Source organism: Ambystoma mexicanum, chromosome 2q (genome assembly GCF_040938575.1).
Source record: "Ambystoma mexicanum isolate Mex_15411 chromosome 2q, UKY_AmexF1_1, whole genome shotgun sequence".
NCBI lineage: Eukaryota > Metazoa > Chordata > Amphibia > Caudata > Ambystomatidae > Ambystoma > Ambystoma mexicanum.
The window spans coordinates 553389743-553461831 of NC_090924.1; the positions used below are offsets into that span (position 1 = coordinate 553389743).

The window sequence follows — 72089 nt, forward strand, 5'->3', positions numbered from 1 at the left end:
GCGACGTGGCTGCATGAAGCCACAAGAACCCCGGTACCAACATGGCGTCTGCGTGCAGAAGCACACCAGGAGAGGAAATTCCAAAACCACATGTCAGACGTACTGGAGGAATACTTCCAGCTTAATGTGGGAAGTGTGGAAAGGACAGGTACCATGTGGGACGTCTTTAAAGTGGTGGTACTTGGGGCACCTATTGGGAAAATGTGAGGCTTAAGGAAAGAAATAATAGCACAACTGTCAGACATAGAAAACGCCAAAGCAAAGGAAGAAAGAGTCCCCGGCTTAGCGGGGACGGAATCAGCGGAATTGCTAGCACTGAGACTGAAATGCACCGCCACCTGGGAAAGGCTAGGGCAATTAGATGATATGAAATACCCGCAAAAATTGCACGCTGAAGGAGACAAGCCTGGCAGGCTACTTGCCTGGCTCACCAAGCGTGAGACCCAAAGAGATGCGATAAGCGCAATCTGGAACCAAAGTGGAGAGATAGATCGAACACAGGCAGCCATCAATGAGGTTTTCTCCAAATATTACGATTATTTGTGCACGCCGGTACCATGAGCGGACGAGAGAAACTTGCCTGAGGCCCTGGCCCAGATTGAGCTACAAAGACTGACAGAAGAACAGGCTACAGTCTTAGATACCCGCTGACGCTAGACGAAATAGATGCAGTGATAAGGGACCTCCCTACGGCTAAATCCCCGGGACCACATGGGTTCCCGGGAGAGTTCTACAAAGAATACAGAGAATTGCTAGCTCCCAGTCTTTTAGAGGTCTATGAAGAGGCATATGAATGTGGTACGCTGCCGGACACCATGCGAGAATCACTATTTTATACCAATCCTCAAACCAGGGAAGCAACCACTGGATTGCGGATCATATAGACCCCTTTCTATGATAAACCAAGACAGCAAGATATTCACAGCGGCCCTCGCCAATAGATTAAAATAGGTCATAACAGTACTAGTACACACAGATCAGACGGGGTACATACAAGGCCGCAACACAACGTGGAATCTGAGAAGACTCCACCACATCATAGACCAAATTATCCACAACATAGGCGATAGCGCGGTAGCCTCCCTGGACGCAGTGAAAGCCTTCGATTTGCTGCAATGGGACTGGCTACTGCAGGTACTGGTGCACTTCAGAATAGGTCCCTCATTCCTGAGATGGATCAAGCTGATCTAAGAGAAGCCCCAAGCCAGGATCATGACAGGAAGACAGATGTCGGGGGAATGGGCGATTCACAGGGGCACAAAGCAGGGCTGCCCACTGTCGTCAATACTCTACATCCTTGCCCTAGAACCTCGGGCAGCTTTTCTTGGGAAAGAGTACGCAGACGCGAGGATATGTATCAAAAACACAAGCCACTTAATCTCCCTCTATGCAGACGACATGCTCTTGTATGTTAACCAACTGGAAGAAAACCTACCGCACCTGCTAGACATCATAGCAGAATTTGCTGATATGTCGGGCATAAGGGTCAATAGAGAGAAGTCCAGCTTGTTCCCCCTAGCAGCACTTAGGGACCTCAGAACAGAGAAATTACCTGAACTAGGCCTCAAATGGACGTGCAATTCCTTTTGATATTTAGAAATCGACATACACCATGACCTGGCGGAGTCACACCGAAACAACACACTGGTGGCGCTCCAGAGAATCAAGACTTCCATGGCATTCTGGAAAACGCTGCCCCTAGGGATACCCTGTAGAGCAGCATTGCTGAAAATTATAGTGCTTCCCCGCCTACTATATCACTTCACTAACATACCATACAACATACCCAAGCAATTCTTCCAACAACTGAACACGACCGTCAGAGAATTCCTGTGGGGGGGAGGCAGGAACAAAATAGCCTTAAGCACACTACACAGAGATTACCACCTGGGGGTAATGAAACTGCCACAATTTTAATTATACAATTTAGCTGGCCAATTACAGTTTGGCGCACACTAGCTGGGAGATGAGCCCTCACAAGACACAATTTTCTTGCAACCAGCACTGGACCAACACTACTTAAAAGACATATTATGGTTGAGCAAAGTCCCGAGCCAAGAGACTCCCTCACTCATTGGGTCTTGCCTTGTGGAGTAGAACATGTAAGATCCTAAAAACCAGAGACCCCTGCTCCATACATGTTCCCCTGGCAGGGCTTATATAACAAACCAGGAGCGCTGGGTACATTCCGCAGGCACATGCGAAAGCAAAGGGATTGCTCACATAGGCGACCTGAGAAAGGAGGGATGCTGGGTGGAGTTTCAGGAGTGGATGGCGGACTATGGAATACATAAGGGCCAATTTGTGTTATACAAAAGCATGACTGAGACATTGAACAAAAGATGGCCAGGGCTAAGAAAGGGAGAGGGGAACTAACAAAGTGTTGGACAACTGGTTGGACGTAGCAGAAGGGAGCACACAGTGTCCAGATTATATGAACTACTCCTACATAACTGCAACACTAAGACACTGCCAGGAGGCAGCACATGGGAGAACAAAGTCAGAGAGACCTGACAGATGCGGAGTGGGAAAGAGCCCTGCAGTATACTAAAAAAGTCTCCAGGAACGCTAGAGTCCAACGGACACAATTATATGTAACAAAAAGAGCATACTTGACGCTGGATAGACTAACAAACATGGGGGACACTACAAAGCAGACATGTCAAAGATGCGGCTGGCCAGATGCTAACATGCTACGTGTGTTCTGGTCCTGCCCAGTGATTGAGAACTTCTGGGGGGAGATCAAACAAAGAGCAATTGAGTATGACATCCAACTACAAGCAGGGCCACCAGAATCCTACTTACTGGGGCTATTTCCAAGAGGCAATAGACAGCAGGAGCACCTTGCCAAAATGAAAGACCTAATGTACATCCTGGCAAAAGGCGGGATTGCAATAGCCTGGAAATCCGAAACAGGTCCAAAGATAGAAGCGTGGTGGACAGACTTAAGATGCTGGTCGCTGGCCGAATCGGCAGTATGGCACAGGGCACAGCAAAGTGGTCTGCATGAGAACACTGTTGGGTTGGAAGCCTGGAACGCACTAGTACAAACAATGTTCTACCCCAGTGAGGACTAAATTGGCTTGTGGGACTCTGGTGATACAGGCTAGAGCAGAAACATCCCCTGAAAACAATGCTGAAACAAGACCATCTTGGCCATCAAATTACCGGAAATGACAATAGGGGACAGTCCCCCCCCACCTGTGAGAACAATCCTAGACTTACTTGAGATTGTACCCGCATAAAATGGCACAATGGACCCTGAAGGTGCTCTGTACCGTTAGAATATGCTATATGATGTACTCGCCTACTGTTTGTTGGATTGTATGTATGCCTGCTTTGTTGTTAAATGGTTGTATTTAAAAACCAATAAAGAGTTTAATTGGAACCAAGAATTGTGTATAAACAGCATAAACAAACTCTTTCTGATGATGAAATAAGCCAAATACTTCTCAACACTAGGCATGAGAGAAGCAGAACACCAAATTTAACTATGCACATTGTCAAGGCCTCTCACATCTTTTATCACCTCCTTTGGCACCTATCAATTCACAAGCATGCCATTTGGGTTACCATCTGCTCCCTGTGGTTTCAGAGAATGATGGAAACCCTGTTCAATAAAATGAGTAATGTGTGTTACTTCCAAAATTACATATTAGTATGCAATAGACATACAAAGACACACCAGAGTTCTTAGAGAGGTGCAGAAAAAGCTACTGGGCGCAGGAGTCAAATTTAGGCATGAAAACTGAAAAATCAGAACACAAGAAGTCGAATATCTGGGATACACAATATTGTCAAATGGCATTAAGCGAAAAGGAAATCTCTTGCAGGCCATAGTAGATGCCCCAGCTCCCAGTAGCAAGCAGGAACCAAGGTCATTCTTGGGGCTTGACGAATAGTATACCAAGTATGTGCCGCAGTTCTTGGAAAGGACTGCAAAGATCAGAAACCTGCTTAAGAAAGGTGTGGATTACAAATAGACCAAAGCGTAGAAAAGGTACTTGGAAGCAGAAAAGAGAATGATAGTAGAAGCATCATGCTTAAAAGCTTTAAAACCTTTCATCCATAATGGAAAGCATACATCACCACAGATGCCAGCACACATGGTATCGGAGCTATGTTAACACAAAAGAAAGGAGAAGTTGAACATGTAATTGCATTTGTATCCGAAGCATTGTCAGAGTCATAGGTACAGAAAGCTGCATTCGACCATTGATAAAGAGATATGGGCCTTGCATGGGCTGTAGAATATTTTCGGACGTACATCAAAAACGCTGTTTTTGAGAAACAGCGTTTCATCTAGTAACAGATTGCAAACTGTTGATACACATGCTGAGTCCGGGAGGCACAACAATCTTTATGCCATGTTTAGCACGCATTGAGGCAAAATTGCAGGAATAAACATACAATATCTTTGACATTCCAGGATAGGAAAACTCTTAAGCAGAGGTCATGCCCAGATTGCGCCTAATAGAGAAAGAAGAGCACACAATCGAAAGGATGAATGTGTAGGTGCCTCTGTGGAAGACATAGGAGGGAGAGAATTCCTTGAAATGAGCGAACAACATTGGATCAAGGAAAAAGCACAGGATGCAAGCATTCCCAGCATGATTGGATAAGGAACAAATGGCCAGAAGAAAGAGATGCACTGGAGAGCATACAAACCTTTTGGAAAATATGTGATGATCTCTATTAAGAAAATGGGTTGTGATTTTAAAACGACAAAGTGATACGTCCACAAACGTTGAGAACCATCATAATTTAACAAGCTCATTCAGGTCATATAGGCACTAACACGACTAGAAGGAGAATTAGAGATTCTTGCTGGTGGCCGTGCGTGGCTAATGATGTAGAGACTGCACTTGAGAGAAATCACAAATTCATAAACAGCAATAAGTGACTTAAGGTAAGGCAAGCCCTGTTACTCCTCACAGAAATTCCCACGGGAGTGTGGGAAAAGATTGGGCTGGTTTAATATTGGAAACCATGCAGCCAGAACACAGGTATAAAAGACACACTAGGGATCCCTGTAAACTCACAAATAGCAGGGAAAGTACACTAACCAAACTACACAAACCTCTGTATGACCATTATTTATCTTCACTTTGCTACTCAATTATTACTATCACCATCGTAAAATGCAAACATGGGCTGTCTCTCAATGCAATCATGGAAAAGAATTACTCATACTATGTATATGGAGGAATCCCGGGGTGCACCTGTTTAGTATATAAACGTGCTGTCACTACCTCTATCCGGGGATATACGTTTAATTTAAAGCAGTGAGGTAGTGAGAAAATGACAGTTCAAGATTTGCAATAATTGGTGGTTACAATTCATTGATAAAAAATTGAAAATGTATTTAAAGTTAAGACATATTATTTAAAACTCTATTCAAACATATCAAACAGTATTGATCAGGAGTAACACAGTTAATAAAATGTATTACAACAATTACAAAAATAGTTAGTGACCATTTCTAATCATCCAAGATTAACTCTTCTCTGTAGAGTGGTTCTTCTAATGGGGTAGATATTAATTTGAACCTCCCTTTCAAGTTTATGAATTTGCCCTTGTGTCCTAATAGACACTCTTATTACCAATGTTTAGCTACAAAGGATTACACTCAACATGTTTCTGTTCTTTGTCTATTAATAGTGAACATTCTTCAGAAGATTTCAATCTAAATGTCAATAGTCTGTTAGGGGATTCTATCTCTGTATCCCTTTTCCTTCTGTGAATTTTCTTTAGTTTATCGTGCTTCTTGAGCTGTCAATAAAAACAAACAGAAGTAGCTATTAATGCTGTTTATCTGTATGGGTTCTGAAAACAGACCCTAGACCACACAAAGGGTAGAATTACCTGAGTCGGACTGTGGGCACGGCCAGTATGCACATGGATGGACTCCTATGTAGAATTCTAATCCATGTCAATCTGTCTGAAAAGCAAAACAAATGTGCTTTATATGCCCCCTATTAATCTCTTGATTACTCGTTCCTTTCGAGTCCACTCTTTTCTTGTTTTAATCTCCTTTAAAAATATGCACTTAGTGCAAGCTACCCACCTGTATTTATCCAGAGCTACTTTCTTCTGTTATAAGAATGTTATACAGTGTTCGCTTCCTTCACTTCGGGATGCACTAGGATAAAGAGTAGAACAGGGGCCGTTGTACAATGTCGTTCTGTCTCTGCTTTGCTCATACAGTTCAAGTACATTGTATCTTCACTCACCTTCTCTGGTGCGCTGCAGGGTATCTATTGCTGCTATGGGGTAAATCCTAATAGCGCTGGGTGGAGGTTGATTACCTATGGTAAAGATAGACGGACAATATATCAACAAAACCGTCTCTCTATTTATGTTCAGCTGTCTTTCGTCTCTTGATATAACGGTATCTTTAAATATTACTGTTGTCTTAATTAATTCCCTTAGTAAGGCTTATTGTCAAAGTCCTGTGGGTGCCATATGTAGGTAACCATTAATATTCTCAAGGCGTTTGCTTACCTCTGTTGATCTGATACAGTACATAGGTTTGGCCGGCCTGCTCAGTCTCTATGGTTTTACTGCAAGCGTCATCCAGGCGACCCTTCTTGTATGTAAGAATTAATCATATACATCATTTAATCACATTTAATGTAGACTGGTCTTTTAAAGTGCAAGTAAATCACCTTACTTACACAAATAAAAATGAGAGCTAATCCATACAGTACAATTACATCATATGATCAACACATATAAACAATACACATGCTCATGAAAAACATAATTAACATTTGACAGCATAAAATATTTGTAAATGCAATCACAACGCTATAATTTACAGCATGAACAAAATGCTCTTACTAGTGCAGGCAAAATACTGTTCACAGTATTGCAAACAATGCTTATAGCTATGTCGTTTTTAATAATGCCTAAGTGCCTTTAGCAGTGCCAGTGTCAAAGTGCTTTTGACTGTGCAAAGAAAAGCTAGGGGAAATCCTGCTTACAATAATGCATAGCAATGCCGCTTTTCACAATGCTAAATGTACCTTTAAAATGTTGGATGCAAATCAAAAGTATCTTAAGTATTTTTAACTTGTGAAGTATTTTACTGGCTGGATGCTGTTCGTGGGATTTCAATTTCTATGTATTTTAATGAATATAAATGGAGTGTATTAAAACTTTACTTTTGTTAGCTGTATATTATTAATAAATGAAATTAAATAAATGTGCCTTTAACAGTGCCAATGCCAAAGGTCTTTGAAAACGACCTGCCTATAACAGTGGCAATTGTGAGGGGTCAGTAATGTGAGACTGACGACTGTGTTTAGTTTTCTCAGGACTTTACATTTTATTGTACATAAAATTATAAAATAAACCCTAACTAAACCTACTCTACCAGGAGATTCCCTGCCTATTCTAAGATTTAAGGGAAAGCCTCCTAGCATTCACAAAACTAACCCTCACACTAAATAACAGAAACATTAAAAGCAACACGAAAACAACCAAAATGAAAGGTTACCAAATACCCAGTGTCTTAGAGATCTTGCTCCCCCAGGAATGTCCCAAAGTCAATTTCCCCCAAGGAACAAAAAGTCTTAACCAAAGTCTTGAAGAGTTCCAAAGAAACAAAAGTTCACACACAGAGAAATCCCCTGGCAAAGTCGCTTCTTTGTGTGATGAAAACATTCTCCTTCTACAGTTCCACAAGGAAATAATAGCACCAATAGGGTTTCCTGGATGAATTCCTTCCAGGAAAGAATAGGTAAAGTTGAAGACAAAAGTACCACTTATGCTTGCATCAACGTTTCCGCTTTCAACTTCTGCGGCGTCATTCATACAGTTTGTCAGGATGCTTCTGCTTAAGGTTTCCTCTTTCTTCAGCAACTTCCTTGTGCTTAGAAAACTGTGAGAGCAGGCTCCCTTGGCCCACAGTTGGCATCAGCTTCTACTTCTTCCAGCTATTACAATTCTGACAAGAATATTGACAACCACAGTTCTACTGCTGCTACTACGACTTCTGATTTAGGCAAGTTTGCTGCTACGGCTGCAACTTCTACATTAGGCAGCTTCAACAAGACTTCTTCGACCTCTACAGGTTGGCAAGGCACTCTTCTCTGTTGTATGGCAAGAAAGGACAGCCTCTTTGCCCATCATGCAGCTACTGCAAAATGTGCTTTTAGCTTTTAGACCACTCCTTCTCCTTTCAAATAGTCTCAGCCATGCAGATTTTAAAACAGCTTCTTTTAACAAGTACCCAGCTCTCTTCCCCAGCTTCATATACACCTTTCTTCCAATGGTTACCCAAAAGCTGTTGCGCCACTCCTCTAGCTTTGGATGATATTGTCACATTTAATTTAGAGGAATCTTGGTTAACACAATAAATTCAACAACTTCAGAACACTGGTGTATAGTTCTTAATCGAGCAGGATGCACTTTTATAGAGTTCACTCTATGGGCTTGGGTAATATGTATTCTTGCTTCAGCTTCAACCACGTCTACAACTTCTGCTTCAGCCTTTGATATGTTGCAAGATGTGGACTTCTTACTGAAAACAAAATTAGGCACACACGATTTCGTTTTACTCATAAACTGTCAATTCAAAGAGAAACGCGTTCCCACCTTTCGGTCAGCATTCAGCTTCCAAAGTATCAGGAAACAATGTCTCATGTGCGGCCTCTTTAAACGGTGCTTGCAACCCTTCGGGAAAGTCAGTATTACTTCAATTAAGCTACCAGCAACATTCTCTGTGTTAACAAGAGCCACGTGACCACTCAGTAACAAGGAATTTCAGATATTAGGGAAAAGAAAGGCTTTCGTTACATGCAAGCATTTTACATAAGCGCGTGCTACATTTCTCCTCTCAGAAAGACTTCCCACTTCTTCAATTAACTTCTACTTGCTTAGATGTATGCACAGGTGCAGTTAAAGCTGGCTACAGTTACTGGCAAGGTGTTTCTGTTTTCCAACCCCAATTACAGCAACTGCGGGCTGCTGCTACTCCCCGGCTTGGTTTCTTCTCCTGCTACTGCTACGGGCACTCTTGGGACCCAAACGTCTCTGGTGCACGGGTGCCTCCGATCTGGCCTCATCAAGGGAGAGTCTCATACTCTCCATTTTCCCTCGACTTGCTTCTGCGCAGAGGCCTTGTGAGAATGCACAACTTCAGCTATGCATTCACAGCAATTAGGCACACCTGGAAAGACTGCCCGTTGTGTCCAGTCCCTTCCAATACTGAAACAGTCAAAAATAATTTGTGAGCACAGGACAATCTCAGAGCCTGCAGGTGAAATCTGCCCTTTCTCTGCTCCGGCATCCCTTCTGTGGTCACAGTTCCTTGTGAACTGCCATCCTTGGGCTCTTCTTTTTCTACTTCTGCTACTGCCGTCCTTCCAGCTCCTGCTCCAGCTTCTTTCTACCGCTCCTCCCTGTTGCATCCTTTTATGCCCATCAGGTGGGCTGATTGGTTTCAGGTACAGGCCCTTAGGAATAATTTCCTGGCCTTGCCAAAAGGCTTTAGGCTTGCCTTTCTGACTTGAACTCCTGCATGCCTCTTCGTCCCTCTTCTTCTTCACAGTCCCTGAGGGATTGCGGGACTTGCAGTTTATTTTGGGATACTTCACTTTCTCTAATTCTTTAAAAGGGTTTAAGATGGATTTTCTTCCCATGATATTATGAAGAGAGGAATTATAAGAGTTAACCCTTTGAGATGCAGAAGAGGTAGGAAAAGTCACATGTTCACTGTTCCTGTTGGCATACCTTTCATATTGTGGGGGGCATGGGAACTTGGGGGTATAAAAGATTGGTTCGCTGTGTTCAACACAAAGTGAAGTCGCTCCTTCAGACTTTGCCCTTTCACCCGTAAGCCAATTCCTCCTCTAAGTCTGGGTCAACAGTTTTCCCCTTCAAGGAAAAATACAGTGTCTCACTGTGTGCAATCTCCCCACCTCCCTGAGTCTGGTCTCCACCAAGGTGATCCTCCTGCAGTACACGACCCCCAGGATTGGGATCAGGAAGCTTCTGCTCTCTCCTGACCACCTAGAAGGATACTCTAGGCAGGATTTTAATGGGGGATCCGCAGGATTCAACTAGTGGCAACTAGTATACATAAAATGGCATACATTTATTTTAATGTAACACATGTAGGCCAGACATGGGAAGAACGACCAACTACTGGGCCACTTAAACAAATACAACTCAACTACATTCATTGAAACTTCCAAATTTGAGCAGAGCAGCATTTATATGTTGTTGCCATACGATGACAAGGATTGCATACTAGTTTCAACGAATAACTGGTATAAATACATGGTGGTAGTAATAATTGAATTACTTAGTGAAGATAAATAAGGACCCAAAGAGGTTTGCATAGTTTTGCCAGATCCCAGATAATGCATTGTAATAGTTCATTATGTATCCAAATGGACAGAAGCAATATTTGTGTTTGACATAACAACGAAAACAGTGATTGATACTCTAAAAACGTTGTTCCAATGGGAAGGTTGCCCAAATAAATGGTAAACGACAATGGAGTCCAACTTACGTCTTCAGAAATGACCAAGTTCGTGGACATGCACAATATCAAACAATTAAAGCTGTTCTATATCCCCCATAAGCAAATGGATTAGTGGAGAGTGCAAATAAATTCATAAAACGAGCAATCCAACTGGCCACAGCTTTGAGTATGAACCCTAATACCGTCATGGAAGCAATAACAGCACACAGACTAACTCCCAATGTCATCACGTTCATATCACCCTTCCATATGCAAAAAGGAAAGAGATCAGCATCCATGCATGTACCTCCATGGCTGTCCAGAATGCCAGCATTGTATGGAGAATTCAAAAGAATAAAGTCAGTATGAAGGCATGGTACAACAAACACAGAAAAGTGCAAAGAACTAGAAGAAAAGAGAAGAGGGAGACTGTGAAAATAAAAATGCCTCACAAGGACAGAGTCACAGGATCCAGGTTTGATCCTTCCAAGAAGTTACGAGCAAGTCAAGAGGAGAACTGAAGATGATTCAAGGGAAGATGCCCAAATAAACCTGTCACAAGAACAAGAGGATGTTGTGAGCACGGATAGCCAAGAGTGAAGTCACATTGAGATCTGGGGCAAGTGGTCACGCTCATCCCGTGCTCACAAAAAGAAGCCATCCAAATATAACAATTTTGTGATGGGGTGACCCAGATCACTCTTTTCAAGAAAATGAGGTATGTGGAGTACGTGGTCTCGTGGCCAGGGACGTCATTTGGGGGTCGCCAGAGGTCGCAAGTGCGACCTCTGAGGTCTCCCTTGCGACCTCTGGGGTCTCCCTTGCGACCTCTAAAAAAAAAAAAAAATTTTTTTTTTTTTTTTTTTGCAATGCAAGCTCCTGGGCTGTGGCCAGCACCATGTGGCTCTTTAATTCTGGAGTGGCTGGCTTTCTTGTTCAGGTCCCTTAAAAAAAGAAGAAAAATAAGAACATGAGGGCCACAGGTCTAACACTTTCAGCACTGAACCCAAATAAGAAAGAATAGGAATGACAAAAAATGTGTCTTTCTGGAATTCTATACAATAATTGCTAGACTCATTAAAGGTTTGTTTCATGCACACTTCAGGGGGTGAGTCACTGATTTAGTCTATTCTCAAATGCGTCAAATCATCCTTTCATCCTTCTGATGTCGATAAATGGGTACCAACACAGGTTGGGTGATATTGGGTGTATATTTCTTATATGTAAAGCGCTTAAGCTTAAGTGCTATATAATAACACATCGTTATCATTTGGTCATGGACGTCTGCTTGCAATCACAGTAATTTTGTAATATGGGCCTATACACACTGTTCTTAACGATACATATGGCGATCCATTCAGGTATAAAATGTACATCACATTATTGTGATATCGTAACAATATTTTTCGTAGTGTACAATGCTATGTGATGCCACTTCCTGTTTTGTCAATGGGTGAAAGGTTGTGTTGCATCGCTTCCCGCGATATCGCTTTGGGGCGGGGGCAAATGACATCACTTCCTGTGATGTCATCAGGGGGTCAAGGGTCGTGTAATGTCACTTCCGCTACCCCTGGCATTTTGGTGAAATGACGTCCCTGCTCGTGGCCCCTTGCAATTCAAGCGAGATCTCACAAAAACACTGATGGCACAGGTGCCAGGCTCACGTGAAAGGAAATGGCATAGCAAGAGGGGCACTGAGAGAACAGACACTCTGCACTCCTCTCCAGGGAAACTGACAGATAATGTTAATGTTAACTGACAGGAAAGAACATTATAGACATGTAATGATATGGATCAATGCTGTAATGAAAATAAATAACGGTACAACCATCTGCATGTGCAAAATTGTTCAGTAAATACCACTAGCCACTACATAGACATTAACACCTCATACTCTTAGTTTTATAGTGAGGGTCCACCGACCGTTGGCCACATTTGTGATGTAATTTAAATGAAGTTGTAAATGAGGATCATTTTGGTGGGGCAGAGCAGGATCGTGTTTTTATTAGTATTAATGTAGGTTTAAAAAACGCACATATATTGTAAAAATCAAAAAATATGAAAATGTGTTATTTTAAATAAAAGCGTGAAACGCTACAAGAGCGCCATTTGAGAGCTTTACATATATGGTCGACACATCATATGGGAATGTTTTTCACTTGAAAGTATGTTTTTTTGCAGTTTTGAAAAGCCGATTTCACGGGCATTTGTCTGAATGAATTACGAAAACCGAACAGAAGAGCTACAAATAGAGTCTAGGTAATTTCATAAATATGTGTTTACAGCAAAATCCGTTACGGGGGGCAGTTGAAACATCTATCGTAAATAAAAAACATGAGCGCTCAAATGTAAATCTGCATATCATGTGCAGTATCTGTGCAAGGAAAAGGAAGGAGGGTGGGTAGCTACGTACGTTACGTGCGTTTTTGAAGTAAGCAAATGGGGTCTACAAGCAGACGTCAAAAGGCCAGACAAATTGGGGGAGGTAGTTAAACATGTTCAGACAGGAAGGAGGGATACATAGTACAATTTAGGGTGGAGAGAGGAGGGCGAAGGGGGCAGGGGGCTGCTGGAGAGAGATTTACAGTATCTCAACACGTCGTTTCAAACACACAATGCCGTAGAAACATGCACTGTTTAATCTTCTACTACTAATTCTTTTTGTTCTTTTATTACATTCATTCGGTGGCCAAATCATCTTTTGTGACATCTGGATTGCACGGACCGCCTCTGAAAGTGTTAAACAGCTGCAGTTTTGCAGAATTCCGTTTTTTGTCCTGGGGCTGCACCATTGTGCCTGTGATCAGTAGGGGTGACGGGAGGGATGCTGTAACTATTTTTTACAGTCAGTAGACATACACATAGACTCTCTGTAAGTGTAGAGATACATGTACTTTTTCTTCGGAATGCAGTTCTACGAGGTTGCCTAAGAAGGTTAGCTTAATTGTGAAACGAATGAAAATGAACGATTCTCTCCCCCTCGCCCTCCCCGTCCCCCGCTCATGGGCTACATGCTTGTGCTCACACCGATCTGCCGGGAAGTCCTGCACTGGATAGAGACTGTAGCCAGCCACTATTGACTGTGCGCTGCCAGGGGTAAGTTGCCTGTTGTTTACTCTCCAATTTGCTGTATACGTATTCTTATACCAGACCGACGCTCCTAGCTTGTCTCTCTCTTGGGTTTTTAGTCTTGGAACATGGACGCTGCTGCGGAACCTGAAATTCTCCGCGTAGACATGACTCGTATTGTCCGGAGCTTTAACCACGGTTACTGTTTTCTGGTTTTTCCAACATACCATAGAAAAGCCTTTTCCCCCTTATGCACAGTGTAGTTGCCCTGTACAGCTACATCCCAAGACCCCACCTTACCCGTTGCCGACTTGCTGTATCTCTTGTTTATTAGTACGACCATGTTAGCATCCCGACGCTGCTTTTTGCTGTCATTAGTGTATATTAGTTGCACAACTTGGGCTCGTTTTCCACAAAGGGCTGTAGAAAAAGAAAAAGTACGAGGCCTGGCTGCAAGTGCGTGACGAAGAAAAACATACAGTTTAAAAGATGTACAACATTTTCGGAAAGTCTTACCAACACTGGTGGGGGAGGGGGGTCTGGTCTGCAAACCACGATTACTCACAAAATATTTGGACCCACACAAAAAGGCATTTTTGAACTCCAACCTCTCAATGTGGCGCATGTTGGGTGAGAGTGCAGTTTCTCTAGTCCTGATTGTATGCGTTTCACTCTGCAGTCCGGTACCAGCCACAAAACTATAAGTGCCCGGACAGAAAGTAAAATAAAAAAAGACAGTATGAGCCATTGATTACCCTCGGCACCATAGTCACCAAGGCCAAGATGCCTCTCCTTTCTTGGCTTTCTCAAGCTTTCACACTGACATAAAACAAAGTTCTCTATATCTAGAGGAATATCTCTTCCTCTGGCCTTTCTCATGCTTTGCGTAGTTCACAATGCCAGGGGGTATGGATCTTCCCCTGGTCCTTTCTCACAAATTCAAGAGAATGACTCACCGTTCTCTTGACAGTACCTGACTTCTCACAACACAAAGTTCACCAACTTCTCATCATTTCCCAGCCTGCCTGGTGCAATATCCTGCCAAGCGCTGTGTTTTTATTTTATTTGTCCACACAACTTGTCCCAGGGTTGTATTGCTTTTCTCTGGTTTCTTTCTTCCGTACACAGTTAATCTGGCTTCCCCTTGTTCCAGATACTGTGGCGATGAAGTTTGAACAGTCATGGACGTCTTCGGTTTTGGGTCAGAGTCCCAGATTTGCCCGCTTTCCTACAGTAGTACTGTGGTATAGATTTGGTTTATTCTCCTGCCAAGTACTTTCATCTATTGGCTCTGGCTTCACACTTCAGGTATATTCAAACAAAGGGTCCCAAACCTTATTTTCAGGGTTTTTCTTGTTCCCCTCTTCCTGCCACCACCTGTTATGGTTCTCTACGTCTCCTAGCACACTTGCGTACCTTATTAGCTTGTAAGCAAGGGCATCTGCCTGGTCCTGGCTCCCAACTGCAGGTCTCTGGAGCCTCTGGTGAGTGGCTTTTGCTGTACAGTGTCTCTGCCTACCCCAGGAACTGGGTGTCGTCCTCACCCCTTTGACAGCCTTATGCACTTGTCTGCCAACCTGTCTTCTTGATTTTTCCCTTCCGGACCGGCGTCAGACTCTTTAGCTTCCTCAGTGTTTTGCTTCCGACTCCTCGTTGCTCAAGCAACTCGCTCCAGCCGTCTGACAGTGTTTCTCTGGGGTTCCAGCTCCCTGAACCGGCGGGAAGTTCTGGCTTTTGCCTCCTGTCGTGAAGTTTGGAGCACTCCTGGACACACCTCTCCATCGGGTCCTGTCTTGTTCCATTCTGCCTCTTTTGCCACGATTTGCACGTCAGCTGCCAAACTCCCAGTCGGTGCTAAGAGGAAGGTATCTATTCGGTTTCCCTCTTCGCATTTGAATTAAGCCAGGCCAATCCGGTGGTGAAAAAGACTAGACTACGTGTTCAGGTTTTCATGGTTGCCTTTAAACAATCGGTGCTTCTCCTTCATCTCAGTAATGAATTCCTTCGCCCATTGGAAAACCTTGCTCTTCTTCGTCTTGGTTGATTTACAGCAATACTTTAACAAGTAATCCCAGCTCTTCCGCATCTCAGTATTGGAAGTTGGGGGAACTTTACAAAAACACATGGCGGAGGATAACAGGGAGATGAAGAGTGGAGGTGAAGTTAAGAGGTGGACATGTGGGGGATACCGTGTTCTCCCCCAGTAGTCATCACTGGTCCCATAGGGGGTTTCCCTCCTTATGAGATCCTCCCGCTGAGTAGCACCCCAGGGGGACTATCGGGTAGCAGCTTCACCTCCCCAGCCTCATGGGAAGGGGATCCTCCCATGGAAGCAGTGACGATACCCTGGGATTCGTCACATAGGACAGAAGAAGGAGACAGAGTAACTGGGGGCATTTTCACAAGTAGGTTTATTTAAATAATAATTAAGAAAGCCTATCTAGCCCTAATAGTACAGTGTTTGCCCAACCTAACACAAAAGTTACTAGGGTGCTTATAGTCAGCAAGATTGTCCAAAGTAAGTCTGTCCTCAGTCCCAAACTATCCTGTTCTGTCCCTACTGCTATTCAAAAAGGCTCAAAAGAAAGAGGGGTCCAGGAGAATTACTCCCTTCTCCTGGACGGCTTCTATAGCCCCAACCAGTCTCTCTTGGGATGGCTTCTGGTGATATTTTGAATACATTCCTTTAGTTCTTCAAAGGGGCTCTTATCCCTTCAGGGCTCCCCCTTTTCTATTGTGGGTACAGTTCCTTGTTTTGATGTCCAGAGACTCTGGGTTTTCCTTTTCTTCCCAATCTAGCAATGTCTCTGGTGTTTCCCTACTACTGGTATCCCTGGCGTCCTTCCCTGGTCTGTTCGTTTAGTTCCACAAATAGTCCTTCTGTTATACAGGGGCGGTTGGCCCCTTTCCACTCCTTTCTTTCCAACTCGCTTCAAGCAAATATCTTCACTAGCTTTCCAATATCCACTTATACTGGGACAAGTAGGATTGGTCGGTTGGTACTCTTCATTAGCTTCTTGCCCCTTTACCCGCCGTTCCCGTTATGTCTCTTGTACCAAGCTGGCATCACACTGTTCTTCTCAGGGGGTCAGGTTTGCCCGACTGACGCAACCTGCATGGGTTTTCCTTGCTCCCTCCTTTAGCTTGCGGCTCCATGGATCGTGTCCTGGTATGGCCTCTGCGTCTTAAGAGGACCACACGGTCAACCCTCTCTGGGTCACGCCACCGCCTCCAGGTCTTCTTCCGGTACTCAAGTTGATCTCCAGTCTCTCTTCAGATTCCGTGCATCTGTCCGACAACAGACTGTTTTGCGTCCTTCTACTGCTTTCTTTGCCTCGATTCGAGCTTCCCAGGCTCTGAAGATGAGAACATCTTTAATTGGTCCTTTCTTGGTTTTTATGCGGGAAGTATTGAGCCCTCCCCAGCGTAGGCACATAGTCCTTTGTTTCTTTCCAGGGCATATTCGTCATGCCACGTTCTATTTCATTAATCTTAGTGGAGTTGGCTGCCAACCACTGATTACTCTTCATGGTTCTTCTAATCTTCTTCGTCTTCTTCACAGTATGAGTGGTAGTTGAAGGTTGTTTATTGATAATATTGCAGTAGCAAATAGTGACTGATTTGGAGGGAAGGTTTTGGTTCTTTGATGTGGTTACCTCCTCAGGAGAGGTTTAGTGAGTTCATGGACTGAACAATTGTCCCAATCCCCAAGAGGGGAGTCTCTCCATGTGATGTCCCACTTTCCGCCACCCCTAGGGGGAACGTTGTATAGCGGGCTCACCTCCCTAGTCCCCTCTGGGAAGAAGTGACGAGATTCTGTGAATCGTCACAGGGCACTGTAAGAACCTGACAGTGAGAGTTTGATTTTGAGAGTAATTGTACCTATGTTTTCCTCCTCCTCATGTGAAGGAATGTGTGAGTTGGACCCTTGTTGGTCCTCATCCTTGTTTGGTCAGGAGTCAACTGCTAAAGGCGATAGTACTCCAGTTCCCAATTGGAGTGTGAGTGTGACAGAAATGTCACCCATTCTCCCCTAGTGTCGGTTATAGATGGTATGATAGTGCATGAATGGCGGTAGGCATGTGCATGGCATGGCATGTGCATGGCGCTTGTCTCTGCATCTGCCTAAGCCAGGAGCTTTTGTCCTCCCTTTCCTCTTGTTTTGTGTGATGTTTGGCTGTATTTTCTTCTGGTTGGTGAAGTTTGATTCTGAGACCCTTCCCCCAAACCTTACTTGGAGGGGTTCGTCCTGCTCACTACATTTGCTTGCACAGTGTGATGTGGACCACTTTGAAAAACATTTCAAGGGACGCCTTTGGTTCCCGGCCCACCTCTGTTTGCCTGTGCATTATGTCAGGGAAAAGGAGACAATGTGTTCTGGTTCTGCCTGTACTGATGGCCATCCTGACTGAAGGTAGAATGTTGATGAATGCTGTGTGCATGCAAGGCGCAGCAAATGTGTGTGCAGGATTGAGTTTGAATGAATGTTCCAAGTGTGAGCAGTTGGGGGCTGAGCCAGAAAGGACGAGGTGACTGATGGGTGTCTCTTGTCATATATTTTCTAAAAAGCCAATTAATAAATTGAAACAACACTTGAAGAGTACAGATTTTAATCAATTTTGTATTTGTATTCATACGCCAAAGCGCTTTACAATATAACAAAATTACATTAGAAGCATGAGTAACAAACTAGAGTCAAACAATTGAGAACAGTATGCAGAACAATTTACTGAGAGCTAAGACCTAGAAAAAAAACAGAGGAAGAGAGAGAAGGAAGAAATAAGGAGCTGTCAGGAGGGAGGATGAAGGAGATGAGATTTTAAGGAGGAGCGGAAGGAGAGGTAAGAGGAAATGGAGCGGATAAGCAGAGGTAGAGAGTTCCAATGAAGAAGGGCGAGGAGTTGAAAGGATCAGAAGCGGGAAGAAGCGCAAGGTGATGGTGGAACAGTGAGGAGGAAGAGGTCGGCAGAAAGGGGGAGGAGGCGCGAGAGGGGGTGTAGAAAGAGAGGAGGGAGGAAAGGTAGGGGGGCAAGGTCATGAAGAGATTTAAAAATGAGGCAGAGAAAGTTGAATTTAAGTTGAGAATGAAAGGGAAGCCAACCAAGAGAGGAAAGCAAAGAGGAGATGGAGTCATGAGCAAAGAGTACGGATAGCAGAGTGATAGAGAGATTTGAGGGGGGCAAGTTGAGAGGCAGGGATGCCAAAGCAGAGAGCAGAACAGTAAAATAGATGGGAAAAGATAAGGGATGAAATAGTTTGGTAGCGTGGAAGGTAAGGGAAGATCGGATTTTACGAACATTGAAGAGGTGATAGCGACAGGCACAGGAGGTAAGAGAAATGTGGAGAGTAAGTGAGAGGTTTGAGTCAAAGTGGAGGCCAAGATTGTGGGCAGAGGAAGAGAAGGGAAGATTGGTAGGGGGAAAGAGGTTAGAAGGAGGGGGAGAGGGAGGAGGACGTGTATTGGCAGGAAATAATAATACTTTAGTCTTGTCAGTGTTAAGGGAGAGAAAGTGGGAAGACATCCAATGTTTGATAGCTGTGAGACATTGATTGCCTTGTGTCACACCTGATGCAACTACCTTTGAATATAACAGAATGCATAGTGTGTACCCTGTCATCGAGAACATAAAGTCCTCAAGCGTAAACACCAAGATGTGCATGTCAGTTGATCTGTGCATTCAGAGCTTATCGGGAAAAAGTCTGCACCCAGGCAAGATAAAATAAAGCAAATACAGGTATTTTGCAACAGGGTTGCATATGAAGACGTTATTGCTTTCATCACCTTGGTTAGCCACTTAAGGCCACCAGACTAGGTTACTACTAGATCCCTCCTCTGATTTGGGAACCTTAAGACCACTCATTACATGATAAACCAGCCCCTTTTTTTTCTCCAACATCCTTAATTTGATTATTTTTTTAAAAAGCCAGGTGTATTAAACTTTAGTTTGTACTACCTCCAAGGCTCTGCTGCTAGCATTTAGAAATCACACCTCATTTATGTTTATCCTCCTGCTGGGCTCATTCGAATGCCAGATCTTCGTCATCTGCAAATTTCCATACCATTCACCTTCTCTTTTGGTATATATATGATTACATGGATGTGCAGTGGATTTAATGGTTTTCCTCCTGTTGATCATGGCAGCAAATGGAAAAGCATTTGGTTAATCCTGTTTCTTCCCCATCATTCTTCCCACTGGATGCCTAGCAAATTCCTGAATGTATAAAAATGGGATCTATGTGATTACTGCGCATACGAAAATATCCTTTTGTTTTATTTCCCCGTTTCACCTCATATATATATATATATGTGGGATGAGGCCCCCCCGAAGAACCCCCACATTTTTTATTTCCTCCCCCCACATATATATGAGGTGAAATGGGGATGTTGAAATTCGACATTTTCGTATGTGCTATAAAAGTATGCGCAGTGATGGGGTGATACCTAAACATGTTTGAAGGTACATGCCTGGTAACCGTAGTCTAGACAGTAGGACCTCTTTTCAAAAAAGATGCAGGGCAATTTCTAGAAAGTAATTCCTTATTTAGGATACAAAATAAACCAATAGGTTTGACAGGCGGCTAGGAAAAGGTCTCTTGACATTTAATCAAACCAGAAATTGGGGGCATTTAAAACTTTCTAGGTACCACATGAAAATTACTTCAATAGTTTGAAAGGTTGAAATATAGTCATTTAATCAAATTTGTTGGGTCTGCAAAGCAAGATCTGGTGGTACTGAATCTCTAAAACAACACATATATATTTTCCTAGCCACAGAGCCACATGAATATTTAAACTGCTTTGATCAAAATATGAACAATTAGAACCTGCTGCTCCAGGGAGCTAGGGATGTAACAGTATACCGTTAAAGATACCGTGAACCACTTAATTGAACAATAATAACCGTCACATTGTTTATACCGTTTAGTGTGCTTTTCAGTCTGATTTGGAAAGGCTGCAGTAAGCAAGTGCTGCGCAGTCTTGGTCTTGCACTGTTGGATGTGCCGTCTGCCAAGTAATTTCTGTTGGAGCAGTTCTTAATGCCATTCCATAAACCACACGTGCCTGACACAAAATCAATATGTTAGCAATAGGAAGAATAGATGCAGTGTCAAGAAGGAAAAGGGTTTACTTTGGGTTGGCGGCTTTGGGGTTTATATATTTATAATAGATAATGTTCTCTAAACATGACAATGGGGGATTTCCCTGGTTCTATCATTGAATTTACATATAATAAGTCACACTGCGAAATTCACTAATCTCTGTGGGTATTCCCTGCTGCCATACCAAAGGGTAACATGTCCGTGATTACTTAACACCTTTTGGCCCGAGCCTAAATGACCACTTAAGAAAAGCTATTCAGTTTGCTTTGCCAGTCGCCACAGGGCTCCCCCCCCCTTCCTCTCCACACGTGTGTTTGTGTTTGGTGGAAGCAAGGGGTGGCATTTCAGTGGAAAGTATGTTGAATACCCCAATTCTGGCCCTGTGTGTCTGGTTTTGTTTGTGATGATAAATCTGACAATTTATGACCTTTTAGAAAATATTTGTTAAGGTTAGTCAACTCCACCTGCTATACCGTGATAACCATGATATACCGTCATTTGGCAAGAAGGTTATCGTACAGTCATAAAACTAATACCGTGACACCCCTACAGGGAGCAAGGCAAGAGGAATTAGGCCAGGCGCTGCAAGAAATTCATTGGGTTAGGATTGTCTAAACATCTTTAAGTCATTAGTTGCTTCATACATTTTTGTTGGCAAAGGATACTGATAATCTGATAAAATATAGAGCAAATGTCTTATTACATTCAGGTAAGTTTATCATCGTCAGTCTTTAGAGGGATGCTATTTGACTATTCATATATTATCTGCCTCAGGCAAAAAATATGAAACTGTTAGAAAAGACTTCTCTTTACAGCACGTTTCCCTCTGTTTTTTTGGACCCCCAAACTTTTTGCTTTTATTTTTGAATCTGACCTGAACTTGTTACAGTGCAGTGAAGCCTTCAGCTTCTCTACACTGGCTTTTGCTCATTTGTCATGGGTAAACTGACATGTCCTTCAGGCTGTGTGAGAAACCTGAGGGTATTCTATGCCCTGTGGGTCCTCTGCGCAGGCGGTCAAGGCCATTGCTTTTGCATCCCGAACCTGGGGGTGGACAGTGAGGGAGATCACTTGGGTGGTGGGTCCTTGGGGACTTGCAGTGGGAGGCCCTTGGGGATCCCTTTTTCCTAATAACCCCCCCAATCCTTCTCTAACCTTTATGGGTTATTGTAAACCAGCTCCCCTTATTTTGTCTGTCATGCCCTTCTAGTACTGGGATGAGGAAGAGATGACTAGGAAGCATACACACCAACATAGGAAGCATACACACGAACATACTACCACACCATTCTGGTACTGAGACGAGGAAGAGAGCCTCAGAGGGCTACCACTACAAAGATCAGGTGAAGTATACCAGAGGACTGGGGTGTTCGTTTAAACAATATCATAAATCGGCAGAGTAACTAGGGCCCCTTAGAGCCTGCCCTGGCAATAACGGAAGACTCGACCATTGGGCAAAGTTTCATGTCCTTTATTTTCCAATAGACAGGGATCATACAGGAAATCACAAATCTCCAGCAACTGCAGCTTCTGAGCATGAGTCACCTCGTTTTGTACCTAGGTGACATTACAAACATCAATACCATCCCCAAAACTTACACGAGCCCCCAATTGGTTAGCTCGGGTCTACTACCTATGGAACCCATATCCATTTGGATTCCCACTGGTCTACCCATTTCAAGTGGCTTCGCCTGAAACTTTGCCCACAAAACGATCTATTACTAAGTTGCAGGGTCGCACAAAGAAAATTGGCCCGTGCAAAATTCTACACCACCCCATGATAAGAGCGTCTTGATTTGTTAAATGGGTCCCTACAGGCCTGAAACCCTGTTCTGTTCACAGCACTCGGTGTAACTTTTCAAGGTAATGAGCTATGCGTTCCCATTGTTGCCACTGGTGTGATCACCTAGCCTGAGAGAGCAATCTTGTCTGCTTCTCTGGGAACCGCTTCTCTTCTCACCATGAGTAAATAACCATTGTTCGGTTCTGCTGGGTCACGTGTGCGAAGACCGCAAAACAAAGCCTTTCTGTCTGCAATTATGAGGATTTTATTCTGAATTTTCACAGGTGTTACGCTCACCTGACTCCCACGGAGGCGCTGGCCTGGTTCGCGCTGCTGTGACCTCTTCTAAGGTGATGCGCAGGGTTCGGAAGACGGACTGGACCGGGCCCCCAAATCTGGCTTGTCTGGCTCGCAGAAGTATCCTTCTGTAGGCGAAAATAGGGGATTAACTGTCTGCAGGGTAATGCAATCGGCCTCCCACTTTCCCCTCTCACCCTCCTTGAAACCCTTCTGTGATTTCTCGTAGCGTCTCACCTTAGGGTCTGGAAGGACGAGCTCTCCATCCTGCTTCTGATGCAGGGGCGCGTTGGTATCCAGTTACTTCATTGGATTTTCGGATTGGTGAGAACCAAACTTGCTTGGCTTCCAGGTAAGTTTTTTGATAAGAGGTTCCCCTTGTGTCCATGCATTAATGTACTAATGCTAGTGTCTTTTTCCCCATAGGGGCCGGGGTACGGAATGCCGGGGAACAGGCACCGACCCGAGATGAGAGGTGAAATCCTTGTAGAAATCAGGTAAGTCTTTAATGAGCGTTTTTTGGTAATGTCTTTTCATTCGCTCATTAACGCTGATGTCTCTTTTTTCCCCTTAGGGGCCGGGGTCCGGAAATGCCAGGATGCGGCGCGGACCCGAATTGAAGAGGGAATGAATCAACAGGTAAGTCTTAAGATGGAGATTTAGCTTTCCTTATTCCCTTCTCTCTCTCACCTTTTGTTCTGGTGTTTTTCTCCCTAGGCGCTGGGGCGTGACTGCGAATCCGGATGATCGCTGCTGAACATGGAGGCTCCCTGTAAAGGTGAGTGGAATGCGGCGCTGCAGCGATCGACGCGATGAGCTTTTAAATTAAAGTCTTCCTTTTCAGGTTTGTCGGCGAGATGTCTCCGGGATGTGGATGTAGCAGGTAAGGACTTTTCCTTCTTCTGTTCTCTTCTTCTCTTCCTTTGCAGGTGATCCAGGATGCTGGTAGGCGTGGCAGAAGTCAGGATGCAGGAGCAGACACGGTGAGCGTCCAGCTGCTAGATGCAGAACAACGCGAAGCACGTGTGGCTGTTCGGGTGGGGTTTAAATAGCCTTGGAAGAAGTTCCAGGTATGTATCCTTCCTCCAATCAGGTATGTATCCTTCCCCGACCACGCCCGGATGGTAAATTAGTCCCACAGGTAAAGTAGTTCCTTTCAGGCCTCAAGGAGGCCGTGATCCTGCAGCATGGTCTGCATCAGGTAAGTGCACCCAAGCATTCCCATATTGAGCCTGGCGCCATAGGCGCCAGGACACTGTCCAAAGGGCGCCTATATGGGATTGCTGGGTCCTTCCTTGGGGACTGGATGTCCACTTTCGGGGACGCCGGGCTTGAACCGTCTCCCCGGGAGCGGGCATCATTACAACAGGTGGCTCACTGCCCCAGGATCTTTCCACCCCCCCTTGTCTCTGGCTGCGAACACCGTCTCTGTGCTTCGTGCTGCAGAGCCTGCATCCCTCCCCCCATATAATTGAGGCCTGTGGTCTCCTGTTATTCATTAGTCATGCTATGGTTTCCCTATGTGTTCTAATATCTTACTACAGGTTAGTTGCGATAGAGCCCTATAGGTTCCTTATATATTCCCGTAGCTCCTTACGATTAGTCACGGTAATGCAGTTGCAAGCATGGTCCATGTATGTTCGGTTTTCTTGCATTTCTGTATTTGGCTAAAGAAAAGGAAAAGCTTTTGACAGTATGCGAGTGTATCTGTCCTGTACAGAAAGTATATGCATGTTCATGTGTGTGTCTGCGTATCTTCGTGCAGAAGTGAACATTTGCTTCATGACTAACGCGGCTATGTCGGGTTGTCACTAGGGATGTCATCACGGCTAGACATTGTCCTCAGTCAATTGGATCCATCGATGAGGTACCTGTCACCTCAGAGTTGTCAATTGAGTATGGTTTGAAGGGTTGTCTGAGCAAATACATCTTGTCATATTTCTGATATAGTGGCACACCTGGCTTCTGGCCGAACAACAAGTTACACCTTTCGTTCCTCATTCTGCGGCTAGACATTTGTATAGGGGACAAGATGGCCATTCCAGGGTCCTTCACTCACAGCCATGTCGCATGCACTAATAATCCCAATTATAGTCAGGCAATTGAAAGCGAGGGTTCACACCTGCAGCCCATTCACACACCACAGGTGTATAAAAGGTGGAAGTCAAAAGAGAACAGAGAGGTGGGAGAGAAGGGCAAGACACTGCTGTGAGTCATTGGATGCAGAGCTGCTGTGTAACGAGGGTCGGAATACCCGGAACTGCAGAGGCTGGCGGTCCAAACTGGGACGGCGTGAGAACAGGAGTTCTCTGGCGCAACTGCAAGGCAAGAGAAGGCGGCATGCTGAGGGGCCGGCCTTCTAATGAAGAGACATAGTGCTCATTCTCCTGTGAGAATATTTCAGGGGCAGAAGAGGTAACCCTGGAGGCAGCCGATTCCAGGGCGGTATGTGAGAAGCCTGCAAAGCAAGCCAGTGAGTTTCAGAGACCAGGGAACCCAGTGTGAAACTGACTGCGAGTGCTGTGAAGGAACCAGTGCTTGTGCAAGTATACAATGTAGCACAGTGGTCGTGTGGGTCTGAAAGAAGTGGAACACGTTCTCAGAAGTCTCCGTCTGAATTGTTTTAATGAATTAATAATCCCATTAAGTGTAAAAGGGAATGCCGCGCACCTTGAGAAAAGTAAGGGCAGTCCTGAAAGCTTCCAACTTGCGTAATAGACATTTCAATGATGTAAATGAAAATAAATCTTTATCGCTCAACCTTATAAAACCTATTTTGAAGATTGAACTGAATTAAAATAAAGGAGATGTCTCCTTTTTCCCAAATACTGGATTGAATGCAGGTCAACCACCAGAAGGGGAAAAACAGAAATTGGGAATCTTTTGAGCCTCTTGAAAACTGTGAACCATTCTGAACTTGGGGAAGAGAACCCCAGTGCTTCTACTGTGAACTATTTTGAACTTGGGGAAGGGAACCCCAGTGCTTCTGTTGTGAAATGCCTAACATAGGGAAAGAAACCCTGGGTCCTGATTTAAACTAATTTCCCTTTTGTCTACGAAGGAACATTTTGAGACTGTATTGCAACACTACTTTACACTTGGGGAAGGAACAGAACATTGGGTTAAACACTGTTTTTTCTTTTGGTTTCTGATATCCCTACACATTGTATAAAGCTAATTGTGAGGGCAAGTATAGGTTTTGGACACAGACAGATTCTGCAGTTGAATTCTTTGACTCAGACGTTCCTTAGTTTACTTTAGGAAGGGAAATGCCACCTTCGATTAGGGCAAGTTAAGCCTTTTCCCATCCTGACATTTAAGTTAATAAAAACGTTTATCTTTAGAATTGAATCTGTTGTCTGTGTCCTTCTTCATGATGCCTTCACAGCTGTCCGTTCTGGGAAACCTTGTTTCCCTTAGTCTGGTTACTTTGTTGTCTCCTTTGGTAACTTGTTATCATTGAATAATTGGGTACACTTTTTGTTTTTCCCTAGACTAACACTCAAGAGGATTTTTGGTTACTTCATGTGTGCCTAAGGAACAAGCTGGTGGCAACAGTTAAGTTTTATTTTTGTGTGTATTTTGTTTTAGCCTTGCCTCATTTACCACATTTGGCTACCTACTGTGTTCAAACATGGCCGTGCCACAAGGTTTTTCGTTTGTCCCATGGCCATCTTGTCACTAACCCTTCTTGCTGGCCTGTGAGGACAGGAAAATCCTTATAATGACTTCCAGTGCCCAGGAAAGCTGAGACCTTTTGTGGGCTACTGCAGGGCCATGTGTGTTTGCTGGCAAGTAGTGGGTTGGGACTGTCTGGTCCCAATCCGCAAACTGGCTTGTGTGTCTGAATGGTATGCATGAGGTGTGCCACCAGTGGTCCTGATTGGACCACTGTTAATGGTGTGTGAGCCAGATCATAGATTGCCTAGTGGGAGTTTCAACTCTTACCTGCCTTTTGGATAAGAAGGGGACCCCTGCACCCATTCCAGAGAGATCTGGAAGAAACCTGAAGGAGCTAAGTATCCTGTCCAGCTTCAAGACATGCAAGGAGACCGTGGACCAGTTGGAGGAAGGCCTGGCAACCAACCTCTGCTGCGGTCCTGGAGAGCCCTAGCTTGTAGGTGAACTTCAGAAGTCCTGCGCTCGAGCTTCGACCCTTAGAGTGGAGGCAAAATCCATCCTCGACGTCAACTCGGGAGTCCTGCCAAAAAGAGCCTGGGCTATCGTGCTGCAGATCGTCGCCGTTCCGCATTGAGGCACAGAACTTTGGGGATCGGCAGCTTGTGCCACAGGACTCATCTCTGCCAAATGTCGTGGTTTCAGCATCGAAGGGACCTGAGATGAGAGGCGAAGCCAGACCGCGAAAAGTGTCACCCTGCTTCAGTGGCTGTCGTCCAAAACTTTCCTGCATCCAGTCCTGTGCTGAGAACGGTCCTGCATCGAGTTCTTCTCCATTCTCCATCCTGAAGACCTTGCACCAGCATTTGTCACCGACCGGAGAAGTGCTTGAACCTGCAAGCCCTGAGCCTCAAGGACCAGAGCTGACGGCGGGAAGACCTTGGAACCTCTTCTGAAGACCTGCCAAGTCCTAAGAAGAATTTGAGTGCAGGGGGTGAGTTGTAACAGCACTTTCCTGAAACCCTATGCCCTTGTTAAAAATTTAGTTTTCTATCAGTTTGGCTTTGCCATCGCTTGCTCGTGCAAGCATTCCGAAAGTGGGAGACACTTTTTTATTATCTAGAATAACTTGTCCTCTACCCATTGGAACTCTGCATTGGACCCCAGAAGCCACGTTTTCCCATCTCACAAAAGTGTGTGGAGCTTTGGTGAACTTTGGGCACAAGGCCCCATACATCTTTGGAATGGACTGAAGTTAGTGTTGTATCTCTGTGGACCTCTAGTGCTGCATACTAATGCGTACTTTCGTTTGCAGGGGGTTGTTATGTATTTTGCCCTACTCCAGTGATTGTATTTATGTATCTTTTATTTAGTGGTGTGTTATATTACATGCTAGTAGTAATTTGTCATAGTGTTATATGGCCATGAATAAATATTTTTTATAAAAGTGTGTTCCTTGACTTTTCACCGTATGTAATCATTGACGGCCCTTTATCAGGCTCACCCCTCCTGAGACTTAGCATTCACCACTCACTTTGCTACCTTCAACTGGTTTGGCTCCAGCTCCCAGAGTTATACCTGTCACTAAACTAGGTAGGCCTTCTATACATCTGTCCACTAGGCCAGAGTATAGAAAATCAGTCCTAATGGAAACAAATGTATATTTCTTTAAGACAGAAAAGAGGGAGCCCTTTTGAAGTTCATTAAATTGATTGTTTCTCAATTGAAAGCCACCACATTATCGTGCCTCATGTCTGACAGGAAGTGATGTATGAACTTCTCCAAAAACCGATAACAGCCACATTAGCTGTATTTCATTCAGCAATTAACACCACCACACGTACTTAAAAATATGTGGGAAAACTTGATATTAATCCTTAGTGCACAATCTGTCACAGTACAAGCTGTATATTTATTTTCAACAGGTTTCAGTACCAAATAGGATTGAAGGTACTTCTTCAGGTACTGCAGTGGTCAGTACCTTAGACAGGGGCACAGATCCAGACAATGAAAGTGCCACAGACACCACATTTTGAGTGCGGTGGATGCACCAGGAGCACACACAGGTGGTCACACTGCCTCTAAAAACGAAAATGGGGGATTTATATTGTGTATTGTATTTTGTTATTTATTTCGCGCTCTTTCCTCACTTGTGTAGCCTCAATGCGCTTTTTCCTTGGTTGAACATCCTTGATAACCGTAGTCGATGTGGTTAGAGATTCTAGGGGATTAGCTTAGATGCATGTGTGCATGTTTGCCATTCTAATACTTGGGAGGCTGGCAAGGCTCGACTAAGAAGCCCAGTAGCGCTCAGGCACGTGGGTGGGTGCTCTTGAGATTAGAGATAGACTCTCCCAACAACAGCAATCTATGTGTGGCCAGCTATACCGGGTGGTGGTCGCTGTATGCTAGTGGCAGAGATGTTGATGTACGTCAGATGTTTCAGTCTGGGTGGCTATGTGTGAACTAGGCCGGATGTGCTTAGCTGTAGACGTGTTCTATCGTGCATGGATATTTGCCCGTGCCTGCGGCCAGTGCCCACACTAGTGGTGTGAGCAATACATACTGTAGGCTGCGAGATTTACTTGTTTGTCCAGGTCTAGAGTTGAAAGTCCATCGGCTAGACTAAATATAGCGACCTAACAATGCAAGTTGTGTGAGGTACTAAGTACAGCTATATTAGAGTATCCTGTATAGTGGGAGAGAGGCCTACACCCAACAATGCAATTCATTTACAAGACTGAAAATGAAAGAGCTGAGCTGAAAGAGCTAGTCACTGTAGATATTAATTATGCAAACTTGAAAAAGGTGGTGGTCGAGTTTACCAAATAGTATACGTAGTGCTGCAAGCTTTCATTTTTTTAATTTGTAAAGAAACTGGTGCATGCTCAGCTCTTGTTGAATTCTAAGGAGTTGGCAATGCCCTACATTTGGAAAAAAAGATGGAAACATCTGTGTGAACGTCTCACTAAGTAAAGTCCATTGATATTATCGTGTAATATCAAAGGAGGGGAAAAGAAGCCAAAAGGTACTTTGGTATCCCAGGTTCATGTAGGCTGAGGGTGTTGTGGGAACCATAAGACACTGGGGGTTATTCCGAGTTTAGAGGCAGCCATGGTGCTGTTAGCACCATGGCTGCCTCGAAACCCGGGTCCGGGTCTGGTGTCTTTGAATGGGGACTTACCGGGTCATTCCAACCTTGGAGGACCCGGTAAGTCCTTGTTCAGAAAACCATTCCCCATTCCCATTTGAGCCCACATAGGGCTCAATGGGAATGGGGGAAGGCGCTAATAACGGGCCCGCAAATTGCGGGCCCGTTATTTGCTCCTTGGTCCCCTAACGGGACCAGACGTTATCAGCGGGTCCCGCTAGGGAACCTCGGAATAGGGCGGGTAGGGGTTACCGGCATCCTTACCGGTGCCGGTAACCCCTTACCGCCCACCTCGGAATGACCCCCAATGTGTGAAGACTAGCAGCAAGAGGGACACTGACTGGGGAGACATCATTTAGTTCTTTTATTCCTATCTAAAAATGGCTTCTAGGTATATACCTATAACGAGAGCAGAAGTGGCAGCTATGTCTGAGAGGAACAAGTATGACGTGTAGCTCTTTGTATGCTTAGTTCTTGAGGTCCCTGGGATACATGTACAGGGGGGGTTAACATAATTGATGTCTTTGTAGAAAGGAAATTGGTGGAGGTGCCTCCTAAGCCTGTCACTGGGTGAATCTCAGTATGAGAGTAAGGAACAACGTGTTATGGACAGAGTCCTACTTTTGTTCCCATACGATAGTCAGTATGATGATGCTTAATGAAAAAGGAGAAGCTAGCTTTGGCATCAAATATCGATAAGGCTCTTAAAAGCCATGTCATTAGAAATTAGCTAACTCACAATACAATGTCTGTACACAACGATTCTTTGTATGTTAATTTTACATTCTTTGTTAAAATGTACTTATTCATCTTACTTTGTTTTGTCTATTCATTAACTGATTACAGTGATGTTAACAGACCTGAGACATCGAAGGAGAGAAACTGATCACAATAATGCAGCATCAGAAGAGACCCGGGGTGAAGAAGAAAGTGAGGAAAAAAGACCAAGAAAATCCTTTTCTTTGGCACTACGTGTTGTCCTTTTGGCTCTTCTCATAACGGCCGTCCTTATGGGCATGAAGTACTACCGTGATAATCAGACCATTGAACAACAAGAGATGGCAATGAGATCTCTTGGCACTGAAGGATTCTTCCTGTTCTCATCACTGGATACTGATAAAGATCTGTACCTCAGCCCAGAGGAATTCAAATCAATAGCAGAAAAGTTGACCGGCGTTGCACCTCTTTCCGACTATGAGGAAGAGGAGGTGCTAGATCCCACTGGGGAGACACTGTCGTTGGTTGCTAAATTTCAGCCTCTGTTGATGGAAACCATGACAAAAAGCAAAGATGGTTTTCTGGGAATCACACACAGTGCTCTGTCTGGACTTCGGAATTGGACAGCACCCGCTTCAATTTCCAGTGTTTTATTTGCCAGGGAGTTCAAAGCCTTTCTACCTCCAAAAAATAAGCTGAACCTGGGGGATCCATGGTGGATGATCACAAGCGAACTTAACATCTTTACTGGATACCTTCCCAACAATCGTTTCTATCCTCCGTCGCCTAGAGGAAAAGAGGTTATCATCCATAAACTCCTGAGCATGTTCCATCCACGGCCATTTGTCAAAACAAGGTTTGCACCCCAAGGGGCAGTGGCCTGCATCAGAGCGATCAGTGACTTCTATTATGACATTGTTTTCAGGATACATGCAGAGTATCAGCTGAACGAACCTCCAGATTTCCCCTTCTGGTTCTCACCTGGGCAGTTCACAGGTCACATAGTAATTTCCAAAGATGCCTCCCATGTCCGCCACTTCCAGCTCTTTGTCCCTAACAACAGATCCCTAAATGTTGACATGGAGTGGTTGTACGGAGCAAGTGAGAGCAGCAATATGGAGGTTGACATTGGATACATGCCCCAGATGGAATTAGAAGATTCAGGCCCATCTATCCCTTCCGTGATTTATGATGAGAACGGCAATCCAATTGATAGCAGGGACCACTTAGGAGAACCAATTGAGTTTGTGTTTGAAGACATACACTGGCAGTCTGAAATTAGCAGGACAGAAGCTGCCACAAGGTTGGAAGTGGCAATGTATCCATTCAAAAAGGTGACATACCACCCTTTCACAGAAGCATTTGAAAGAGCATTGGTGGAAAACAAATTGGTCCATTCCATCTTACTTTGGGGAGCTTTAGATGACCAGTCCTGCTGAGGTTCCGGGCGGACTCTCCGGGAGACAGTCCTGGAAAGTTCGCCCATCCTCGCCCTGCTCAACGAGAGCTTTGTTTGCAGCTGGTCCTTGGTGAAAGAACTAGAGTCTCTTCAGAGCAACAAAGATGACGGCATCTATGCAAAGGTGGCAAAATTGCACTTGGAGAAATACACCTTTCCTGTAGAGATGATGATCAGCTTACCCAATGGGACCGTCGTCCACCATATCAATGCCAATTATTTCCTGGACATCACTTCCATGAAGCCGGAAGAAGTGGAAAGCAGCATCTTTAGTTTCTCTACACAGTTTGAAGACCCCTCCACTGCCACATACATCAAGTTTTTAAAGGAGGGCTTGGAGAAAGCAAAGCCATTTATGCTGGCCTAGACCACACTGACAAATGATTCCAGAAAACAATAACATTGCCTTACATATTGTCTTCTTTTCAGCATTTCTTGGAATAACTCTGCAAATGTGCACGTTCTTGTTCCAGCGTTAAGGAAAGCATCGACAAATTACCTATAATTGTATCAACAGTCTTAATTTTGTTTTTAAAAGATTCTTTTACCTCTTTAATTAAAGGGCCATTTCATCTGTTTATTTTACCTTAGCAGCAGTACTACCAAAATATTTTTTGCTTAATTATTAAATACGGATGTCTGCTCAGGGTAAACACATTGCATTTTTTATGATTCTTGTATTTGAAATGGGATATCGGGATAAGACCAACACGAATGAAAATAGGATGAAGAAGTTCCATAAAATGGTCTTAATTTGGTACTACTGCTGCGGTAAATCAATGTATTAATTAAAATCAAACATTAGTTATGAAATGGGGCAAGGCTTTTGTTTGAACTATGCCATTAGTATAAAATTCATGGTAAAGATGCACATTTTTATATAGCAGAGACAACTGATTTTTAAACTTGTTTTATAGTTCACCCACTTTAGGGGCAACATCAAGCACAAAGAGAACATTTGCCAGGAACATACCATATTCGCAAAAGATGAATTCTGAATTTTAAACTAGGTATCCTGGTTCCACAGCAGAGAGGTTAGGTTTTCATTGCTTAGACCGGGTGTTTTCCATTGCAGAGTGGAAGGCTGCAGAGCAGTCCCTGAATTTCATAGCAGGTTACCAACCCTGCACATGGGGGAGGAATTTCCACTTTTCTTCTGTATTACAGTTCCACTGCCCGGTATAACTGAACACAATTTCACTCTTAATTTCTGAAGTATACAGTAAGAAGACTAGAGACTGGAAAAAGTGACATGGATCTGACATTCTCAACCCTTTCGCATAAAGGTCTTTGCTTGTTCTTTGATCCCACTGCTGCTGAATCCCAGTGCACTGCCATGCCTATGAGCTGTTCCTAGAAGAGGAATAGGGCCATTATGCCAGATGCTTTAATTTATATATCTATGGAAAATTTCATTTCCTACAGCAAATTCGATTCTATTTGCTATTTTTCCAAGGCTGTCATTGTTGGTTTACTGCTGTCAGATAAGGGCTCTCCCTAGTGCAATTATGCGAATACCCGTGCGTGCAGGAACACTTTTCCCTACATGCAGCAATGCATGTCCTTGACGTACAACCAACTATTCCAGCACAGAAAGCAACTCTGTCACTCCTCCTAGGGTTCCATAGAATCCTTGAGTAGGCCCTTTTGCTGATGGTGGTAACCAAGTGGTTGCATCACATGAGCCATAGTGCAATTGTGTATAATTTAACAGGGTAGCCAGCAACTCCAAGTTTCATATCGCACTAGCATCTGGCTCAGGCACCCTCTCCAATCCCAGCACTGGCAATGAGATCATTATCTGTCGACTAGCTTGTATATTCTGCATTCCAGCTCTGCTGCCCTCGCAGGCTGCCATGCCCTTTCTTCATTCCGTTCCTGTTACCTCGTTTCTGCTGCCCCATGCACTGCCATCCTCTGCCTGCCAATATCCTTATGTTCCCCTCTTCCTGTCAGCTCTCTTTTACAACCCTAACCCACCATTAATGACATGCCTCGGCTCCTGTGACTTCAAGGTTCCTCTGCGTTGCCTCGACTCTCCACCTCGCCCTGCCACAGTGCAAGTCATGCGGCTTTGCGCCCCATTGGCTTCTTTGTTTTTATGTTTTTCAGTTATTGCTTACTGTCCGACATGCCCCTAGAGCGTTAATGGCGATAAGAGCAGTGGAGCCAGGCTCTCCCTGAATAGTAACACCCCATTGCTCACGGGAAGTAATGGCCATTATCGCCGCTTTAGCACATAGATTCCATTATAAACTTGACAGATAATCATAATGGTCAAATGCAGTCTATAATCTCTGGTATAGCCCTCATTCGAAATATTCTGTCGGACCCGAGCAGCTGTGTCAAATCATTCACATTCCTTTTTAGTTGCATAATTCCATGTGCTAATAGTCTTACAGACCTCAAGAAAGGGTTACAATTGGTTCTAATAATGATCCTTCCCTAATCTACAGCCCTTGGCTTTGTCTCGAGCAATAACCTTGGGGTGGGCCGTTATCTTGCATTAATGACCCCTCCTTCAGTCGATATAACTTAATTCATCAGAGCATGTAAGGGGCTTGTTCAGTCTGGGTAATAAAATGAGTGGAAGCACTGTGCTACTTGCAAAGGAAAGGGGATTCATGTTTGGCACTACCTGTTGATGAGTAGGGTTTTGAAAAATGTCAAACGAATAGATGCAATGCTCGCTAAGTTATGCATGCTCTATAATGGAAAACACATTACATGAACAGTACAGCAGAGGATTCACAAGTTTTTTTTCTGCATCCCATATGATTTAGGTTAATGCAACAGAACGGACTGATCGGGTAAGAGTCAAATGTTCGTTGAACATTCGACTGCACAGATTTAAGCAATCCTAAACAGTTTCTTTTGTACATGTCGATTTTTTTCCTTTTTGTTTTTTTAATGGTTTTATTAATTTGTTTGTGCTGTAGTTGATCTTTTTAATATGTTGGTGTGTGTTGATAAATATGTCGAAGGAGGAGGGAAAGAAATGCACGTTTCTCTCTTGCTCTTCTGTTCTTCATGACGGTCTGGTCTTAAAGTTATACAGTTAACGGGCTGGGCCTGAATTCCTGACAGTTGCTTTGCAGGAGAAAAAGCACTTGTGTTCTCTCCCTCCTCGTCAGTGAGATAGTTTCTCGTCATTGCTGGCATCGTTTGCCTTTGTTGCCTGCCAGTTTTTCTCCAGACCAAAGTGTTCCCCTTGAGCTGCAAACACCATGTCAGTAGGCTATGGTCTTTCTGTCTGAGACATCTGTGTTGCTGCGTGGGGGTCTGTCAAGGTTTGAAAAGTGTATTAGGATTTATTTGGATAACGGGCGTTTGTTTGCAGTTCTTGCAGACTGACCTGTCTCAAGAGGGGCTTTTGACCCCGTGGTCTCAAGAGGGGCTTCTGACCTGTGCAATATTATAGAAATTGATGTTTCGCTTGCAGTAGCATATCAGCTTAGCACTCCAGCTACTACAACTTTTAAAAGCATATGCATTCGACACAGAAAACCATTCTTGGTCAGCTCAAAAATGGCCTCGACATTGACGCAACCATCTCACCTAATCCCCGTTACACCTCTCTTGTCATGACCACATAAGGACATGTTCTGGTCCTCTGAGATTTGGCACGCCACTCCTACCGTATGTGGATTATGTGAGCAACTCCAGCGCAAGACATTTATTCAAATTGAATATCTAAGCACACTTGAGCAGAAGACATTTAAAGTAGGAGAGAACAATCTGAAACCTGCAGTGCCGGCTTTAGGGCAAGGTGATACTAGGCAGCCTCCTGTCGGATCACCGCCCCTCCACCCCCCCAAACAACCCCATTGTTAGAATAGAGGTTGGTAAAATGTGGCTTTGCCTAGATTAGCCTAGGGCAGCACACATTGTAAAGACCCAAATACCTGAGGGATGGCACACTTTGGAACTGCCATTTGCTGCATATGGGGATAATCAAACACATTGGAATTTGACACTAATGCAAGATGTGAGGGCTAGGGCAGAGTTCTATATTGTGCATCAAGAAAGTTGTGTAGTACTCCATAAATCATTAGCATTTGGAACCCTTTGATGGTATTCTAAACAGCGCTTCAAAAAAGGACTATCGGTTTCAGCCAAATATGATATTTTTGGTGTATGTCAGGTGTGTTCTTTTAGATGCACATTGAATGCTCACTTTTTCTTTTTCCTTCTGTAATTTAGAATAAATAGCTGTCATTTATTTGGAAGAAAATACACCATCAAAGTATTAGAAGCAAATATTAAGAAATAATGTGTTGTGACATTCAGTTACACGATATAAGAAAAGCTCAGTCTTCCAGTCAGAGGCTCACCATTTGCTAATGCTCAAGTTAAACTTCTTAACTCACATAAAAACGTTTAAGAATTCTTAACTATCTTTTCCCGATCATGCTTCAGCTGTGTATTTAAACTGTTTTCGTAGTGTGTCAAGTGTTGTTGTTAGACTAGTGTACGTACAGATTGCTTTTGTGGCAAGAGTGTGTGTATTTTATTACTGTTTAAAGTTTTATTATCCAAGGGGGTGATGCTTCACCACCGGAAATGCAATTTTTTTAATATTTTGTATCCATTTACTAGAAACACATTAAACCTTTTTATTTCAAAACCTTATTTATTTGTATGCATTCTTTATTGGTAATCTGGTTTTGTCTGCAAGACCCTTCACGGGGTAGCAATGAACACAAACTCAAATCTCCACTTATCATCTCCAACGTGGTTATATGGCTGCCCTTTTCTGGCGGTTGGAGGGGGCGCGTGAAATGTACCATACCTTTGGGAGTCAAGAGTCCCTAACCCTTGTCAAGCTGTTTATACCCAGACAACCTAACACATATTCATGGCATGGGGTGATTTGATAACGATGTGGGGGCAAATATCTGTTACCAATGGAATCAGATTATGTATGTTTATTATTACACTTGGTGACCTTGCATGAATGACAGCTGCTGACCTGACTAAAGCCTCAGTAACTGGGGTACCTTTTGACCTGAAACACCATATCACTGTGCCACTTCGCAATGTGGGTGTAGACTATTGTGATGACTTGGTGGCAGTCCGCAGAGAGTGGTTTGCTGTCTGATGCCTTAACCGAATGCACGTGTAGTGACAATCAATGCCAGCTGCAATGGGGCATGTATAATGTCATATTGTAAATAGTGAAAGAGCAATCTTTGCACAATTATAAACCCTCACATGAGAGGTTTCCTCTTAAAAATGCTCTTGTATGTTAAATATTACTGATTAAAATATGGGGTTTGTAATGTTGCAGTCAAAAATTGAATCTCCTCCTGAAGTCGGATGGGCATCTTAAAAAAAAAAAAAAAAAAAAAAAAGTCCATAGCCCCATTTCCCTGATAGGGATGTTAGTGTTAAAGTATTTTGTCCCACTGGTTGGGTAGCCTGCCTACTTGTAATGTTACCTATGAGGCAGGCATTATTACAATGTGTGTGTCCGGTATGATGATTAAGAAGGATAATCATTCAGTCATATTACCCCAGCCAAACCATGTGAGGTAAAGCTCTTTGGCATACCGCACTGAATCACAAAGCTACCACTAACACCTCTGCTCAACTAAATATTAAAAGAAATCGGGGTCCATCCCATTGCACGTGTATTTAATGATATAGAGCCTTATTCATAAAGGTTTACACTGTATGAGCATCTCCTGATTTGCACATGCTTCCTTGTTCCTGATTCACAGAGCTTAAATCTGTAGCAGATCGGGAGATGCCAGGTGGAATTTTCAGATGCTCACGTGCAAATGCAATCTATAAAGATTTTAGTCGAGGGCATCTCGCATGTCCCTGGCATCTCCTGATTTGCTCCAGTACAACTCTTTGTGAATCAAACCTGCAGTATCTGGCCGTTGCCCTCATAGTCCCACAATTTGCCATTTCAATGTGTAACTTTAATACAGCCGTAACAAAAGTTAATGTCATGAGTAGGGAAGCTTCTTCTCGAGCAGTACCTGAATCAATGATGTATGATGGGGTCCTTTGCTAGGTGTGAAGTCTTTACTTGGATAAGATCCTCCCCATGCTTCTAACGGATACAGTGGGCCTGTCTAGCAATATGTTATGTGCGTGGGGGCTGGCAGGGGGCCCACGCTGGCAGTCACACATGCATACGCACACAGGAACTCACGCCGGAGACGTGTGACTGCTCCGGTCCCCGGCGCGAACTGCCAGAGGACCGCGACTATTCTATACAGCGCATGCGTGAGCCTCTATCCCGCTCGCGCATGCGTGTGCTAGCGTATTCAATACACAACATCCCTCCTTTTCCCCCCCAAACAATAAACATTTGCAAACAGAACCAACCGGGCTATATTCAAACTTTCACTATCAGCGTGCCACTAGTTACGAGGCAGGGTCCATAATAAAGTCTTGGAACCTCTGCGGCGGCTTGCGCCCCGCCCGGCTCGGGTACCTGCGTGCCCCACCATCGGGCATCTCTGGTGTCCCAGGAGTCTCTGGCAGTCCATCGTTTTCCCGTGGCACCTCGGTGTCATGAGGTGGGCTTTGCCAGACATCTTCCTCGGAGTTCGCTGCACCTATGCGCTTGAAGAACGAGGCATTTCTGGTGACTGTCCCTCGTGCATTGGCGGCGGTGACCATCGATCCTTTGACGTGTGTCACTCCCAGGGGTTGTGTTTCATATGGCAGTGACAACTTTCCTTCCGGTCTCCTATTGCGTACCAGCACAGTGTCTCCTACTGCGACTTCTTTTTCTGGTAGTCCTTGCCGTATCGTTTCTCTCTCGTTCTGAGCAGCTCTCTCCGTCCGCACGTGGCTGTTGTCGATCTCTCCCGGCGGCCTCCCTTCAGCTTCCGGTAGCAGTCCTCTTGGTATCCGTTTGAAGAGGGCCTCTGCGGGGGCGACCCCAGTGGACTGATGTGGGGTCGTACGATATTCTCTGAGGAAGTCGAACAGGTTGCGCCGGAGGTCTCCCCCCCCCCCCCCCCATTCACCGATATGCAGAACACTTTGTTGAGCGTTCGCATGAAGCGCTCTACTTCTCCATTCGCTCTTGGCCAGAGTGGGGTGACTTTCCGATGTTTTATTCCCCTTTCCTCACAGTAGCGAGCAAACAGCTGACCTTTGAACGGTGCCCCGTTGTCCGAGCATATCTCCAGGGGGAACTCATGTGTGGCGAACATCTTGTCCATGGCTAGGGTGGTGTGGTCACCGGCTGTGGATTCGACCAGCTCCACCTCCGGGTAGCGCGACCACTGATCAGTCATCACCAAGAAGTATAGGCCTCGACCTGTAGTCCCGAAGTCTGCATGTACAGTCCCCCATGGACGGTCACTCCTTTCCATGGCCTGAATCGGCGGCCCCCTCTCCACTGGGCTCGCAGCCTGGCAGGGTATGCAGGCTCTTATGAATTCTTCAACTCTGCTTTCCAGATCAGGAAACCAGACCTTCAATCGAAGACGTGCTTTAGTCTTCGCCATCCCCTGGTGTCCTTTGTGGGTGAGCTGCAGGACTTTCCCCACAAGCGTCCTTGGGATCACGATTTGGTGTCCCCTTAACAGGAGACCGTCCTCTGCCACCGATAGCTCATGGCGCGCCTTACAGAGCGCCTGCAGATCTTTTTGCACTCCATCATTCCTGCGGGAATTGTTCAGGAGGACTTCACGCCATTCCCCGGTGGCCACCGCACCTTTTATCCTCATGAACGCCTCATCCATGTTAGACTCGTCTGCGATCTCCTGACGTGCTAGGGCGACAGGCAGTGCCGATTCAACCACCAGGTGGATGGCTTCCACACAGTTTGCCACCTCCAGTGGGTCCCTGGGTCGCCCAGTGCCCGGGTGGCGGGATAGATAGTACGCGGGGTTGTGTGTCCCTGGGCGATAGAGTAGTTTGACCCCATATTCCATGAGCGACGGCATCCATCTTTCTATGCGGGGTGGTGGTTTTGGACGAGGTCCCTGACAGAATCGGGATGAGGGGCTTGTGATCTGTAACGACAACAACTGGCTTCCCTAGAATGTAGATTCTGAAGTGTTTGCACCCCCATAAAATGGCTAAGGCCTCTCGCTCAATCTGGGAATAGCGCCTCTCGGTCTCGGTGAGGGCTTTGCTCGCGTAGGCGATGGGTTGCATGGTCCCTTGATGGTCCGCCTGCATGAGGACTGCTCCTAGACCCACTGGGCTGGCATCAACCACGATCTCTGATTCGCGGTCAGGGTTGAAATAGGCCATGGTTTCCTGTCCTGATAGGGCATTCTTGATGGCAGTGAATGCCCTTTCTCCTTTCCCAGTCCAGGTCCACGCTACGTCGTTCCTGGTGAGTGCCCTCAGGGGCTCTGACAAGGAGGCCAGGTCTCGAATAAAACGTCCACAATAATTGACCATCCCCAGAAAGCTTCTTATTTCGGCTGGGGATGCAGGCGGGGATGCCTCTCGGATATCTTTCACCTTCTCTGGATCTGGGGAGATGCCCCCGGCATGGAATATGAATCCAAAGAATTCGAGCCTGTCCTTCAGGAACTCGCACTTTTCTTTGTGCAGGGACAGACCGAGGCTGCGTAGTCTCTCAAGAGTGTTTTCTAGGCGCTTCAGATGTTCAGCTTCTGATCTAGTGAAGACCAAGATGTCATCCGACATGTTGATGACCCCTTTGAGTCCTGACAGTCCCCCTGATGGCGTTCTGGAAAACCTCAGCTGCGGATGAGACCCCGAAGCTGAGCCTTTTGTATTGGTGTAACCCCTTGTGAGTCGTAAAGGTGGTAATATATCTAGACTCGGGGTGGAGCTCTAACTGGTGGTAGCCTGATCTCAAGTCCAGCTTCCTTGGAGTTCACCAACGATGTCATCTAAGGTGGGCGTGAGGTGACGTTTTCTCTTAATTGCTACGTTGGGCAACCTCATGTCTACACAGATCCCTACTGCACCCGGCTGTTTGGGCTTCGGGGCCACCACAATTGGAGAGACCCAGGGGGTGGGCCCTTCCACCCGTTCAATGATGTCGAGGTCCACCAGTGACTGGAGTTCTTTTTCCACCTGCGCTCTCAGATGGAATGGGATGCGGCAATGTTTGAGCGCTGTCGGTCTCACTGACCCATCAATGTGCAGCCGTATGGGGTCGGCCTTTAGTTTTCCGATACCTTGAAAGATCATCTCAAAGTGCTGTAACAGGCGGTCCAGATCGGCATGATATACTGCAAAAGTGAGATGCCCAAGGTTCAGTGCCTCTGATGCAGCACAACTCAGAAGTGAGTGTGGGTTTACCCTTGTAACAAAGAACCTCGCTTTTATTCTGTTCTGTCCATGAGTTACCGGAGCCACAAACACTCCTTGGATGGGAAGGGGTGCGTCTCCTCCGAATGCGTATATCCGCGCTGTGGACTCTGTCAAACCTGGCGGGCCTGGGAGTGCATTGTAGTGTTCTGTTGCCAACACGCAGACTGACGCCCCAGTGTCTATGAGGACCGGAGTGGGGCCTTCTCTGATGTTTACTGTACATGCAGGTTGTCGACTCTTTCCAGGGCCTTTGGCAATGCTAGAAATGAAGAAAACATCTTCTTCTTCCTCTTCTGCGATGTTGAGATCTTGCATGCCCTGCTCGACAGCCGACACACCCCTTACTCTCCTGGCGTCGCTTCTGCCAACTCTCTCGGGTCCTCTCGAGGCCGCTACTGGCGCCGTAGCCCTGCACACTCTGGCATAGTGTCCCGGTGTGCCACACCGGCCACAGACTCTCGATTTGGCAGGGCACTCACCCACATGCGGCAGGTCATACCCGCAGTAGGGGTACGACGGAGCAGTACCTTGTGCAGTGGGGCCGTCACCTCTCTTCGGTGTCCATCTCGCCCTCCCTGGGGCCGAGAGTCCGACTGCAAACGCTTCCTCCTCCTTCCTGGAGTGCGTGGCTGCGTCCATCCTTGCTCCCCTGGCCTCGGCCAGTTCGTAGGCTCTCCCCGTGTCCAAAATCTGTTGCAGAGTAAGTCCAGGTTCCCTCAGGACTTGTCTCCTCAGTTTCCCTGAGCTACACCCTTGCAGCAGGTGGTTGCGAACCATTTCTTCCTCCTTTACCCATCTGCAGGAGCTTGCTAGGTGCCTAAGTCGAGCACAAAACTGGTCCAGTGATTCCTCTTCCAGTTGTTTCTCAGCGCACATGATAAACCTGTCATAGTCAACATTCGCCATGGGGAGGAAATGGTCTCGGAGTGCTTGTTTAACTGCGTCGTATGTGACCACTGGGATGGTTAGAGAGTCATATATTCAGTGGACCTCTGTCCCTGCAGAATACACCGTGATGGCTATCTTCGCCTCCTCATCCGTCTCCCCCGAGGCCCTGAAGAACATTTCTAACTTTTTGACCCATGGGAGCCACTTCGGTCCCAGCTTGGATGGGGGGCCTGTGGTATCAAATTCGGGCATGGGGGCTAAAGTACTATGCATCCTGCATGGTATTGGGGCAACAGCATCCTCCTGGTCTTCTTCCTCCCCCATTGTGATGAGTGGTACTCACTGGAAGCTGTGCGTAGCAGGCTATCCTCTTTCTTTCGTTGCCTAGCTGTCCTCTTTCTTTCTTTGCCACAGCCCTGCAGTAGCTGGGCTGTGGAGGTTCCAAAAATTGGTGTAGAATCTTGCAGAAAGCAGATGGCGCACGAGCACCCTCGCGGGCCGCAACCACTGCAATCTGCATATGACAATAGAAAAGAAAAATGGCCGCCGGCCGAGCGTGTGGGTCCGTGTTAACACGGAGCAACGTTCCAATTCTCCGATGCTGGCAGAGCGAGGAACAGCTCCGTGACCACCCTCGTCGCCAGTGTTATGTGCGTGGGGGCTGGCAGGGGGCCCACGCTGGCAGTCACACATGCATCCGCACACACACACAGGAACTCACGCCAGAGACGTGTGATTGCTCCGGTCCCCGGCGTGAACTGCCAGAGGACCGCGTTTATTCTATACAGCGCATGCGCGAGCCTCGATCCCGCTCGCGCATGCGTGTGCTGGCGTATTCAATACGCAACACAATACAAGCTGATGGACTGTGGAGCTTGATCATAGGAACATTTCCGCATGGTACCAGACCACTGAAGTAATCTGACTTACACAATGTTGTATGTAGCCATGACGAAGAAGAATTGAAAATGCTCCTATTTACAGTCTTGTAGTCTAACTCCAGGACCAGGCCCTGCTCCACCCACGTGCACACATAAAATCGCACCTTAAAGTAACAATATATGTACACCAGATTGTGCTGCAGCTGTCTAGTTTCTGTTCCTCTAGTCTCCCATTACACACATTATTTTGCCCTCAAACCAGATTATCAGTGATTTGGGTGGGACTGGGGCTAGATTGCCAGTGGTGTGGGGGAACTGAAGGGTGGAGCCAAGTGTCGAATGTGTGTGCGCCATGGTGGTGCTCATTTCCTCTGTCAGAATAGTCATCCTAACAGTAAAATGTGTGCAAAGCAGAAGACCTGTATACAGCTTTGGATAGTTTAATTTACGCAAACATCATCTCTCCAGATCAAAATCGATCACTCTGGCCTTTGATGAGCCATCCCATGAAGCATAGTTTCATTGTTTAGTACGGGCTGTTGAGCAATGGACGGCTTTCAGGTGCAGTCGTGAAGACGGGAGGAATTTGGCCTGAGCAAGACGGAGCTGTTCTCTGGCAAAAACTGTCTTGCTGAAGCACCATTGCATGTAGACACAAGGCCCAAAACCCCACACGTTGAGGATGCTCTCTGTCCCCGCCTGCTGTGAGTCTCCTTAACGATGTGTTTGAGACACACCGTTCAGGAAACTGCCGCTAGACTCGCTGTGTCTGGAGCCTCTGTCGTTAGCCGCCCAGCTGCGCGCATTGAGAAATGGCACGCAAGAGAGACGTGGCAGTCTGGGGCAGAGGGCTTCCTCAACTTGGAGGGAGGGGGTGTTCGCTATTCCTACCACCATGCAGTCCGTATAGTCAGGAACGGCCTCCTGCTCACCTCGAAACAATGGTAAGGAAGATGTTGTGGATTAGACGACACTCACCCAGCGCTCTGCATTACTGACCGCAAGTGAAGGGGAAGCTCTTCCTTGGTGTACTGGTGGCAGGTGCAACAGGACAGTGGCCATGTCCAGAGGAGATTTTCAGCCGACACTTGCTTTGCATTCTGGTACTTGTAGTCTTTAATTCAGGAGGAGGAATATAAAGCAGTGATCAACTCCGTTTAAACTATACCTCTGTAAGTATTTAAATAGCGGGCAGGTTTGTTTACAATACTTTTGACCAACCAGGACACCTTAGATCCTAACATCACAGGCTTATCATTTTTTTCTCACTGTGCCTTGGCTGCCTAAATCGAGTCTGTGAAAAAAGTCAGTTAATAGTTTACCTGACCATGGTGTAGCTATCTGCTTGCACTCTGGCCGCGAACTTTATTTCACATTGTAAAGTTATCCGCCCCTTAGCTTCCACACAGCTACATTTAACTGCCCATGATGCATTTAAGGTTAAAAGACGCCTGCTTGATTGAAAGCAAAAAACTACGTTTTTTGGCAAAACCGCACATTTTATCTACACCTATTCACAACAACATGCTGGATGCCCGTTTCCAATAATTAAAAAAAGTAGGCAACGTTTATTAATACGACCAATCCACAGCAAACTTCAGACACCTCAAGTTGTTCCAGTGTCAAATGTTAATAGGACATCATTGCCTCCTTCCTTGTTTGCATTCTATCACTTTGAGCCCTGTACTGATGTATGAGAAGATAAACGATGTATACCAGAATGCATAGAAACACTGACCAGAAGATGCACACTGGAACAACATGGGATTAGGGAATTTACCTTCATGCTCCACAACCACCATATGGAGAAAGAGGGCATTGGTGGAATAAAAGCCACCGACTAGTGGTCAGGGTTTGCTTTTAAGCCAATGCCAATTTGCATTTCATTTGCGATGCACACATTTGGGAGAAGCTAAACTACAATTCCCAGAATTCAAACCACTATTAAATGAACAGCAAGTGCTGGATGGGATATGTTGGACACGTTATGGGACCAATTCTTAATCAATGCTTAACATTTTTTGGGAATGTAACATAGTCTCTCTGTAGATCTATCAAGCTAACCAACTTCACGTGAGAGTTAACACCATTCACAGCCTCCAACATAAAACCTCAAGCCTGCCACTGGAAGAGCTGCATGTCCATTGAGAAAATTAAACGTCACTATTGTATAAGGGAGCAAGATATCTATAATCCTGCTGTGTTTTATGCTTAACAAGTACAACAAAGATAAAATGGAGACATTTAATAATGGGGATAGTTAGTACTGGCCAACAAGGAATTTGGGAGGATCCCTTGTGAAAGAATCATATATTAGTAAACCTGACTTGTAGCCACGTCTGAGTTAAACTCCACGAAAACTAACGAAATCAAATAAACTCCATAATGGTGTGTCAATCGTTTTATATATTTACATAGAAATCTTCATGTGTACAAAACCTAGGCAGACAATGTTGCAACTGGTCCAATGCTTTTCAGACCTAAATCCATCCTAAGGGAAATATTCTGCCTGCTTGTAGTCCATCATACTCAGTGAACCAATACAATCTGAAAGGTGTGATTGATTGATGTTCTACCAAATAGCAACTCTAGATCTCACAATGAAAGTAGGTGCTCATGAAAATGTGGAGGGTCCTGTAATGTGGCGGGTGGTAAAACTCCTGCCTCTTCTTCAACTGCTGGAGTGTATGGAGAAAAGGAGAATAAGATAACCTGGGCGTCCTATTTAGTGAGGTTTACCTAGTTTTCGCTGCTACTCGGAGACCTAAGGAATCATGAAACTGCTAAAAAGGTACATCAGTAGTAAACAATAACCTACATAAAGTTCCCATTGTGGGGCCGAGAAGGTGGTCTAGAATTCATGGGCAAACAATGTAAACTTCAGAACTATTGATGGAGATGATCAGGAATCAAGCAACACAGCCCTAACACTTACTGCATCTGGGTGCATGGGGTGTCCTCCCCACCAGCATTCGATCCTGCATACATTTTTAGGCCACTTTTCATGCTTGGGACCCATAGGCTTCCTTATGGTGTCCCAGAGACGCCCACCATGACATGGATGTGCTGTTCTTTAACAAGAACACCACAACATTGGTCGCTATGGGTCCACAAATCCTGGTGGCTCGACTGACCAATGCCATTTCACCACTTCAAAGCCCAAGCCTTCTCCTGCTGCACTTGACCCCAGTGCACATGTTTTCGAGGGACTTTCAGATACCACACCATACGGGAAGATCCATCATAAAGCGCCAATGCATTTTCAACAGCTCGATAGTTATGATTTCTTGAATCCCTGCTGAGAGCTAGCAATCTCGCTGCCTGCTGACTCTATCTTCTGCTCATTCGATGGAAGATACTTTCTTCTTTTACTTTTTAGACTCTTGGTAGAATATACACCTCCCATTGGTTCACTCCTCCTGTCTGTGGACCTCTTGGTAGGATCCTTTTGATCATCCATGTACCCAACTCAGACGGTGGTCCTTTACGAGACAACTATCCCACATCATTGTCATCCGAGAGTAAATTCCTTCACTGCTGGTCCTCTCAGCCACTCGCATATCCTTCCAACACCTAATTCTTCACCCATATCTGCTAAGCAACTCCATCCCCCACTATGCACATCTCCTCCCTGTCTGTGGACCGAATTTTCTCCAAACAACCCAGCCTTGCTGTGGGGTTGCTGTGTCTCAGCCATTGGGGGAAATGTAGTGACTTTACGGTTGGGGTCTGGGTGGTGTGAGCCTTCTTGAGCTGGGTGATGTTATGTTATTTGGCATTTATATAGCACTCTATATATCAGTGGTATGACCCCCAAAGCGCTGGTAGGTTGAACGCCCTCGGGGACCATAGTCCAGGTCATTCGAGAGAGTAAGGTGTCATAGGGTGCTTGGGTTCACCAATTATGTGCGCAGCAGATGCAATTGTCTGATGGTAGCTGCAGCCTAGCATTATTTATTTATTTGCATTTTTAAAGCGCTTACACAGCCCGGGGGCATCGAGGCCCTGTTACAGGAATATGTCTTTGTTGCGTATTTATAACGTGCTTAATACCCAGAGGTTCCTAACCACGGACCCGGAGATCGAACCTGTGTTGCTCCGTGTCGTCTTGTTTCCAAGGCGAGCACATTGCCACTGAGCTATCCTCAAGGGACCATAAGGGGTGGTGGCATTAATATCAGTTGAATGTGTGCAGTCTGGAGGCTGGACACCAAGACTGGGTTCCGGCTGTGTTAGGCCTGTGTAGGACGCTTATGTGTGCAACTAGGCCGGATGTCATGGGATGCAGCTGCGTTTTATTAGAATGATGAGGTGTTCATGGAATAATGTTCGTATGTGAGCAGGTAGGCCGAAATTGATCGAAGGGTGTAGCTGCACTCTTAATTGTGTGTTGGTGTAGAGTAGAGAGTAAGCATAGTGATATGGGAAGTGAGTGTTTGGGTGGAGTTATGATCTAAGGAGCTCGCTATTCTGGATTTCAAGTGTGTTCATGCTCAATAGTGACTTAATAAGCGTATTCAGTGGCGTCATTGCTCAGGATCTCTTTGAGCATTTGTCATCGGGTTGCAAGGTCTTAGTATCCTCAGATGGTCATAGTCAGCATTACAGAAGGAGCCCCATTTTTAGAGCTTTGTGGAAGGTCATATAGTCTTGGGTGTGTCGAATATGTGGGGGAGTGCGTTCCACAGAGTTGGGGCTAAGGTTGAGAAGGCAGATCCTCCGATCCTGACAGAATTAGAGGTTGGAATCACTAGAAAGAGGGCAGTGCTTGATCTTAGGGTACGAGATGGGAGGTAGGGTTTTATCTTCTCTTGTAGGTACGTTGGGCCTGTCTTGTGCACTGCTCAGTGAGTGATGCATAGGGTCTTGAAGGTGGCCCTTCGTCGGACTGGGAGCCAGTGGAGGGTTCGGAGAGCGGGTGAGATGTGGTCTCTTTGACCCAGGGCGAAGAGCTGTTTTGCGGCAGCGTTTTGGGCTCTTTAGAGTTTGTTGAGTTGGTATGCCGGTGCTCCCAGGTATAGGCAGTTGGCATAGTCCAGTCTTGACATCACAATAGACATAACTGCGGCAAGTCTGTTCGGGTAGGAGCGGTAGAGAAAAATGCGTCTGAGAAGTTTGAGGTGTAAGATACAGCATTTTGACACGTTGTTGATCTGACGGGAGAGGGTTAGGCCCCAGTCCATAGTGCAGCCTAGGTTTTTGATTATATCGGAGGGGAGGTGTGCCGAGGTAGGGGGGGCCATCGGAGCGGATGTGGGAGAAGGGCAGTATTGCTGCATGCCATGATTTCAGTTTTATCAGGGTTCAAAAGTTTTGGGGTTTTTTTGTTTTGTTTTTTTTTTTTTTCATCCACCGGTCAATGTCGAGGAGACAAGCTTCAGGGTAGGGACGAGGGTTGGTGCTTGTCTTGGGGATTCTTAGGATAATATGGGTATCGTCAGTGTAGTTGTAACAGGAGAGGTTTAGCGTGCAGATGATTCCTGGTAGAGTGGTCATATAGAGGTTGAACAGGAGAGCAGATAGGCATATGCCTTGGGGTACTCCAGTGTTCACCGAGCGAGCAGTTGAGACAAAAGGGAAGAGGAAGGTTATTTCTTTCCTGTTGCTGAGGAAGGAGGCAATCCATTTGAGAGCAGTGCTGCGGATTCCTAGGGAGTGAAGACGGTCAAAGAGAATTGAATGGTTAACCGTGTCAAAGGCTGACATGAGATCGAGGAGTGCAGTGACTTTGAGATCATCCCAGATCGAGATCAAAGTGGTTTCGGTTCCATGTCGCGGTCTGAAGCCCGATTGTGCGGGTTTGAGGAGACTGTTGGATTCTACAAAGGAGTTGAACTGGGAGTATGCTGTCCGGTCAATGAGTTTCACGACAAATCTGCTGTTGGAGATCGGATTCCCGGGGTCAAGGGATGCCTTTTTTAGAAGTGGCTTGACATGTGCTATTTTGAAGGCTTCAGGGAAGATGCCAGAGGTGAGGGAGTCGTTTAGTATGGCTCTCGCATGTTCTCCTGTGCAGGTAGAGGAGACTACTTCTTTCAGGACCGAGGCGGGGCAGGAGTCGAGGGGCGACCCGGAGGGTTTGCTGGCTGATAGGTCAAGGAACTCGTCTCTGGAGATGCGTTTGAAGGAGTTGAAATTAGGTAAAGTGGGCTTCGGGGCAATGGGATCAGGAGGGGTTGGTGAAGGGAAAGGGGAGAGCAAGGACAGTTTGTTGTTTAAGGGTTGCCGTCCTGTCAAGTGCGGTGGTGTAGAAATGTAGCGAGAGGGAGTCGCAGAGTGATTGTGTTGAGGTGGTTTGGGTAGAGGTGCACCTAGGTTTCAAGAATTCTAAAATGATCATGTGGAGTTCTTTGCTGTGGTTGCCACAGTTGAGAATTTGTTTATTGTAATAGGCTTTTTTGGTCTTTCGGATTTGTAGTTCCGGTGGTGCAGGACGAACATGGATGTGCTGAGATCGGTTTTAGATGCTCGCCATTTGCGTTCAAGAGAGTTATTTCGTTTTTTGGCATTCCTCAGGTGGGGCGTGAACCATTTGGGGGACGGTCCTTTGCATGAGGATGCGGGGAGCGAGAGGGTACGAGGAATTGGTGAGTTGAAGGAATCAATGGTTAAGGGTCTATCACGGGGCAGCGGTGCAGGTGGACGGAGAAGCAGGGCTTCGGCTAGGTTGGGAAGGAGCTTGACTTTGTTCCAGCATTTGAGATCAGGGTTGGGGGCCGGGGGAGCTGTAGGAGGAGGTGTGTGGAGAAAGGGATGGCAAAGTGGTCGGTCCAGATGAGCGGTTTGGGACGGGATATATAAAAACCAGGTCATGGGAGCTGAAAATTGCATCAAGGGAGTGCCCACTTCAGTGGGTTGGACCAGTGGTATGTTGGGAGAGGTTGAGCGCATCAAGACCGTCAACCAGCGGATGAGTCAAGGGGTTGTTGGGCCTATCGAACCAGATATTGAAGTCTCCCAGGAGTGTAAGAGAACGGTGATTTACCTGAATGGTAGCTATTGAGTCAGAGGTTTTTTTTAAAAAACAATTTTTATTAATTTTCTTCAAACAAACATACAATCGACTTGCAGTACATGTCACAATATTCTGAATTTCACACAGGTCAATCAATGTCAATTGCATCCCTATTGCCTCCCCCCATACGAGCTTACTCCACCTCACGCTCTGCAATTGCTTCATGCGAAGGGGATTCTTTATCTATGTTTTCAACAGAGTCCTGGTCACTTGACCAGTCCTGGGCAGGCCCATACAGTGTAGCAACTAACTGTTTGCAGGCCGTCAGGGTTCCCGGTTCCTCCTCCCCTCCAGTATTACCAGCATCTTGCCACACCGCTGTTTCTGCTTCAATCCATTTCTGGAGGTCTTTCCACCAGACCTCTATCCTTGGTCTGTGGTATGCCTTCCACCCCATGGCAATTCTGCGCTTTGCAACTATATACACCAAACCCTAGATTTGCTTACATGTTTCAGCTTGCGCGGTCTGGAGAACCCTCCCATCATGCATGCCCACGCTGTCTTGACATTTATCTTAACCTCTTTCTCTTCTAATCTATGGGCTACTTCTTCCCAGAATTTACCAATCTCTGGGCTCGCCCAGAAAATATGCGTCATCCCAGCATTTTCTTCGCCACATTTAGGACACGTTTGCCTTTCCACATTCTTACATTTTAGCTATCCTTTGGGGAGTCGTATATGCCCTATGGGTTATGTATAACTGTATTTGCTGTAGCCTCTCATTCCTCAACACTTTCTTGTGATATCCTTGGGCCCATTGCCACATCCCATCACTCATAGGAGCACCCACGTCTTCTTCCCAGTCCTGTCTTAGTTGTATCACTTCCTACACCGCTTTGGACATCAATAGCTCATATATTCTCGATATCTCGTGCCCTCCTTCTGCTATGTCATATATTGTTTCTATGGCAGCATCCGGTGGCTCCTCTAGTATTATGTCTGACCATGTCTCTTTGATCCGCTTCCTCATTCTAGTATATGTGATGTATTGCCCGTTATGCAACTCCGTTTCCTCCACCAACAGCCCAAATGCCTTGATCCTCCCTTCTTGTATTACATCCCCTACCGTTGCTATCCCCACCGGCTCCCAGTGCTTCCTAACCATCATCATTAACTGGCCATCCTTTCCCGTCAGTGTGACTAGTGGCGCTTGCGGGGAGCACGGGGTGGGTTTTCCATGACCTGGCAGGCTCTACGCCACACCTTCCATCCCAATGTCAACATCTCTGGGCTTTCTCTCATCTCCTCTTTGGGCAGCCATATCACCTCTTTCAGGAAGAACGGGGCACATTCCAGTCTCAATAGCCTGGATTCTGTGGTTGGATCTTCTGATAGCCATTTAGCCACATATCGTAGTTGGCTTGCTAGATAGTATATTTCAATGTTTGGCAATTTGATGCCCTCTCTTTCATACGTGTTTTGTAGCTTCCAGAGGGCTATTCTATTCCTCGTCCCGTGCCAGAGGAAGTCCCTGCAAATGCTATGTAGTTTGACAAAAAAAATGCCTTGGTATCAGATATGGTATGTTCCCAAAGTAGTGTAATAATCTCGGCAGGACCACCATTTTCAGCATCGCCCCCCTCCCCATCATTGCCAGGGGGAGTTTCTCCCAGAACCTCATGCTATTTTCTATGTTCCTTACCGCCTTCTCAGTATTGTGTTTATGTTCTGCCTCCACCGTATGGTAAATGTCTATTCCTAGGTATCTAAACGTGTTTGTCTCCCATGGTATTTGTAGGATTCGTAGCTGATCTCGTGGGGTCCCCACATACCTGCCCAGTGGAAATATACATTACTTTTTTGGGTTCACCGCTATACCTGATAGCGACGCAAATCGCTCCATCACCTCTAGGAGATACTGAAGGTTCTCTTCAGGTTATCGTAAATAGAGCAGCATGTCATCTGCATACAATGAGATTAGGTGCGGCTCCCCGTTGATGTTGATCCCTATTATATCATATTGCTACCTCAAATATATCGCCAGAGGTTCCAGCGCCACGATATATAACATAGGGGACCACGGACATCCCTGTCTGGTGCCCCTGCTGAGTTGCCACCTCTCTGAAATTATCGCTCCCGTCTTAACTCTAGCCAGCGGTGCACTATATAGTAGTTTGACCCATTTAAGGTACCCTGGCCCTATCCCATAGTTGGTCAGAGCTGCCATCGGCCAAGGCCATTTAAGGAGTCAAATGCTTTTATTGCATCCAGTGATACTATCGCTATCTCACCCAAATCCCCTTTTGTATGTTCTATGACTCAATGCAGTCGCCTAAGGTTATCGGATATGTTCCTGTGAGGGACATATCCGGTCTGATCTGGGTGTATGAGTTTATTAATGATCCCTTTCATTCTATTTGCCAATACCGGCGTGAGTATTTTACTATCTTGGTTGAGCAGCAATGGCGGTCTGTATGATCCACAATTTTTGCCCAACTTGTTGGGTTTGGGGAGAGGAATGATGATCGCCTCTCTTAGGGATTCTGGCAATCGTCCTGTGTCATATGACTCGTTCAACATTTAAAAGAGCACGGGAAGTAACTCCTCGCTATACGTTTTATAAAATTCACTAGGGAGTCCGTCGGCCCCCGGGGTCTTACTAGTGGGTAACTGACGTACCACCGCTTCCAGTTCCTCTAGAGTTATAGGGGCATCCAATTCATCTCGCTCCTCAGTGCTAATTCGCGGCATGCTTATGTGTTCCAAAGTCTCCCGTATTATCCTGCAATCGCTTCGCTCTACGTCCCCATACAATTGTTGGTAATATCCCAGGAACTCCCGATTCACGCCCTCTTGGGTGTCCACTATTTGCCCATCTTCTCTCGTTATCTCCCGAATTGTGGTTCTGGGGGTGTTGCTTTTATATAACCATGCTAATATCCTCCCCGGTTTGTCCCCTCCCGCATGCTGTCTCTCTACATATTTGTTATAGTTCAGATTGCATAGCCTCTCCCAATGCCCCATGCATTTCTGTTGCAATTTAAATATGGTTTCAGCCTCTTCATTGGTGCCCCCCCCTTTGCCTAGGACCCCTTCTCACGCCATCTCAGTTTCCTGCAGTTCTTTTAAAATCCCTCCTTGTAGTCCTTTGGATTTGGCTATGGCTATCCCTCTCACTACTAGTTTGAAGGCTTCCCAGAGCGTACCGGCAGACTCCACACTCCCAGTGTTAGTATCAAAATAGTTTGTGATCTCTTCTCTCAGATCCTCCCTAAATGTTATATCTTTTAGTGCCTCAGCTCTGAGTTGCCACGTTGGAATCCTAGCTCTTGGGGGACGGCATTGCCATTTCAGGATCAATGGCGAGTGGTCTGAAAAAACCTTCGCTTTATATTCGGTCTGTGCAATTTCCGCCATCAACTCCTGTGTGGCAAACATATAGTCTAGCCTAGTTTGCAAATTTTGTCGGGTAGAGTAGTGAGAGTACTGTCTATCCTGTGGGTGGTGCTCTCTCCATACGTCAGCCAACCCGAAGTCTGTCAATATTGACTGCAGCGCTCTAGCAACGGTAGTTGGTCTGTCTATTTTTTTTGTCTGATCTTTCTATTTTCGGGTTCAACGTACAGTTAAAATCCCCCCCCCAAATCATCACCCCCCCCCTAGGTACATACTCATTTTATTGTATAGTGTCTTGAAGTATGCCACTGTGTCCTGATTCGGGGCATACGTATTTATAATACATATTTCTTTATTTTCCACCAGCCCCTTTATTGCCACCATCCTCCCATCTGCATCCGCTGTGGACTGTAGTACTTGGAATGGGACATGCAGTGCCACGCAGGTGATCACCCCCCTAGCATAGGCAGAGTAGGTAGCTCCCACCATGGTCCCCCTCCATTTCTTCCGGACCACTTCTAGTTTTCCTTTCGTGAGGTGAGTCTCTTGTATCAAGGCTATATCTATCTTCTGTCTGCGCAAGTACATCATGACATTGTTTCTTTTTAAATAGCTATTGAGCCCCCCTAACATTCCAGGTGACTACCTTAAGGTCCCCCATAGCCTGTTCACGTCCCGCCCCTCCCCTCCCTTTGTCTGCTCGGAGTCCATTGCTCGTGTATGTAAGTTCGCTCCCCAACATTTCCCAACTCCCCCTACTTCCCAACCCCAACATAACACTCAACACCCCACACCCCATTCCCCTCCCAAGTGTTGCCCAGCTCCATCCCTGGATCTCAGGCTCCCCCACATCTAGCCCCTTTCTTGGTGCTGCCTGTACTTGGGACTCAGTGGGGAGGTGCTGCCCTATCGGCGCACCTACTATTTCTCCTAGTGGGGATAGAGCGCATGTGTCCTGTGGCTCCGATATATCTATAAGTCGCTGCGCTGTGCATCACATGTCTAAGCTACTCATCACTATATTCCAGTACACCATGTTCTCTTGGCAAGTGTATATGGAAGGTGGTCTCTACCCTTCTACCACCCATCTTTAACATTCACTGCCCCTTTCCCCTGTGCAATGTCACTCCCTCCCCTTTAGCCCACATGTCGCTGGATCACTTAGCCTCTCCGTCTCGATCCTGGTCCCCCTCCGACTCTGGGCATCCATGCGTATCCAGCCAGCTTGTCGCTTCCTCCGGGGTCTCAAAAAAGTGGGCTTTACCCGTGTGCAAAACTTTTAGCTTCGCAGGGTATAGGAGCATATATTTCAGCCCAGCTGTGCGCAATCTCCTCTTAACTGCCACATAGCTATATCGTTGCCTCTGCACTAGCATAGTGTAGTCCGGGTAGGCCGTGATCGTTGCTGACGCTCAGGTTATTGTTCTGCCTTTCCGGAAGAATTCCAGGATCTTTTCTCGATCTCTATAATTCAATATTTTAGCAATAATAGCATGGGGCGGAGCTCCTGGTTGAGGCCTTCTCGTCTGGGCTCGGTGTGCCCACTCAACCGTGAACCCTTGGGAGAGTTTACCAGCTCCTATTTCTTGGAGTATCATGTTCTCAACATAGGCCGTGCCTTCTTCACCTTCCGGTAGGCCCACCACTCGTATGTTGCTGCGTCTCGCACGTCCTTCCGTTTCTTCTGACCGGTTTTCCAGATTGGCCACTTGTTGTTTCAGTATGTGGACCTCTCTCGCGTTGGTGGCACTTAGTTCCTCGTTTGTCTTTACGGCGCTCTCCAAGCCACTGGTTCGGTCTGCCAGCGCCCTCACATCTTGCCTCAATAAATTGACATCTATCCCCACTGTGTCTATCTTCTTTTCCAGAGCCTCTTTGAGCTCGGCCATTGCCGTACCCCATGAGGATTTCAATTCCGTGATGGCTTCAAGGAGTCGCTGGTCATCTCTCGGCAAGTTCTCAGTCTCTTGCACCATAGTCACAGACTGTGCTGGCGAGGTTGTGGGCTGCTGTGCTTTAGTGAATATATCCAGGGTCGGCTGCTTTACTTTCCCTTTGCTTCCCTTTTGGGCCATTCTGTGAGCGTCCTCTTGTGCCTTAGCGACTCGCTTCTTGTGGTGGTGCACCGCTTCGCTGCTTTGCTTACCCAGCGGTCAGTTCTTGGCTGCAGTACTTTGCCTTTGCGGACCCCAGCTTCTGTGGCCTCTATGCAACCTCGCAGTAGGTCGCTGTATCTGCCAATCCTTTGCATGTGGCTATTCTCTCTCTGCGGCCCTTCCACCAGTCCACCCTATTTGAAAGGCCAGTCTCAGGTCTGGTGTCTCATGGCAGTGTCTGCGGTTCACTGTTATGCTGCCCGCTGCGGACTCCACCATGCCTCCTTCTGTCTCACCTTGTGTGCCTTTGCCATGTGGCATTTGTTCTGCTCATCTACCCCTCCAGGGGTTGCCCACAGACACTTGGAGTTTGTCCCCTGGACACTTATATTGCAGTCACCATATTGCCCGCCTTTTGTCATGTGCTGTGGCGTGTATCTGTATTGCACGCACGTTTGATCCTACTTGCCGTGTGTTGTAGGCGTTGCAGATTATTTTGCTTTTCCGCCGCCTCTGTTTTGTTTCCCTTGCAGCACACAGTGCTATCCATGTACCGTGCCCTGCGAATGCTGCTGCTTGGGGCTGCTTAATCTGCCTGGTTTGCTTTGTTGTGGGGGCTACCAGCGTTCGCTGTGTCCCAGTTGCGCTGTCCTCCACTCTGCTGGGTTATGGGTCCGGGTCCAGCTGGCCTCCTATTGAAACACACTGTGTTTCGTATGCGTGTGTGCGCTCCAGCGCTTCTTCTCGGCATGCAAGCCCGTAGGATTGCCTACCATCTGTTCATTGCTGTCACGCCCGGACCTCGGGGTTTGGGTCTGCAGCCCTGCGCAGCGGGCTATCTTTTGCCTGCACTGCGTATAGGAATTACCTCCGGCGGCGGTCCTTTGTTGTGCTCCTTGAGGCTTCCAGCCGTCCCGTGCCACCAGAGATGGCCGCCCCTCTTTATTAGTAAATTCGCAGCTTCGTGCTGCCCGTGCAGTCCGCTCATGGGTTGACAGCAGTCCGTTGTTACAGTTGCCAGCCACTGACGTCCCAGCTGCTTCTCCCTCGCTTGTTATAGAGACCTCTGAGGATTCCTTTGTTTCAGGTCGCCGCCATCTTGATGTCCATTTCGCGGCCCCGGCCTGGGATACAAAGTAGCTTAACTATCGCTACGTTGCCTCGAACATTCAGCCGACACGCATATTCCTCTCCCAGCGTATTCATACACGTTTAGTACACATTTGGGGCTGAAATCAGCTGTTAATCTGCACGCACTTCCATGGATCAAAGTAGCAGATCACGGAGCTCCCAGGAATTGCAGCCTATTCCATGGCTGCCTAGCCACGCGCCTGAGTCACAGAGGTTGTTGCTGAAATGTCAGTCATATCCAGGGGGTCTGTAGTTGAGTAGGAAGCTGTGGGTGAAAGTCGATGATAGCAATAGTTTTACCAGAAGGAATTCACAGGAGGCATTGCATGTCTGGGATTCCACGAATGAGACATAGAAATGAGGTTTGAAGCGGATTGCCACTGTGCCACCTCTGGAGGGTCTATTGTGGGCGATGAGCAAGTAGCCAGGGGCGAAGGCTTTGTGTGCAACTGGGGCAAAGTCGTCGGAGAACCAGGTTTCAGTGATAAAATGAGGTTGGGATTGTCAGAGGATAGGAGGTCAAAGATGCTGTGTCTGTTTCTTGCTACAGAGCGGGCATTAAAAAGGATGCATGGGACTTCGTGAGGAGAGGTGGTTTTCGTGATTCTCATCGCAGTGGGAGCTTGATGGACATGGGTGCCCGATTGGGTGGTGGGTGTGGTAGGATCATTCAGGGTGGTTGAGACTGGTTGAGGTGGGGTGGGGAAGCTGGATGCCTGTGGACCTTGAGTGTCAGGTGAGAGGGTTACTTCGATGGGGGGGGCGGGAAGAGTAGGCGGGCGAGGTAGGTATGCGAGAGATGAGGGGTGGGTCAGGGGGGTTGGGAGGATGGTGAATGGATCATTTGAGGTGTGGGGGGTTTAGGCAGGTTGTTTTTGGATTGAGTCTGGAGGGTGTTGGGGGTTTAGGTGTTACTGGGTGAGAAGTCAAGAGAAAGGGGGTGGAAACTGGGAGAGAGGAGTGTCTGGGGTAGGGCAGGGGGAGGGGGGGCTGGGAGGTAGGACTGAAGCAGAAGTGGTGCAGTGTGGAGGGTCAAGGGAGAGACCCAGTCACTTTTTTGGCATTTTGTGGGTTTTGGTGCCATGGGAGGTAAGAGGGGGAGGCAGATGAGGATACCGTTCGAGCAAGGGCGAGACAAGCTACTTTCAGAGAAGGGAAGGGATATGAAGGGGGGGTCTGTTGGTGGGGGTTGAGTAGGGGTTGAGGGGGAGAGGGTGGCTTGGGAGTTTGATAATGGGCGTGGTATATGGGCAGGGGTATCAGGAAGTTCTCAATAGATGTCAGAGGGAAAGTGGATGATGATGTGTTTGGGTGGGATGAGGAGTGGGGGATGAGCGTTTGAGGAGGCAGGTGTTTGGCATGCCAGTGTGCTCCTTGGATCTTTCAGTTGGACTAGGGATGATGGTAGGAGAGTGGGCGGGCAGCGTCCTGGTGTATTGTTGTATGGGGGGGTCATGGTTTGCAACCAAATGGGGGATAGACAGGGGGGTTGTGAAGTTGGGTGCTAGAGTGCGGGTTATGCACCTTGAGGGGTGAGTTATGGGGGAGGGGCATATGGTGTGGGGAGGCCAGGGATCGGGCTGGGTTGGAGAGGAGGTCTTTGCTCAACTGGGATCTCCATCCCGGGGGAGGGTAAGGGCAGCACCTAGAGATTGATCTACTTGTAACAGTAGATGCAGTGGCCTTAGATGTAGAGCCTGCTTCTTGTTCTGGACACCAGGACAGTGGGAGAGGGCCAAAGAGGGGCAACAGTAAAATGGAAGTCTAGATGCAGTAGCAGCGCCTAGACTTGGGACACCTGGATAGAGGGAGAACGCGCGAAACACATGGGAATTCTATAGTGGCACTCTGTAGATGGGGCACAATGCAGAATTAACACATTTTCAAGGCATGCGACACAGGTCTAAGAACACAGTTCTCCTAGAGGAGGACGCAGGTTAGTATTCGCAGTACTATCACAAGGTGGGAATTTCTAGGTGTGAGTCAGTGCACCATTAACAATTTCTAAGTGTGCGGCACAGGTAATTAAATCACAGTACTATCTCAGAGGGCACTTTCTAGAATTGAATCAATGCAACAAGAACACATTTTAAGTGTGCAGGACAGACCAATAAAATACAGTACTATCACAGCGGGCACTTTCTAGATCAGAATCAATGTAGCAAGAACAGTTTCTAAGTGTGCGGCGCAGGCAAATAAATGACAGTACTACCACAATGGGCACTTTCTAGATGTGAATCAATGTAACAAGAATAATTTCTAGGTGTGCAGCGCAGGCAAGTAACTTGCAGTACCATCTCCGTGTGCACCTTCTAGATGTGAATCAATGCAACAAGAACAATTTCTAAGTGTGCGGCATAAGTAGATAAAACACAGTACTATCTCAGTGGGCACTTTCAAGATGTGAACCCCGCAGCTCCCATGTAAATTTTAATTTAACATCAAAGGTAAGTAACTTGGATAACTAACTCCTGGATTACTCATTTTTTAAAAACCAGTATAAAATAGGGGCTGGAAATTGTGATGAATCAATGCCATAGTCCAGAAACTGCCCAAACAGGCTGACTAAAAGGGCCCTTTTCCCCGCTCCATGGTGTAGGCAAGTGCAATCGAAGTCTGATCATCAGGAGGCAAATGCACTTGTTTTTACACAAAATATATATGAATACAGAGAACTTCAATGGATGTTATCAACATCGTGGCTATCCTGAAAATCTTGTGTTGTGGGGGCTTTGGTGGACCAGACGTTGAGATTCCCATTGGAGACAGTAATGGTTAGCAAAGGTATGTAAATATGTTTACAAAGCACCTTTCAAATGTCCAAAAGTAGAACACTTCACTCGAAAGTGGCCACTTCGTTCCTGCTCTCTTCCATCATGGGCCCACTTGTAACAGGTTTTTATACACATTACGTTGCATATGGTTGTGGTCTACTTTTAGGGGACCATTCTCTACTTGGGGTGTTAGGCAAAGTTTGAATGCAGTACCCTCTGGGAACACTACAAACAACTATGACTACAGGAATAGGCAACCCAACCTATGGTATAAGCCTGTACTACACAGTTTTGGTAGCGTGTTGAGCAGCCAGGCTTATCTCAAGAGGGGAAATGTGAGCTCTAGTGGAGTTACACAAACATTCACAGTATTCAAATAAACTCTTACCCTCAAGGTTTCTTGCATAAACAATTAATAATTTATTTATCAGTCAGTTATAAAGCCTTCTTCAGAAGGGAGCAATAGAATAGTAACACACAAATATACTTCAATATTGTTCACTCCGAGTTTCTGGATCAGACAAGGCCCCTTTGGGATGGCCCACAGACACAACCTACACCCACGGGTGACTTCAGTAACAAGGTAAGTAAAAGGCAAAAGTTATTAGAAGACAAGAAATACAAATAGTCATAAGCAGGGCAAATACTTTTAGATAGCTCTGAGAAGAGTCATTCAATTCAAGAGGCTAAGCCAAGGTCAATGGGCCAAAGTCTTTGTATAGGATGCAGCACTTCAGGTAAGTAAATGGAAAAGTCTTTGCACAAGTTCTTAGGAGTCTTTGAGAACAGGAAGAATCACATTTTGTATTTGTATTTTATTGAATTTATATAGCCCTTTACGCCAAAGTGCATTACATGAGAACAAATAAACATACAGCAAGCATAAAATGACAATTGAACCACAACCTGATAACAGTATAAAGAACAACTTACAATATTTCAGCGGTGAGGAGGGTGTGGGAGGGAGAGGTGTGCAAGGGAGTAGTAGGTGTTAGAGGAGGTAAGGACGGGGGAAAGAGCAGGAATGTGAGGGAAGAAGAGCAGAGAAGGTGAGACAAAAATCAAGCGGGGGAAGGGAGGAAGGGGATTGGAGGGATGGAGAGGGTAAGGAAGAGGAGGAGTAAGAGGTAAGGGTAAAGGGGAAGGGAGGAGGTAGGGAAGGAGGGGTGTTAGGGAGGTGAGTGGAAGAGGTAAGATTTTAGAGAAGAGTGAAAGGAAGGGTAGGAGGGAGAAGAGCGGATGTGAAGGGGGAGGCGGTTCCAGTGGAAAGGAGCAAGGAGTTGGAAGGAGCAGAAGCGGGAGGGGGTGCAGGGTGGAGTAGGAGGAGGGAGTAGGAAAAGATTAGCAGAGCGGAGAGGACGAGAAGGGGTGTAGAAGGAAAGAAGGGAGGAGAGGTAAGGGGGAGCAAGATCATAGAGGGATTTGAAAACGAGACAGAGGAACTTGAACTTGAGTTGGGAGTGAAAAGAGAGCCAACCTAGAGAGGTGAGGGAGGAGGAGATGGAGTTGAGAGGTGAGAGAAGGCATAGGGAGCGGATGGCAGAGTGGTAGATGGATTTAAGAGGGGAGAGATGAGAGGAGGGGACTCCGAAGAGAAGGGAGGAACAGTACAAGAGTCTAGGTAAGAGGAGGGAAGTAATTAAAAGTTTAGTAGCGTAGGGGCCACAAGCTGATTAGACTCGTGAGTTGCAGACGTTACAAGCACTTCCACAGTAAGAGGTGAGTTCCATTAGACTATTTTTACAGTACCTTAGTAAAGAAGAAAAAGATGCAGCTGAAGATTCTGTTCCTGTACAGCTCTGCAGATCTCCCTGTTCCTGGGCCTCAGTCGTGGGGACAAGAGGGAGGACGTTGGGGGACCCCTGCACTGTACTGGCACCATCAAAGCTGGAAACTGACAAACTTTACTTTCAGTGGCTGTTTCGCGTTTCAGCTCCTTGCGGTACAGCAAATAGCAATAAGCTCGGTTCTTGGCTGTCAAGGTGGACTTTCCTCATATATGAGGTCCTGCACTCAACTGAGGGGGTTCAGGCTTATTCGGTCCTGCTTTGTGGGAGTCCGGAGGATCTTCCAAAAGCTCTAGGCCAGTTTACAAGCAACGCACACAATCTGGTGTCCCTCTCCCTGGCTCTACGGTTTCCTGCAGGACTCTGAGGAAATGGAACTAGCTCCGAGATGGGTGTCCAGGTGGCTTACTTGGGAGTTGTTTGGTCCTACCAACTCAAAGGGAGAAGTCGCCCTTTGCAGGGCTTCTCTGTCGATGCGAACTTGGCGATTCAGACCTGCAGCAGGGCTTCACCGGGCAAACCAACGGTCCAGGAGTTGCAGCAGCCGTCCTCTTCAAGCTCTTCTTTGGTTCCTTTGTCCAGTGGTCGACTCTGCCTTCCAAGCCAAGAGACTCGCCTTTTATTCAGTTCTCTCCCATTCATTCCAGCCTAGCTGCCACTCACCCAGCAGGGTGGCTGTCCTTGCCCGACTGTCAGCCAGCCAATCATCGCAGAGTGCATTTGGGTCTCCTAGGAGACTAAGCACAGGGAGTTTCGGCACCTCCCTCATTTCCTACCTACCTCAGACACTCTGGAGCCAGAGGCGGGTTTCACTCCTGTAGCCCGCCATAGGCGAATGAACAAAGAGACCAAACCTGGTTTGGCGCGCAAGATAAAAAATTCGAAATACCTTTCAAAAAATAAATGGTGAAAAAAGAAGACCGGGACCTGTTTTAACAAAGGAGACTCAGGCGCCATCTTGAAAAACATGGCTCCCGCGATTTAACGTTACCGGAGCTGCGAACAGTTCGCGGTCGGGGTAAATCATGGTAGTTCATTGTAAAACCACTGCCACCAGCCATTCTGAGACGAAAGGGTAACATTTGACTGTTACATGAGTAACTAGACATAGGAGATACTAAGTAACCCCTCCAGCACTCTATTGTAAGATAGGGTGTGCTGGGTATAGGAATTTACAAGACGAAGTGAAGTCAATTTCACTCCACTGTTCTGAGAAACAGTAGATGATCCCAGAGAAGGTATTTAAACCTTGGGAAATCTGAAAGACTTGCCTGTGGCACTGCACTGAAGGTGCTTTGTGACACTATTGTAAAAAATGATGCCTATGGAGTTGGTTAGACGCCATAACCAAAAAGAAACACAGTGTCTAACATCACATAAAATACATGAGAGAGTGGGAAAAAGGCACACACTCTCTCCAGGTAATCAAGTCCTCAAAATCCAGCAAAGTTGCTGGGGTCTCTATGGTAGAGGGAATTAGCACATTTTTGAGAATTCCCCCTAACATGGGGTTAGAAAAAACCCTCAAAGAGCTTGCTGTTCACTATGGTTTTTGGAACCTGATATATAATAACTGAGATCCCTCTTGGGATCCAGGTTATGAAAACCATCCTCCTTGCTGTAGGCTTGTGGAGGGGCAAATAGTGCATAGATGGTTCTACATTGTGATAGATGGCATTCTGAGACCACCAAATGTAGGAATCCAAGGCAGCTACTGAAGAGGGATCCAGGCCAGTTTCAGCCCGACAGCAGTGAGGAGGCTGCTGGTCACGTGACCACTGCCACTCAGCTGCTATGGTCACCATCCGTTTTCAGGCCTTCAGGCAGCTACTTAAGGACCACAGCCAAACAGCATTGGGTAGGATACTGATAATGTGATCAAGCCCTGCCACTCAGTTGTTCCTCCCACCACCAGTTTACGTGCCTTCCAGACAGCTACTTGAGGATTCCAGGCCCGCTCTGGGTGGACATCCTTGAGTAGGCGGCTAGTCACATGACCAGGCCCTGCCACTCGGCTGCTCCACCCACCACCTATTCCTCCACTCCTCTGTATGAGTCTTTATCACCAGTGTCCTCAGCAAAGGATGGACAAAGACCTCACCTGTTTGTGCCTGTTCTGGCTAGATGGGGCCAAGGGCCAGACCCGCTATTCTGCATTTCACCTACAAATTAGTATCTACTACTACCTGCCAAAAGACATCACCATGAGTCTCCTCCAAAGCCCATCTCCACCCTTATTAGGGTTCGAATGGCCAAGTGCCCTGGGCAGCTCCAGCAAACTACTCTAGCGAACGTCATCAATCTCACCCTTGCCCCCATCCAACACTCACTGACCACATGCACACCCACACCCTCATGCAGATCAATGTTCTCTCAGCACTTACTCATGCTACTGAGATTGTCGACCTCATCTTGTACAACCACCTTGATGCAATGTACATCACTGAAACATGGGTTATCCCATCCTCCCTGCCGTGTTTTCAATGTTGTCCTACCCCAAGTCTACTGCATCCAACATGCTAACCAGTCTGGAAAGGCAGGGGGCGGAGTGGCAATCATCCACAGGAGCGATTGGCCATGCTCCATCATCCCCTCTCCTGGAACAATATTGTTTGAATCACTCACCTGCCATTCCCCTTTATCTCACATGGAATCCACCACCTTCCACCTCATTTACAGACCACCTCTCTGGAATTACTCCTACATTGCCGACATCTCCATCTTACTCTCCTCTGCCAAATTAGCAAATTCTAATAATGTTTTTCTCTGAGATTTTAACATCCCCAAGTCTCATGCCAACAACCACACTCCAAGCATGCTTTTCTCACTGACTAGAACCATGGACCTTAAGCATATTGTGCTCTCCCCCATCCACAACAAAAGAAATACCTTAAACCTAGTCTTTATATTATCCTCCACACCCACCTCATCACCTGTGCAAACCCTATCCTGCTTGACTGGTCTGACCACATCACAATCCAGCTGTGGATCACCCACTCGACTATGGTCCGGCCTCTTTTCCTTTGAAATTGGTGAGCAAGTGCAAGTGGATCTAGGTCACGAACCAAAGCCCCTCCCACGTACATAGTCTTGCCTCTTCCTTTCTGTTGAATCAAGGGCATCTCTTGTCTAGGCATCCCAAGTGAAGGGCAGACGAATAATATGGCAATTCCTGTCTGGACCTGTTCGGACCAAGAGGAACCAGGACCAGAATCCCTGCCCCTCTCAACATCATTAAGCTTCCCTGAATGTGTTCTACCACTCCCTTCCCACAGCGCATTCCTACCATCACCACGCTGCTCACAAGCAACATCATGGACACTGCATTGCAGCAACCTCACCCATGTCACCATACACCCCATCACCACTGCAGCATCCACCACTGTAAGAAAACTGATGCTCACCAATGTCCGCTCAGCAATCAACCATGCAGCTGACATTGTAGTCCTCCTTTACCTGGAGAGAGAGATGGAGAGAGGGAGAGGGAGAAACCCTTTTCCAATCAGGGATGACCGGGTTCTGGAGCTTCAAAATGTGAAAATTGGAAAAGAGATAAAAAAATAAATAAAAGAACAATAAAAAATGAAAAAAGAAAAGAAAGAAAAATGAAAAGTCAGGCGTGTGCCACTGCACACCACCCTGGCATGGATACTTTACTAAACGTCGTCTTCTTCAATTATGTCTTTACTGTGGCAATTGAGCTTTGCCTTGTCTCAGGTGCTCTTCGGGCATCCGAGAGATGCACCCAATATCATAACTCCTTCACGTGAATGTGAGAAGCATACCGAACACCACCTCAGATGGACATTGGTCCAGTTGTGGCAGATATGTTTGCAGTTGCTGTCCCTTCAGATGTGTCCTGTCCTTCGCTCCTGGGTCGAGCGATCTATCAGGAGATATATTTGATAGCATGTGTTAGTGCCGTTAAATATTCCCTAAATTCCTCTCCTAGTACTGTCGCTGCTTGATGTGCATCTGATGCTTTCCTCACCGGGGATATGGGGGTCTGCAGGCATGTCAGGAATCTGAGGAAAGCTTCGGGTCGGCGCTTCTTGCTTTGCAAGAGGTGATAAACTACATTTCCCATGAGGCGTTGGGAAAGGTGTAGTTCTCCTATCGCGCGCTACAACAGCTGTTCATTAGCAGCAACTGTTAAAACTTGCCGCCGCCCCTGCCTCGGTGCAGGTAATTAATGATTTTCAGCACGGGCGGCGGCAGCTTAGGAGCAGGCATGCAGAAATTCTCAGGCGCCGAAGGACTCTTGGAGCTTCCCTGGGCCACGACGGTGACGAACAGCTGAATAACCATGGGCCGCGGCGTTGAAGCGGGCTCCCATAAGCTTCGGGCATCGCTCTTCAGGGTCCGGATGTCCTTGTGAGGCATCCGGACCATCAGTTAAGTGTTTTTGACCCCAGTGTTCATATTCTGGAGTTGCTATATGCTTACTTGTTTATTAATTGACTACTTCAACGCGGTAGTGGGCGTGTGAGGTAACACGCCCTAAGATACATGCCATGCATTAGACACGCCATGTGGAGAAAACATGCTATAAAGCTCTGAATGGATAAAACTGGGCACTGGGAAAGATATAGAGACTATTTAAAGAACACGCATGGGTCCACACAGTACAAGGGCATGTTTGTGTGTGTCTTTTTTTTCCTAAATCATTGTTTGTGGCTTCATTGTGCCCGACGGGCCATGTGTCTCGTGCCTTCATAAAAAGGGACACCCTTTTGTTTGTGCCATTTAGCTTGTAAGCCAATCTATGTATGTTCAAGGAATGACTGTCCAAGTCCTACGTTAAGTTCAAGCCCTATGTTATGTTCAAAGTCCATGTTCTAGGTTACACGCTTATGTTCTGTGAGGTGCAAAGTGGAGTTTAAAGAGCTCCTATGATTCGTATGTAACAAGGTCATTACAGGTATCGGAGGTCAGGTTAGGTTTTCAGGAAATAGAGGTACAGGTTCAGGAATATTGTTGTATTGTATGTATTTGCTTGTGTATGTTCCCCTCCTTTCCTTTGTCACTCCATCCCCTTTTCCCTAACTCCATCTTCCCCCCCATTGGCTGCCACGTGGCTTCCTGTGATATCAGTCTTCAGGCGCCCGTGGCAACCACGGTGGGAGGGGTCAATCTATTTGGCTTCTGTGGTTCGGAAGAGGGGATTGAGACCCCTATTCCCTTATAAGTTTGACAATGCACCTGCTTGTGACTATTTCATGTGGTGTCAAATGGTAGTCCTTACTAGGGTGGGTTCAGCTCTACAAACTGAAGAGGGCCAAGGGCAAACAGTGTACCCAGTTTTTCTTCAACGTGGAACACAATTTTGACAGTTTACTCTTCAAAACCCATTTATCCTCTCCACTACGCCATTAGCCTGAGGGTGATATATTGAGCACATTCAATGTTTTATGCCCAATATCGCTGTGACATGCTGAAATAGCACATTAAAGAAATGTGGGCCATTTCTTTAATGCTCTATTTCAGCATGTCGCAGCTGGAAACACCTCTCTTACCAGGAACCGTGCTGCACACTTCGCATCTGGGTATGCATATGGTCCTGCCTCTACCCACCTTGAAAAGGGGCAAACCACCACAATAAGGTACCTATATCCATTGCACCTTTCCCCAATATCTGCAGTTCACGGAACGGCCCCATAGGGCGAGGTAATCTACCTCTTAATGTCCGTAATGTCATCCCTGTGCTGAAACTTTGGCATGTCAGATAGTGTATTGCTTTTTCCGAAATGCTCTACTGGAGGTTTGGTACACACCAGTCCTCCTGAATATCTGCCACAATATGTTGTTTGGAGCTGTTGGAGGGGAAATGTAGTTGCTCAAATGCCACAGAGAGTAATTCTTGGGGCATCACCACCTTCCCAGAACTCTCCTGCCTCCACAATAGATCAGTGGGAGACTGTTTGCATCCCCTCCACAACCATAGCTCCTTTTCCTCCTCCGGCGCCTTCCCTTACAACTCTATCATATGTGATATGGGCAATGCTGTGTATGGAAATAGTCTCGCTTTCTACAGGGGTGGTCACTATATACTCTGTTAACATTGTAACTGAGAGATAGGCTGCCAACTTGGCTGCCTGGTCTGCAGCCATGTTGCCCTTAGAGATTTCATCCATGGCATCAGTATGGGCAGCAAATTTGATGACTGCCACAGCAGAGGGCCATGATAAGTCTTCAATCAGTTCTTCCAATACCCTTGCATGCTGCACTGGAGAGCCATCTGCCCGCCAAAACCCCCTTCTTCCAGCGAGACAGACCCGCATGGACTGTTGTCGTAACACATGCCAAGTCTGCAAATAGCTTCTTTTAAGTCCTCAAATTGTCTATTCATTTCTTCAGTCCATTCCAATTTACATTATTTTTGTCTTCTGTCCTTCTCTGAGACATTTTAACAGCAGCCTTATGTAGGCCGCATAGTGTAGGATCCATGCTCTACAATAATTAGATAAGCCCAAAAACTGCTGCATATCCTTGACAGTACTGGGCCTAGTGGTGGTGCGTACTGCTGCCACCCTATCTGGTAGTATTTTTGCCCTGTTTGCAGAAAGAAGTTGCCCCAAGTATAGTACCGCCTGTTGGCAGTTTTGTAGTGCCTTTTTATCTGCTTGTACCCTTTGTGAGCCAGCAATTGCAATACTGCTATAGAATCCCTCCTGCACTGATGTTCATTTTTACTACATACCAGCAGATCATCCACATACCTGATGATTGTGCTAGGCACCTGAATATTTCCCAAGTCGGCATGCAGCACTCTATTGAAAATACTTCGACTTTCACAGTACCCTTAAGGCAATCTCATATGCTAGCAGCGCCGTTGACCATGCGTAAATGCAGTGAGATACCATGAATCAGGGTTGAGTGGGATTGAGTGTCATGCTGCCTACCCCCGGGGATCCAGACCAGGTCCAGCAACCCCGGAAGCAGGCATCAAGTTATTTTGGGCAAGCCCAAAAACCCCTGCTAGGGGCTGTTTGGGTGCGGTCCTGGCGCCTATGGCGCCAGGCTCATATGGAGAGTCAGTGCTGGTGCCATAGGCGCCAGGCTCATAGAGTAGAACTTACCTGATGCAGACCATGCTGCAAGAGCTCCAAGCCAAATGAGGCTTGGAAGGGACTATTTTACCTAGGGACTATTTTTTACTCGGGCGGGGCTGGGGAGGAATACTTACCTGGGACTACTTTGGAGGCTATTTAAACCACGCCCAAAGAGCAGCACATGCTTCGTGTTATTCTGCATCCAGCAGCGTAATGCTCACCATACCTGCAAGTCTGCATCCAGCCTTCTGCCACGCCCGCCTCGAGTTTGGAGCTCCTAGAAAAAGGGAGAAAGAAGGAGAAAAGGTTAGAACAAGAGCAATACCTTTGATCCTTACCTGAATTCCCGATCCATCGCGCCTTCGAGCTGGAAGAAAGAAGCTATTTTATGCGCGTCTCCTCACCTTCTGCAGCGCCGCACTGAAGTCACCGGCCTTCGCAGCATCTTCACATTCCACCGCATCCTCCTGCATGTTCCCGCCGCATTCCGGCACCTAAGGAGTAGACAAGAACAGCAAGGTGAGCCAAGGGAATACACAGAGGAATATTAGTAACCCCGCCATAGACTTACCTGATTTTACCACTGGGGGTACTAGTCCTCTTCACGGGTCGGCGCAGCTTCCACTGCATCTCCGCCGAACCCCGGCCCCTAAGGGGAAACAAAAGGACAGCAAGGTGAAACAAAGGGACTATCAAGGGGAGCCCTCCTCACCACATTAGACTTACCTGATTTTACCGCCAGAGGTATTATTCCCCGAGACGTCATACTTTCTCTTAGTGCCTGAATAAGGGAGAAAGCAACAGGTAACATATTGGCATTATTTATCGAACTGTGTTGGAAATACAAATCCTTACCAGAATATTACCGGTTGCCACGAGGAACTCTTCACTAAGGTCAAGCTGCAATCTGCAAGGAATCGGACAAGAGTGAAAGTCAGGCATTTGAACTCTTACGAACTACATACTTTTCGGAGTCAATATTGTTCTGGAACTCACCAATTCCTTAGAGCCAGTGAAGCAACTGGTTATCAATGCGCCCCTGCGCTCAATGCAGGATGGAGAGCTCATCTTTTCAAACCATCAGGTGAGACAATAAGAGGGGACATCAAAGGTGATCCGTGGGGAGAACAGCGGGGGCGGTGGGGGGATTTACACTCAACTCCACGGGTGGTTAATTCCCTTTCTCCATTTGCAGAAGAATATTCCTAAGGGCCAAGCAAACGAAGCTAGGTGGGCCAGTCCAGTCTGTCATCTCGGCCCTACGCGTCACATTGGTGGAGACCGCAGCTGTCCAGTTCAGATCGACGCCTCTGTGGGAGCCAGGTGAGCGTAACATTGAGAAGCACACATTCTTCAGATTCACCACTGTGAAGTAAACCACTGTCTTGGGAATGCAACATAGGATTGTCGCCGGATCTGGAACTACCGGAACCTCCTTCTGCACCACGTAATTAAGAGGACGTAGATCCTGGATCATCCTCCAACTACCCCCTGTTGCTTTCTTGAGTGGGTATATGGCCGTATTACACGGATGTGGATGGCACAATGATCCCTTGCTCTAATAGAGCCTGAATAGTGCCTTTTATCCCTTCCTCTGCTTCCCTTGATAACGGGTACTGCTGCACCCTCAGGAGTACTGCTTGTGACTGCAGTAATCTGTACTGGGGTCACATCTCTTAGTAACCCAACATCATGTGGATTAACAGTCCATACTTGTGCTGGCACATATTGCATGTCCTCCTCAAAAAATAAAGACATTGTCGGGGGGCGCCTGATCGGAAAGCTCCGATCCCCTTCCTATCCTTGAATTAAATGAATCCTTGCCGGAGCCACTGGGGGGAAAAACACTTCATCTGCCGAGTGCCCTAGAGCCTGCTGCACACCGAGTATGAGTTTGAGACAAAACCGCAGCAGCAGCACGAAGCCCCAAGCACATTCAGAGGCAGTGGGAGGACTCGCATGCTGCGATCCGGCGCGCAGCACCACAGTAAAGCTACGCCACACCGCAGCCCGGCGGTCCACACAGGGCCTGGAGAGGGGGAGGAGCGTTACCCCATTACTGTCACACGAGCGTCTTAACAGACTACGCTCCGAACGCCACAACAGCCGTGGGTGATCCATGCCCACAGACTCTAGTTATCGGGCCCAAACTACAAAATACCCGACACATCTTCCAGTTTATAGACACAAGGCGCCACTAAATGCACAGCAGTCGGAGCACCACAAACGGCCATAATCCTATCTACGCAACGACGAGGCACGCTCCCGTCAGGCCTCCTTTGGACATCACAAGGCCCTGCAGTGGAGTCGCTCCATACAACGTTCGCAACCCCGACCAGCCCAAGCTCCAACCTCATCCCCGGCTGCAACTGTAACACCCGAAAAAGCAGCAGGGATGAGCATCAGCCGGGTTGAGGGACAGAAGAGGCGACCACCGACACCACTAAGGTACGCGCTAAGGGGCACCCTGCATACCTTTCTCCCCCCAGTCTTGGCAGGAGGGGCCCGGTGATAGGGGGTCTCTGCACAGTGGTCCAGGACCACGTGGGAGGAAACAGCCCATCCATGGTGTGGCCTGATGGCCGGGACCTTCCCAACAGAGCGAACATTACCATTAAGTGAAGCCATTGGAGGGGCTGGCCAGTAATGCCCGATGCTGCCGTGAGTCTGTGACCTCCATAATTACTGATACAAATTCAGACACGGACCCAATCAAGCTCGGTGCACAAGGTGTCCACACTGAGCGGGAGGGATACTGCACTCCTTAACTCATCGAGCTCCAAACCAAAGATCCGCGCCCAGCTCCGTGAGCCCAACTACACCCTTGGGACGCGTAGCATAATCAAACTCTATGCCCCATTGTTGTTGGATCCCCTCTTATCCTTGAGGAGCTGATCACCCCAGACTGGACATACAGATAGGAACAAGAGTATATGGGTTACGTCCACTGTTGAAAACCAGTTCCCACGTACTACACTGCACTCCTGCATCACTGCAGGAACGCATATGATTTCTTCATAAACGCGGGCAAAAGCGCGGCTTCCCCTCCATACCCATCTGCTTGAGGAAGGGACACACTGTGAAACTACCCTGATCAACCAGCTCAAATCGGGCCCAGATCTACCCGCTGACAGTCGAGGGTTGCAGCAGCCTGTTCACAATACAGAACGCACCAACTCTGAACGTAGACAAACACTGAAATTTGGCCCGATCGGCTGCTTACAATACAACTGTGCCTGTTGTAAAATAAAACTAGGCAAAGCTCCAAGCTAAATAACTCCAGGGCACTACGTACGACTTGATATCAACTGAACTCTCTGAGGCAGGCCGTGCAGGTGCGACAATAGATGATCCGGCCACCCAGGCCTGCATCGCCTGGCCAACGCTGTGATAACTGAAACAAAGCTAACCCAAACAGGCACGCAACGTGGGAGAACACAGTCCACTCTGCGATGGCAGCAGCACCACATGGGCCACCACGAGAAGAAAGGTACCAGAGTCAAGAAAACTGTACTCCTTTGCTAGCTCTCAGCCCCAGGGGCTGGCCGCGATACCACAGGCGACGGCCGGCAGGCAACCAAGCTGAGACCTCCGCCGATGCTAGAGAAGATCGATTAATGACAATCGTGCAGAATGGCTTTCTAGCAGTAAATGTCAAGGTAGATGACATTGTGGCTACAATCGGCTCCGTAAAAGCTAGGATGGACAAAGAGAGCACACGCATCACTGACGCAGAAAACAGAATCAGTACAAACGAAGATACGATCACCCAACAGAGCCGGGACATTGCACAACTAAAAGGTGAGCTACAAAAAACCCAAAACACATCGAAATAGAGGAATTGTTTCAACTAAATGTGGGATTGGTAAACAGATATGCTACGGTATGGGAAGCATTAAAAGTATGGGTGCGAGGTGCCATTATAGCCAAGACCACTGGACTGCTGAGATCTGTCAGGAGAGAACTAGACATAGCGGAAACGAAGCTTGAATTACTTGAGTTTGAATACAGCACCACGCATAGTAAAGAATCCCTCTCAGATATACATACCACACTGAGTGAATTCAATAAACTTGCCAATCGGGAGATCCAGTAATATGGCCACCCCAGCCCGGGCTCGAAGATATTGGGAAAGCAACAAGGCTAGGAAATTCCTGGCTCAGATGCTCAAAGCCGAGAGCCAGCAC

The 72089-nt window shown here is 46.5% G+C and overlaps 1 protein-coding gene across 2 annotated transcripts; it reads left to right on the forward strand.

Moving 5' to 3' along the window:
- Positions 1–13291: 13291 nt before the first annotated feature.
- Positions 13292–36301, forward strand: SELENON (selenoprotein N). Of its 2 annotated transcripts, XM_069647704.1 has the most exons (3): positions 13292–13570; positions 26219–26281; positions 30340–36301. In XM_069647704.1, coding segments are annotated over exons 2-3 (1698 nt in total). In that variant the 5' UTR covers positions 13292–13570; positions 26219–26280; the 3' UTR covers positions 32037–36301. The 2 variants fall into 2 exon arrangements, with proteins under 2 accessions (XP_069503805.1, XP_069503806.1); XM_069647705.1 differs by lacking the exon at positions 26219–26281 and having other exon boundaries at positions 13293–13570.
- Positions 36302–72089: the final 35788 nt, after the last annotated feature.